The 72,089-nt window shown below is 36.5% G+C and overlaps 5 protein-coding genes across 7 annotated transcripts; all 5 read left to right on the forward strand.

Moving 5' to 3' along the window:
- The first annotated feature begins 19,153 nt into the window (after positions 1–19,153).
- Positions 19,154–22,027, forward strand: LOC147486828 (laccase-17-like). Its single transcript, XM_086572883.1, has 6 exons — positions 19,154–19,406; positions 19,555–19,706; positions 19,811–20,055; positions 20,182–20,310; positions 20,393–21,355; positions 21,666–22,027. The coding sequence occupies exons 1-6, from the start codon at positions 19,272–19,274 to the stop codon at positions 21,794–21,796; spliced, it is 1,755 nt and encodes a 584-aa protein (XP_086429009.1). The 5' UTR covers positions 19,154–19,271; the 3' UTR covers positions 21,797–22,027.
- Positions 22,028–27,534: 5,507 nt separating this feature from the next.
- Positions 27,535–30,501, forward strand: LOC147486829 (laccase-17-like). The gene is made up of 6 exons (XM_086572791.1): positions 27,535–27,717; positions 27,844–27,995; positions 28,402–28,646; positions 28,737–28,865; positions 29,017–29,988; positions 30,133–30,501. Exons 1-6 carry the CDS (start codon positions 27,610–27,612, stop codon positions 30,261–30,263), a joined length of 1,737 nt encoding a protein of 578 aa, XP_086428917.1. The 5' UTR covers positions 27,535–27,609; the 3' UTR covers positions 30,264–30,501.
- A 5,342-nt stretch (positions 30,502–35,843) lies between these two features.
- On the forward strand, positions 35,844–36,536 carry LOC147486830 (uncharacterized). The gene has a single exon (XM_086573863.1). The coding sequence runs from the start codon at positions 35,844–35,846 to the stop codon at positions 36,534–36,536; it is 693 nt and encodes a 230-aa protein (XP_086429989.1).
- Positions 36,537–42,749: 6,213 nt separating this feature from the next.
- LOC147486831 (putative protein S-acyltransferase 16) lies at positions 42,750–48,361 on the forward strand. The gene is made up of 7 exons (XM_086571522.1): positions 42,750–43,267; positions 46,541–46,633; positions 46,769–46,870; positions 47,037–47,114; positions 47,198–47,296; positions 47,401–47,496; positions 47,825–48,361. The coding sequence occupies exons 1-7, from the start codon at positions 42,995–42,997 to the stop codon at positions 47,936–47,938; spliced, it is 855 nt and encodes a 284-aa protein (XP_086427648.1). The 5' UTR covers positions 42,750–42,994; the 3' UTR covers positions 47,939–48,361.
- Positions 48,362–48,464: 103 nt separating this feature from the next.
- Positions 48,465–52,632, forward strand: LOC147486832 (uncharacterized). 3 transcript variants are annotated; one of them, XM_086571519.1, is made up of 7 exons: positions 48,465–48,987; positions 49,155–49,865; positions 49,946–50,038; positions 50,235–50,812; positions 50,961–51,123; positions 51,201–51,290; positions 51,375–52,632. In XM_086571519.1, exons 4-7 carry the CDS (start codon positions 50,686–50,688, stop codon positions 52,213–52,215), a joined length of 1,221 nt encoding a protein of 406 aa, XP_086427645.1. In that variant the 5' UTR covers positions 48,465–48,987; positions 49,155–49,865; positions 49,946–50,038; positions 50,235–50,685; the 3' UTR covers positions 52,216–52,632. The 3 variants fall into 3 exon arrangements, with proteins under 3 accessions (XP_086427645.1, XP_086427647.1, XP_086427646.1); XM_086571521.1 differs by having other exon boundaries at positions 48,465–49,865; positions 51,210–51,290; XM_086571520.1 differs by having other exon boundaries at positions 48,465–49,865; positions 49,946–50,812.
- Positions 52,633–72,089: the final 19,457 nt, after the last annotated feature.

Below are 72,089 nucleotides of genomic sequence, written 5' to 3' on the forward strand. Positions count from 1 at the left end.
GTGATGATCATGAGGAGATTTTCTAGTTTACAACAGTATCTGGCTTCTAAGTTTGAAATGAAATAGCTCGGAGACCTTAAATATTTCCTTGGGATTGAGGTAGCCCGATCAAAAAATGGTATTTTCTTATCCCAGCGGAAATATATTCTTGATTTATTATCTGAGACTGGAATGCTCGGATGTAAGCCAGTTGAGAACCACAAGTTGTTTCTGTGTTTGAATGCAACTCCTACCGATATGGGTAGATATCAGAAACTTGTAGGGAAACTGATCTATTTATCGCATACCAAGCCAGATATTGCGTATGCGGTTAGTGTCGTGAGTCAATTCATGCATGACCCACGTAAACCTCATATGGATGTTGTAGAGCGCATATTAAGATATTTGAAATCTACTCCAGGTAAAGGCTTATTGTTCTCGAAACATGATCACCTAAAAGTAAAAGGCTACACTGATGTAGATTGGGCAGGCTAAGCCGACAACAGAAGGTCTACCTCAGGATACTTCACTTTTGTAGGTGAAAACCTTGTGACTTGGAGGAGTAAAAAATAGCCAATTGTATCGAGATCAAGTGATGAAGCTGAATATAGAGGTATGACATATGGGGTATGTGAGTTGCTGTGTTTGAAAAATTTGTTAACGGACTTGGGTGTTAAACTAAAAGTGGAAATGAACCTGTATTGTAACAATACGTCAGCTATAGAGATAGCTCATAATCCTGTTTAACATGATCAGGCGAAGCATGTGGAAATTGATAGACATTTTATCAAAGAGAAACTTGAAGCTGGAATTATTACTTTTCCATTTGTCAAGTCTGAAGACTAACTAGCAGATGTCCTTACTAAAGCAGTGGCTAGCAAGGTGTTTAATGATTCTCTTGTCAAGTTGGGTATGTGCGATATCTACACACCAACTTGACAAGATGCTGAAATAAGGTAGAGCGCGGGGCGCGCTTACTCTACTAGGAGGTTCATCAAGACAAGAGCACGGGGTGCGCCCTTGTCCAGGCATATCCAAGCGCGTGGCGTGCTTACTCTTTTCAAGTTGGGCATGTGTATATCCACACACCAACTTGAGGGGGGGTGGGTGTTAGAATATTTGTTACTATATTTAGTATTAGGAAGTATCTTGTGTATTTAGTAAGAGTATTATCTTCTCCTAGATATGTGGATCTAGGAGATCTCTGTATTCATGTATATATACTACTAGAAACATCAATAAACATTATCAGAAATATCCATTAAAACATATTTGACAAATGGTGGTTACAAATCGCTCTCTCTCTCTCCTTGTTTTTCTCTGGTTTACAAGTATTTTGCTAATGAATTTTGAATCCCTTTCTTTCTCCTGATCATCACTTTATATAGTCCACCAGTTGTAATGGTGTCCAATCTTGTCTTGACGCGTGTCCATTCCCTTTCTTCTTCTTCATTTTCCCGCTTGTTCATGTAACATATGAACTTACGCGCGAGATATCGACATTTATGTCGATATTTCGAGTTATTTACGATATATGGGCTGGAATATCGGGTTGACGATATTTGCCCAAGACATCGCCCCCTCTCGAAACTTTCAAATTTCAATCTCGAAAATTTGAATGCTTCGAGAAACAACCGGGCAAAAACAAAAAATTTCAAACTGAAAACTCAAATTATCAAGCAGTTACGTTTAAAAACGAAAAATCGTCTCAAAATACCGAATATAAAACTCGCTTTCACTTTCTCTCTCTTCACTTATTCACCCCAAAAGCTTGAAACAATAAAACCCCACCACCATTAACAACATCTAAAAAGTTTCATCTTGAAATTATTTGCTGTCTTCTTCACCAGATTTTCCTGCAAACTTGTCAGGTTAGTTAAAATAAACTTCAATATGCTTTTTGCTATCATAAACACTTCTCTTTTCATCTATTCATCTTTAATATCGCATCTGTTTCTCTTCTTAAATTAAGAGAGTTAGGGTTAGGTTTTGAACTTAAATATTTTATCTGTACAACTCCTATACTAACTAGATTTTTGAATCATAATCTTTGATTTTTTTCTGTATGGCTAGGAGAAAAACTTGTATTAATTTTAGGCGAACAATCTCGAAACGATCCTGGCTTCGACGTCAACATCTTAAATATTCGTTTCCAGTATTTGAGAAACTTCTTAACAAAGATTCATCATCACAGTATTTCCATATTGAGCTGCAAATCGGCTTTTCCTCTTCATTCACCAACACAGTACCCTCTCAACCAAGATTCATTACTACTATTTCTAACTCCATCAATTCATCATCTTTAAGTAATCTTCTTCAATAAGCCATCAAATAACAACAGATTCAAGAAGCTTTAATGGTGGAAAGCAAGAAAAAAACAACTCAACTGACCAATCGATCTCTTCTTCATCAGAACGTAGATTCAAAATCGAAGAAGAAGAAAAGAAAAGTTTTCTTGTCTTCGATGCAAAGACGGCGCCAATGTAAGATGCAAGAAGAGAATGATAATCAACAAAGTTTCTTCTTTATTCATTCATGGTGAAAATTATGTTACAAGCCTTTGACTCTTTCTCTCTCTCTTTGTTACAAATAATCAAAAGCAGAGCTTCTCTCTCCTAAATGTTGTGTTAGATGATTCTTGTGGAATTAATTGGCTGATTATGATGTGTCATTTTCTCACTTGTCTCTTTCCTCCTTTTATAGTTGCTCCCACATGTGCTCCTTCCAATAGTTTGGTGACCTGTGTAGTTTGGTGACCTGTGTCATTTCCTTCCTCACTCTTTTGTACCTATAATAATCATTGAAATAAGAGCAAATATCGTTAGTGTACGATATTTGGCCACCACAATTATAGCACGGGAATCTTTCTTTCTTCTTTCCTTATGTTCTTGAAGTGCTTGTGTAAGAGACATATTGGCATATTGCTAACAACATCACCACTTAAAAGAACAAAATCTCCCTTAATTACATCACACGCTCGTAAATCACTCGAAGTGCATCACCAACACTCTTACAAAGACGTGATTCAATTGTCTTGACAGAAAACTCAATCGGGTATGGAAACCCACTTAGAATTCTCCAAATATGTAAAAACTTGTTCCGAATGAGCGCAACAGAATATGTGAACTTCTTTTACACCAGCAGAATGTAGCCATGATAAGGAACGATCAATGAATGTTAACTAGTGGAAGAAGTACCTTAGGCCTTTCAAGAGTGATGGGTTAAAACTTTTGCGCAAAACTATCGGCCAAGAGAATGGTTTGTAATGCAACATGGCCTACTTCTTCTTCTTCTTGATCTGAAACACTCGTAGTCATGTTTAACGGTATTAATTGTTCTTTCTTGAAGAAATGGCAAGTTTAAGACACAAGAAGTTCGTATATTAATCTTGCAATGCCGGAAGATAAAGGAAGAAACAAACTTGTGAGTCTTGAATTTTGGGACTTACACATGTACAAATTTAGAACTGCCTCGAAACAAAATTATATGTAGGCCCATATTTGATTTTTTGGAGTACTATAACGGGTCAGCCCCGCACAATTAATTAGTAGTGTTTTTTTTTGTTTTTTTTTTATGAGAACTAAGCTTACAATTAGTTAGTAGTTGAATTGGATTTGATAGGGGTCGACCCATTTTCATTTCCCACTCCCCTACTGAAGGACGCGCCAGGCCTCACGCGACCAGTCACCACTATAATTCTGAAGATGCAATACCGTTGAAGAACTAGTTATTATTTCATAATTAAAATACACCTTCTAGATTAAAGGAAAAAAAAAAAAAAAAAAAAAACTCAGCCGTATGGTGCACTTGATGATGTCTTCGCGCATTTTATATTCCCTCAAGATGCATGAGTTATGCTAGTAATTGTAATGTGACACCAGTCGTCCCTACTCACATTTGTGCAAAGGTACGAGACTGAACTAACAAAGGAGGATAACTCTTGGCCATCTTATTCAATATCAAAACGTTACCTGGTTAAAAATGAAATAAGAGCAAGTTTATGAATAACCAAAATCGTGGCGAGAAGGAGGATCCTATACGTGAATAACATCTCCTTCTGTGATAGATGTACAGATTGATCGTGTTTACAATAACAATCCAATTTGTTATCTATTTGAAAAAAATTAATGACGATCTTCTTTATTAGCGGTTCTCACGCATGTGATGAGAGTGTTGCTTGGTGGTGTCTCAGTGGGTATGTGTAGCTCTGTAATGGCAGTTCGATCAACAGATTACCTTGAGGCCATTCCAAAAATGTGCGCTATCGATTGGTTTTACGACTATGTTGCTTTTTGGCAGGAAGTTTAAAGATGTTTAATTAGGACTTTAGGGTGGTCAATTAATTATACTTCCAATCGCACTGAGCCAATCTCAAAAGAATCCAAATTCTTTCATGCACAAGCCAATCTCAAAAGAAATAAATCAGTAATCATTGAAATGAAGAATAATGAAGGGATTATTATGGATTCTCAAGAAGATATTGGAGAATTCTTGATCAAGCACTATTCGGAGAAATTCAAAAGAGTTGAGCATGACATCAACTGGGACCTTATTCACTCTATGCCTCATATTATCTCTGAAGTAGACAATGTAGCTCTGTCAGCACTACGAACAGCTCAAGAAATCAAAGCAGCAGTTTTTCTTTTGAATGCGAATAGTTCTCCAGGGCTAGATGGTTTCACTGGGTTTTTCTTCCATCATTGCTAGGACATAGTGGAACATGATGTAGTAAGGGCGATAAGCTATTTTTTCAGGAGGTCTAGTTTGCCCTTTGGTTTTAATTCTAACTTCATAGTTTTAATTCCAAAGAAAAGAAATGCAAATCAGGTGAGCAAATATAGACCGATATGCCTTTCAAATTTTGTCTACAAGGTGATCACAAAGATTCTTGCTTCTAGATTAAGTTCACTAGCTGAACGGATTATCAGCAAGGAGCAGTATGGATTCATCCTGAATAGAAACTCACAACAAGCCATTGGTTTAGCCTCGGAATTAATCAATGAGCTGCAAGCTCCCAGACATGGAGGAAGCATAGCCATAAAGATTGATATTTCTCAAGCTTTCGACACTATGGATTGGAAATTCTTATGGGCTGTACTCTAGCAATTAGGATTCTGTGGGACATGGATACAATGGATTAAAGGTGCATTCGCAACCAATTCTCTATCTATCATGCTCAATGGAGGCCCCCAAGGTCACTTTACAGCACAACGAGGTCTTAAGCAAGGTGACCCGGCCCCCTCTCTCCTTTGTTATTTGCTCTGGCTGAGGACTGTTTGAGTATAAATATCAGCCATCTGGTCCAGGGAAAAAAGATTCTTCTGATGGTGGTGAATGCGAAATACTATAGTCCTTCTCATCTTATGTTTGCGGATGATGTGTTCATTTTCAGCAATGCTAACTTAAGATGCATCAAGAATCTGGTTAAGATCTTGAATCGTGCGATCGATTCCTCCGGGCAGCGTACTTCGTAAACAAGGACAAATGCAAGATCTTTCTCAGTCCTATGAACAATAGACGAAAGAACCTAATCAAGGGGATTCTGAACATAAATGAAGGTACCCTTCCAAAAAAATATCTAGGGGTACCTCTCATCAGCGGGAAAGTAACAAAGGTGGCTCTAACTCCTTTGATCGATTAAATCAGAAAAAGAGCCTCAGGGTGGGCTGGGAAGATGCTTTCATTCCAAGGAAGGGTGGTGCTAGGAAGACAAGTACTCAACAGTATCCCTGTCCACAACATGACCATTTACAAATGGCCAAAAGCGGTGATAAAGGAATGTTAAACAATTATCAGGAACTTTATCTGGAGTGGCAACCCAGCGGAGAGGAAGGCTATCACCGTTTCTTGGGAGAAATCATGCAAACCAAAAGAGGAGGGAGGACTAGGAATAAGGAGGCTCAAAGATATCAATCTATCCATGCTTATGAAACAAGCTTGGACTTTATTGACTAAAGAAGGAGACTGGTCAGAATTCATGAGAGGTAAATACATTAACCGAGCTGGAGGTTGGTCCAACTACAAAACTTCAACAGTTTGGACTTGTATTAAATGGGCGCTCACTGAAATGGCACCTTTGCATGGCTGGTTTGTTGGTAATGGTGAGGCTATTAATATTTGGAGGGAGAATTGGCTGCTGCAGAAACCCATATGCGATTTTTTTCAGGAGGAAAGAAAAGAGATTCTAAAATATCAAGCTAGACTCAACGAATGCATTCAGGGGGATAGATGGGTTTTCTCCACTGAAATGATGCAAGTACTTCATCACCTGAGAATTGATATTTCTAAGTTACCACAGCCGGATAGTTCTAAAGAGGACTCAAGAGTTTGGATGGCTTCTACAACAGGGAAATTTACAGTGGCAGCGGCACATGAAGCTATAAGAACAAAGGCACCGAAGCCAGCATGGAGTAAATTCATTTGGAGTTCCAAAGTCCTTCCGAGAACACAGTGCATTGTGTGGAAACTAGCACATGGTGCCGCATCTTTAACCGATGACCAGCTCTTTTCTTTGATGAAAAACTTACCTCGCGATCTCGATGTCTTTGTCCTATGCATTGAAATCGGGGAGGAAACTCTAGAGCACATCCTTTTTCACTGCTCATTCGCCAAGAGGGTTTGGAAGTATGCACAGCAGATTTTCCACATTCAGCGAGAGATGGAGTCATTTTTAGACGTGCGACAGCAGAGCAAACACTACAGCTCACTCATCTTGGACATGTGGAAAGCTTGTTCACTGACGATCATGGTAAGTTTGTTGGAAAATAGAAACAAAGTCATGTACGATAACAAAGTTTCAGGCTACCCACAAGTGTGTTTCCTAGTCAGGAGAGCGATCATAAGAGCTCATCATAAGTCCTCAGAGCATATGGAGAATTCGGTACATGATCTTCAGATTCTCAGACACTTCAAGCTCCAGCACAAACTTCGAAGAGCCCCAAAAAATTTCGAATTCTTTTGGCTCTTACCTCCTCCGGGTATACTCAAGGTAAATACTGACGGGTGCTCGAGGGGAAACCCAGGATGGTCAGGATGGGGGTTTGTATTCCAAAACTACAAAGGAGAATTTTTTAGGGAGCAATTTAATGGCCGCGCGAATGGGGTAACTATAACGTCCACAAAAATTACATGGCAGAAACAATGGCAATTGTGCAGGCCATTAAGAAAGCGCTCGATCTGGGATGGCGTTATATTTGGGTGGAATGGGATTCCTCATCAGTTGTTCATGCTTTCCATAACAACACAATACATTAGAGAGTGAAGAAAATATGGAAATCTCTGAAGGGAAAAGCAGCATGGATAAATGTCACTCCAACACGGAGAGAGACTAATTTGGGAGCGGATACCGCCAAACAGGGGCATAGATTGCTCTAACTCTCGGCATTTTAGTCCTCAAAATGGAGATAGTATATGGTGGGAATCTCGACCCTCTTTCATAAAATTTTTTGGAGAACCACTATACTACCTATTTTCGTTTTGTTAACTAGATAACCATATTCTATTAATGCCTGTATTCCTATTTCTATTTTTGTTTTGTTACTTTGGATTCCATGTAACTCTTATTCTTTTATTAATCAATTACCGTTAGCAAAAAAAAAAAATCGCACTGAGTCGTGCTAGGCCGGGAACATGCATTGGAACAGCAACGCAAGTTGGAAGAGCTTTGAAGAAGCTAATTTTCACGGACCCATGAGAAGCTAATTATGCTGCTGAGGAATTGGCAATTAATTGTGGTGGCAATGCAGCAACACTACAAACTTACAAAGCATCACATATCATATAGGAAACCCCAAACGAGTTTTAGATACCCAAGGGATCTCCTGGGCACGTACTATCTCTATATACTAAAGCAGAGACCTCTAAGAGAGATTTTTTTTCTTTCCTAAGTGGCATTCTAATATGAGAGATAACTTTTTCTCTCTCCTATGTGGCTTTCTACAATGCTTTTTACCATGCCACGTGGACTCTTTAGAGAGTTTAATTTTCCAAAAAAGTGCTCGACCACATGATTTCCTATTTTAGTACAACTCTTCCAACTTGAGTGCAATTCAAATTAGTCAACTAGCAATTATTTCCTCAAAAATAAGAAAGAAATTACCACACAAATTCCGCAGTATAAAGAATATATCAATTATTTTCTAAAACATAGGAAACATAATCTTATTACCCCCACAAATTATGTAGTATAGATTTTTCTTCAATGTTAGAATTAAATATCAACATAAGCCATTTAACAAGACGTACTCTTTTAGTACAACTCTCCCAACTTAAGTGCAATTCAAATTAGTATGTATAATTATTTCCTAAAACATAATTATTTTTAACTAGCTATTATTTTCTCAAAAATAGGAAAGAAATTACCCTACAAATTCTGCAAAAATAATTATGTTTAACTAGCAATTATTTTTACCCCACAAATTCTGCAAAATTAATTATGTTTAACTAGCAATTATTTCCTCAAAAATACGTAAAATCTGAAGCTCTCTCCTAAAAATCTTAAAAATAATTGGAAGTTTTGGAGAGAATAGAAAATAGGCAATGAAGCCATGAAAGCACAGTAGAAAAGAATACAAATTGACTGGAAACTAGCATAACACGGTGATCATGAAAAGAACAATGTTAAATATGTCTTGATTTCCATTCTCAACAACATAAATGGACTTCATATTATTATTCTAAGACTATCTATTTGCAGCATAAACTGCGTGTATACAAACATGTCACATACGTATTATCTTATCCCAATGGTATTAGCAATTTAGCTATAGGTAAAAGCATAAAATCTGAGTTAGAGGATGTCGTCATAAAATTGTAGGCATTGACACCACCAAAATAAATGTGATAATGGGACTTGAAATGAAACATACTCATTAAATTCAAAGTTGTAAAAGAATAACAATTGCATTGAATTAAGCAAGACTTGGCACCAAGACATCTCCATCCCCAATGAATAGATTTTGATATTTCATGTTGGAATTAAAGAAAAAAAGATCATTATTGTTGTGGCAAAGTAACCTCATTGCCAGTTAAGTAACCTTTTTATCAGAACCAAAAATTAAGCAAACAAAGTTGTGTTGCTTAGCGTATGAGTCAATTAGAGAAATCATATAATAGGAAAACATAAAACAGGACTCAATTAGAGAAATTGTGTGTTTGTCAAAAAATCATGAAAAAAGTCTAGAAACTATGTTTTGTACAGTTCAAGGACAATGGTCAAAACCATCAGAAGACACTGTACTGTGAATATCAACTCAGATGGAGCGGTAAATGCAGAAGGAGCAGGCTATGGTGGGGGTACTAAGAGATTACGAGGGAGCCCCATTGATCATTTATATGGGAAATTCTAACCTCAGATATGTCATTATTCAAGAACTCAAATGCATTGAAGCTGGTTTACTTGCAGCTCTATACATGAATTGTAAGAAAATCATGGTAGAATCTGACTCCAAAAGGACAATACAAGTGATTAACAGGGTAGGGGAATGCCCTTGGTATTGTTTGGATTTGGTAGCATCTATCAGGATGTGCATGAGGAAATTCGAATCTATGATAGTCTCTCACGTGTATAGAGACAGGAATAGAATCGCTAACTTGTTGGCAAAGTCGAGTACTATATATATATATATATATATATATATATATATATATATATATATATATATCATTGTGAGGGTTTAGGCCCGTTTTATAGCATTCCTCCTCTTCTGTATGAGCTAAATGTAATAGTGGAGGAAGATGATGGGGGAATGATGTATCAAAGAGCTTGAGTTGAATATTAATACAAGTTGGGGTCTGCCTAACCCCTCACTGTTTCAAAAAAAAAAATGTTATGTACGTGTCTAGGTTCCATCTTAACATAGAATCCATTTGATATAACATCACAAAAACTTTGACTAGAAATGGGGCTTTTGCTTGGACTTCAAAAGGGCTTGGGGAATGAGACATATGGGATAGATTGATGATAGGCGCATTGGAGCATAGAACACACTTGGTCCAAATAAATACCTATTTTGAAATATTGACAGGTGGTCATCAGAATACCGCTAGGGATGAGATTGACCAACTATAACTTGGAAAAAAACCATAATTTATTCAAAATCTATAAGAAGAAAATAAAGAAGAAGGTAAATTGGGTAGGGCAAATACACAAGGAGACTCTTAATTGTTGAGATGGCCAAAAGTTTTCGAATTAAGCTATCAAGTTTAATATTAAGGGGACTAGGGGAGATAAAAGAACTTGAATATTTTGTACTTATAACTTATAAGTTCTTGCTACTATAAGTGCATGCTATAGTTTGTACCTATATAGATTAATTGTGATGTATTAGTTGGGGTGTTCACGTGTGGTGTCAGGAGTTGCTATCAAATGCGTAGTTAAAACTTTTTGTATATTGAAGGGTTTAACTAAAGCATCACATTTTGTGTTCCTATTAGGAAACTCTCGATCTATAGGGGAAGTTTAAATCTTATTAGCCTAAAGGATAATAATAATAATAATAATAATAATAAAAAAAAAAAAAATCAACCGTTCAAGTAATAAAAATTATAGAGAAAAATGAGAGTAAGAGAGGCATATATATGTGGTATATATCCATCCATATTGAATTGCAGATACATCAATGATAGAATCATTTTTTATTGAACTAAATACAAATATAGGACCTCTAATATATGAAATACAATAAAATAGAAAAGAAATCAAACAAGGGAGACAGATGACTAAGGATTCGAGCCCATAACACACGGTTTCATAAAATTCGTACGATTTTTCCGATCTAAATCGAGCAAGTTTTACATGAAAAAGATTTTGCTCAGCATGTTCTATTCGATACGGGTAGGAGAAGAACCCAACTCGGTAGTCATACAAATTGGTTGATGATTTTGAAGAACTGGAAACTGAAGAAGAGTCAACCGAGGATCGTGGTAGTCGTTCACGAAAAGCCAAACTTTTAATCTTTTTTAATGATAACTAAGTTATAAAGTCGGTTGTTGAATTGGATTCCTTATGGACATTACCTTGCATATCAATTCCCAAACCAATCTTTTGCAACAACTTATCAATTCCCAAACCAATCTTTTGTAACACCTTCTCACTCAATGCGCAAAAATATTGTCATGCAACAATTTGGTAAGTTTACAGTTACTTCGAAACAAAAAACAAAGTTAATATATAGTGTCTGACCACCACATCAAGACATAAATAGTACTACCTACTACGACATACGTAATTTTGATATCTAGAAATTATAGATTAATTTTATGAACAACACCACCAAAAGTGTAATTGAACAAGTAGAGGACGAGTCAATAAGCACAAGTGAATAACTAACATGTTGGTTAACAACATACTATTCTCAAGAATACCAAACATTCAAAAAATATGACTAGCTAGCATCGGAATGGTACATATCAAATCCAGTTCGACCCCCGATCCTATTTTTTTTAATAATAAGAAATAATAAATGACTTCAGATGCATAAGTGGACAACATGCAATGATTGATTAAGTGTAGTCAGAGCACGCAAAGAACAAAATCTACCTACAATTCCATAAAAGTATTACAAGAGATCACTTATTACCTGTTCAATTTCAGAGAACTTCACAAAAGAGTCCTCAGGAATTGACCAATCAAAGCAGTAAAGATTCTCCATCATCCATACCTCTTAGGCAACACACTATTACCCATTTGGAGTCCCCAACTAAGAGCAATTTGTGCAGGAGTCTTCAACAATTTCTCTGGCACCATACTTAATCTTAGATGCTTACGCACAATACTCTTACCCATGCTAAATCAGGGGAACCTAATGGTTAATATCCCTGCAAAGTGAAGGCTATATGTGGAAAAAAAAACTCTGCAAAGAAGGGTATAATATTAAAGTTAGAAGCTTAAGTTCCTTAAAACTTATAACATACGGATAGGTGTACTCCGTTCAATTGGCAAAAGGCACGCAACTGAGACTATTGCCAAGCTGGGTGGCATTCCACCTAATTGACAGCAGCAAAGACACTTGAAACTTCCAAAAGCTCTCCCAACTTTTTTGACAAAAAAATTCTAATACCAATAGCACGAGACTTGCCAAAATCATAAAGACCCTCCACTGCTTTTCAAGGTACTAGGAAATTCAAGTTGGAAATTCATGTGAATCTATTATAATTTTCACACATGGGCAATTGTACATAGATGGCGGTTTTAAGAGCAACATCTAGACAAGGATTGAGATATATATATATCTAAATTATCTGGACAATGTAGTTGAATCATTAAAATGTGAAAGTAAAAGCTCATTAATAATTTGACCTTATTTTTTATGTAGAAACTGGAGCATGTATACTAATTACTCAAAGCAACATACATACAAATATACAATGATATACACTAATGCAATGATACATTGATATACAATTACACATGACCAAGTACAATAAAGATTTAAAAACAAAATTTTCTTTCCCTAATATAATAGGCCCACAAAGGAACATAAATAATTTATCTGGCCTATTAGTTTAAAAATCTCAACAAAAAAAGAATGGGATTTTCATAACATCCCATATCATCAGTGTTACTTAAACAATTCAACAACTGAACCGTTACCTATTTCATATTACTGTGAACTAAAATATTGGATATGTTAAAAAGGTGCTGAGGTGGGATGGTCGATCAACGAAGTAGTATATTTCCAAGGAAACAATAAATAATGCAACAATATACTATACATTACTAAGATTTAATTAATTACCAATTCTCTATAACAGATTTACTCATTGCACTCAAAAATATTTAAAAACAAACAAATAGGGTTTTTAGACATACCCCACTTTTAACGTTTGATGTCGGTCAACTAGATTTGACTCTCATTGACCGTTTGTACAGGTTTTCTATTTTCTTCCAATAAAAAAAAATAATAATAATCTAAAACTCATGTGATTAAATTCCGAATATGCCATCAATAATTTCTATTCCATATGTAATAATAAATATTATTATTATTTTATTAGAAGAAAATAGAAACCTGCACTAACGGTTAATGAGAGCCAAACCTAATTGACCGACATAAAACTGTCAAAGTAGGGGGCATGTCACTACACCATAAAAGGTGTTTAGTAACGACCATAACCGTTACTTATATTTTTACTAACGGTTATATCCGTTAGCTCTGGGGTGTTACAGTCACTTACGCAAATTTTAGTAACAGATATATCCGTTACTTAAATTAATTTTAGTAACGGTTATATCCGTTAGTATATATATTGTAACAAATAATCAATGGGTGATTGCCTCTTGGAATAGTTCATTTTTAACGAATATTAGCGTTAGTAAAATTTGGCGCACTTATTAGTAACAATTTTTGTAACGGTTATATCCGTTACTAAACCACAGTCCAATGATAAAAAATTGGGCCAAAATGTTCCCGGGCACAGTTTTCACCCTGTACATACAAAGATATCACATTCCACGAGTCAAGTGACAAATGAATAACTAGAAACACTTATCGAAGAAAAAAAAATGAATAACAAGAAACACCAACCGATTAAACATTAATAAAATAAAGCCAACAATCCAAATCCCAATTTACAAATCAAACATACATATAGATGTTCATACACAACAATGGAGAAATTAGTAGGAGCGAATCCACTAAAAAGCTTCCTCGTCCAGCCATAGAGTGAGACACAAATACAGTCATATCCAAAATTAAGGAGACAAGCAGTTGTGGCACATCATTCATTCTCTCTTGGGCACATTAACCCTCGCTGCACATTATTATCTAAAGTTTAGAAGAAAATGAAAATAGAATGTATATAAACAAGAAGAAAAAAATATGACATGCAAATTAAGAACTTACATGATAATCAAGAAGAACTTACGGCTTTGCCTCCCCCCCAAAATGGATTTCTTGTTATACCGCTATAATGTTTGCAAGAACCAAATATCTAGCACAAAGAGGAGACAAGAACATGGACACAAATGGAGGGAAGAAGATCAACCAATGACAATAACATTGTCTCCTAGAACGAAAGTAACAAATATACTAGAATGCCAAGACATAAGCAAAAGTGCAACAAATACTTGTAAGCATTCGGAAATGCAATAAAGCTTCACCCTTTAGTTGGCTCACACATACTTAGGAATGAAGTAAAACATTTAGATCCATATGACACATGTAATTCAATGCAAGTATAATCGTAAGCCACCTAAAACAGAAGGTTACCCAACATACCAGGAAGATAACAGGAGCAATCCAAATCCCATTTTATGAACCTACGACATTCTTAGAAACATAAAGGGTATACATATCCCTCGACTGACCACTAATTGCTCCAAATATCTCTTCATCTCCACTTTAGTTGTCATATGCAACCTAATCATAAATACAAAAAAGGCCTTTATTAATTACAAGGTAAATCAGGATATATATAACGAACAAAAATGGTTGGAAACTAAAGAGCTATTTTATAATTACTACACAAGTCATGTACTCTAAAGATTCCCAGCCATGACAGCAGAACCACATAAAAATTCAAAGTCAGGATATAAACCCAACCCCAAAATAATTCCATGTCATGACAACGCAGTAACATAAAATAAATCTCAAGCCATATCTATGGGGGGAGGATTCTAGAAAGTCCCAATAGGATGTAAGGATGGGATTGTTTCAAGAGCCTCTGGGGCCTTAAACAATCTCCTAACCAACAAGCAACTTCACCAATCTCAAAATACTATTTGGGAGAAAAGGACTGAACATAAGAGATCTCATACTATTATCAGGTATTTGACATGCAGAACTAGTTTACTGTGTCCATTGTTTTGAACAATTTTTTTTTTTGGAGTAACATTCCAAATGGTATTTGTAGGCGCGCAGTCGTGCACGCTATTAGAATTGCTCTTTGCAGCTCATTTACCAAGCCACTCTACAATTTCACTGGAATACCCTAATATGAGAACAATATCCAACTCTAGCTAGTAAATATGCTGCTAATCTCAAGGCAAGAAATTGTACAACTGCCACAGATAACACAACAATAGTTGAAATGGATACACGGAGTAAAAACGTAGTCTAATATTATAAATTTACACTTCTAATTTTAAAGACTATTTTCGGCCTCAGCTACTATACACTTCTAGTTAAAAGACGTAATGATATTGTAAATTGTAAATATTTATATTTCCAATGAAAAACATACTAACTAGGATATCCTTCCATAAAAGATCTATTGTTCCATAAGGAAAAATGGCCCATTCAAGGTGTGATGTACCTAAAAGTGTGAGCCATAACTTTGGCCAAAATCTAGTATGAACCATTAAACTTTCATGTACTTTTTTCTGCTCTTTTTCATTTTTGTATCATAGTGAGTTTGAGTTCTCAAGCAAACTCTTGATCAACCGATCATCACAGTTGCATTTCAACACATAAAAAACTAGTCCTATTAAAAAAAATTCTTCTAATGAAAAAAAAAAAAATCTACAACAGACAAGTACAAACTTAAACAAAAACAAACAAGTACAAACTGCATGCTACAAGATCAAACGAGTACTAATTAACTGAAATACTATGAAACTGATATTTCATTCTAAGCTCAGAGTTGGACAGATGATAAAAATAAGATCGATGAACATACATAAAGACAATAGATGTTAACAACATCAAAGTCACAAAAACAAGAATAAAACATTTTTTAATCTTTCATCTCTTATCAATCCAATCGACTGAACCAGCTACAACTCCTCACTTAATAATTCACCCCCAACAGAAACAAACCCTTAGCAAAACAAATAGATTTCATAAGAAAGATGCATCACCCAATATACTAATTAAATAAATAAAAAATAATAATGAAGAAACAAACCTGTTAAATTGAAGCTAGTTCTGGCCAATGATAACCTTAACTCAACGAAGTACAAAACATTAAAGAAAAATAGAAACAACAGAATGCTTAGTTAATTATTTTTAGAGAGAGAGAATTACAACGTCGAAACCCTAGAACTGCTAACAGAGAATTTGAGGGAAATAATTTGAATGAAATAGAGAGTACCTGATTACAGAACAGAGATCAGCATTCGTTATGTATAATTCCTTTAAAGATCGTTCTTTTTCTCCAGATCTTCCTAAATTTTTCTCTTTTCCTCTCAACTAAGGTGGTGGATTTCTGAGATTTAAACTAATATAATCGAAAATCTCCAGTTAATTGGGAGAGAGACAGAGAATGAAATGGGGTTAGTGGGAAAGAGAGAGAATGAGAAACCATTGTTTACCTTTGTCTGGGGGGAGCGAAAGAATAAAAATGGTGGAGCAGAAAAAGAGACGGAGAGAAGAACAGAGATGCGTGCGTGACCAAAAGCGGCTGCTTCAATTTTTCTTTTTTCATTTTTTGTTTTTTGGATATATTTCTATTGTTTTGAAATATTACTCACGGTTATAAACCTAACGCCAAACTAACCGTGACCAGGTTATTTAATTTTAATTCTCGATATTTTCTAACGATTTCTTCCATAAGTAACAGATATAGCCGTGACACACTATATAACGGATATATCCGTTACTAACTGAAAGGACAGACAGATCCAAGATCGAGTTAAGAGCTATGAGAGCTTGTCCCAAATGGTGGAAAGGTGTATACTTGTGGTCTGTTAGAAAATGATTGTTCTGGTGTAGTGTGTCTAAAGAAAAAACTATAATTGGAACAATATATACGTGCAATATTTTTTGGGGTTTGGAGGGATAACATATCTGACTGCAGACTATCTTTCCAAACAATGCAAGTCACAAAAATAAGCATAATGGTTTTGAAAGTTTTTTTTTGTAAACTCTACTTCAACTTGGAAACTTCAAGTGATGATAGTAAAATTAGTAGTGGGTCACTACCTCATTGGTTGGGTTAGTTGCTTACTCTTAGGAGTCTTACGCGGAAGAGCCACACATTTTGTACTTGGATTAGACCATAAACTTTTTAAATATAAAAACTATCATAATAAAATATTTCTTTTACATCACGGAAGATACATAAAAGATCCCAAGCGTATGCCCGGGTTCAAAATCTAGTGGAATTCTATTGTGAACATGTTGGGAAATAGAGATTTCATGGAGACAACAACTTGATACCGAATACGGCTGGCAAGGCCAGCAGCTAGGTACCGAGAAAGCTAGGCATGTTCGGCATTGAAACATCGAATATGAAAACGTTGAAAACGCATCCTAACAAATTATTTTTTCCAACAGCGAGTTACCGAAGTACGCATGATATTTCAGTATCCAAAATTGTAACCCATTATATAAGGGATCAAAAGAGAGTGAAAAAACTTTTTCTTTGTGAGAGAGTTAGAGAGAACTTTTTCTAGGATTTCTAAAGAGTGGGAAAGAGAAAAAACTTGTTGAGAGCATTCTTTGTGAGTGATTCATTCTTTGTGAGTGATTGAGAGTTGATTGTTGTGTACAAACAAAACAACTCTTCTTGCAACTTTCTTCTTCATCTAGTGGAATCATTGATCTCGCCGTGTTACCGAACCACGTATATCTAGTCTTGTGTGTGAGTGTATTCTTTACTTTATTCTCTACTATTGATTATGTTTATCTTGTTGTTGATATTGTGTTGATTTTGGGTTGTTGCTTGGAGAGTTGTTGAATACTTTGTTGGTAGAAAGTTCATACCTTTAAGGGTTAAACTAGTTTGTTGTTGATAGCTTCCACATTAGACCAACAAAACAATATTAAGTCAGTAAGTTAGATAATTCTAGGTTTTTTTTTTTTAAGAAGTTAGGGGGTTAGACTGACCAACCTGTATTCATTAAGTTCTTTTGTAAATACATCCACTTGAATCCTCACGAACAATTACATATAGTTTCTCCTTTAAAGGCCCTATACTACATAATACACCTATATCACTTCCATTTGCACTTGAATCCTCATGAATAATTTTAGGCTTCTACCTCGGCTCTTCTTAGAGTTTAGACACACGCCTAGGTCCTAGATCCTGTAATGGGCGGACTCACAACGACAAATGGACTAAATACTAGGTCTCGTCTCATTTCGTTCTGGACTGTACTTTTGAATTAGCTTATCCACTCTAGCTAGAGACTGAATTAACACAAAAATAATATAAAGTGTAAAACAATAATAATCAGAAGTGTGATGAGCTGAGTTAAATTTATTTTGAAAGAAAAGGAGGGGATGGATAAGTGCCTAAGAAAAGAGTATAGTTGCCCATTTGATGCTACATTTGGTAGGTGGTGTTGATCGTGTTAATGAAGCTTTCTGAACTGTTGCAAATTGGAAAATGACCAAAATCTTGCTTAGAAGAAAGTTGGGTGGTCGTATGTCTTTTTTTGTCTTGGTTAGCAACTCAAACTCATATAGCATGCCCAACACCGCCAACCACTCCCGACAACAAAACAACAAATAATGTTTCATGAGAATGTTACCATCTGAAATGGACTTAAAAACGACCTAAATGAAGTTAGATGATTGTAATCCTTTGTTTTATCAACCTTTATCACCAAGAATAACCGGTTGTTAAAAAATGATTTGCACAAAACTTGAATAGACTCGAACCTATTTTTATTTATTATTTTCCTGTGATGAATTTAGATTTTTGGCAAATCTTATTTTGTGTTTGGATAAACAAAAGGACGGGGAAAAATTTTTCTCAGAAAACATTTAATTTGTTTCACACTTTTACCACCATATTTTTCAGAGTACCCTCAGCTCCTTTTTTCCGTCCATTAAAAGTTTTCTCATGGGAAAATCAGAGTTATTTCCCCTTATAATAATGTGAATTTCCAGAATTTAGACCCAATAACCCATGAGAAAACCTGTTATTATTAAACATTAAAAATTTTTCTTGCCTATCATTAATCACAGCAATGGAAAATTAAATGTGAGAAAGATGTTATTTTGTAGAGAATTTTCCAAGCAGTAAAACAGGCCTAAATAAAATTATGGCTTCTTTGGTAAAAAGGAAGAAATTTTCACAAAAAATATTTGATGAAAAATGATAGGTGGTCAAGATACAAATTTGACTTTGGAGACACTCTTACTTTCAGGTTTCAGCTCTATCAACAGCTGTGTCTTTTTGAATGAGACACATATAACCAGTGCATAATCTTGCTCACTCTATAATTGTATCACCTAATCAACAGGGTCATTGTATTCCTATATAAACCATCTCAGTACAGATTCTTCCATAACTCAATCATTCTCCAGGAGTTTTGGTGACTTGTGTGAGTTCACCGTCCCATAATCTAATCTCTTACGACCTTCTTCACTAAAGAAGGATATAGAGAAAGTCCAAGTGATAAAATGACTGCTTCTTTCCATACCTCCTCAATTCTATGCAAAGCATTATTTTTTGCATTTTTCGCCTTCTGGATTCTGCCAAATGAAGAAGTTGTAGCAGCGAGCAATTCAGGCATAACCAGACATTACTACTTTGATGTACGTACATGTTAGGTGCCGTGGTATCATGCATATATACATCTATACATAAAAACTAATTAATTATAGACATAGTGTTTGAGCAAGCAAGTTGATTATGAATTATCTCATTAAATCATTAATTAATACCATCGAAATGTTTTTGCAGATTCAAATGCAGAATGTGACACGACTTTGCCACACAAAGAGCCTTGTCACGGTAAATGGACAGTTTCCTGGGCCTCGAATTGTTGCAAGGGAAGGTGACCGACTCGTAATTAAGGTGGTTAACCATGTCAGCAATAATATCACCATTCACTGGTACATAAACAACTACATTCGTACATTTAAATTCAATACTACAAATTCAATTTGTTGGATAGTTTATATGCTGCGTTGTGGACATACATGGCTTGAAAAAACAGGCATGGAATTCGACAGCTTCAAAGCGGTTGGGCTGATGGACCTGCATATGTAACTCAATGTCCCATACAGACAGGCCAGACTTATGTGTACAATTTCACTATTACTGGTCAAAGAGGAACACTTTTATGGCATGCTCACATTTCATGGCTAAGAGCTACAGTTTATGGACCCATTATCATACTTCCCAAGCTCAATGTACCTTATCCATTCACCAAACCATACAAGGAAGTCCCCATCATCTTTGGTTAGTATAATAATAATAACGTGGTGAATTTTAGGCACCATACAATATACATTACAGTGTTAAACTATCGTCTTATATTACTCAGAATTCTTACTGTGGTTATGAACTTCAAATGTGAATATCCAGGAGAGTGGTTTAATGCAGACACTGAGGCAATTATCTCCCAGGCTCTCCAAACTGGAGGAGGGCCCAATGTCTCAGATGCATATACGATCAATGGACTTCCAGGGCCATTGTACAATTGTTCAGTTAAAGGTACCAATCGCGTTACTTAGATAATTGGCTCTAAATGTGTAAATTAACTTCAGTCCTTGACATCTATTCGGTGCATTGACAGATACGTTCAGGTTGATCGTGAAGCCTGGAAAGACATACCTCCTCCGTTTAATCAACGCTGCACTCAATGATGAGCTCTTTTTCAGCATTGCCAACCACACTCTCACTATCGTCGATGCTGATGCTGTCTACATAAAACCATTCAACACAAAAACTCTCCTCATCACCCCAGGCCAAACCACCAATGTCCTTCTTAAAACCAAATCTCACGCTCCCAATGCCACCTTCCTCATGGCTGCTAGACCCTACTTTACAGGCCAAGGAACATTCGACAATTCTACCACCACTGGTATCCTCCAATACGAATCCCTATCATCGTCTCTTTCCTCAGCAAACAACCATCCTCTTTTTCGACCAAACCTTCCTTCCCTCAACAACACTTCCTTTGCTGCCAAGTTCTCCAAGAAGTTCCGTAGCCTAGCTACTACTCAATTCCCTGCTAATGTACCAAAGAATGTGGACAAACACTTCTTTTTTACCGTTGGATTGGGCACTAGTCCATGCCCAAAGAATCATACCTGCCAAGGCCCAAATGGCTCCATGTTTGCAGCTTCTATCAATAACATCTCCTTTGCTCTTCCAACAACAGCCCTGCTCCAATCACACTTCTTTGGACAATCTAATGGTGTTTATGCTACAAACTTCCCTTCAAGCCCAATCATTCCTTTCAATTACACTGGAACACCACCTAACAACACCTTGGTAATTAATGGGACTAAAGTTGTGGTGCTTCCCTTCAATACCAGTGTTGAGTTGGTAATGCAGGATACAAGTATCTTAGGTGCTGAGAGTCATCCTCTTCATCTCCATGGATTCAACTTCTTCGTAATTGGACAAGGCTCTGGTAACTATAACCCTACTAAAGATCCTGCCAAATTCAATCTCATTGACCCTGTTGAGAGGAATACCATTGGTGTGCCTTCAGGTGGTTGGGTCGCAATTCGTTTTCTTGCAGACAATCCAGGTACACTTCACATCAATGCTATTAGGACGATAACAAATTAAACGCAATACTTGAGCCTAACACATGGACTAATCTAATGAGGTGAAGTGGAGTAAACCTTTGAACTAAGCTGAAAGTTTGCTCTGCTACCATTTTTCACTTCGAAGCATCCAACTCAAAGCCATTTCATAGTGAGTGGACTGGCCCAAGAAAAATAAATATATAATATAACATAATGCACAGCTTCAAACTCCCGAACTGGGGTATAGAATGTATCAACATCTCCCTTAATGTATGTTGACTAATTTTTGGTGTACACATGAAACTACAGGTGTATGGTTCATGCATTGTCACTTGGAGGTGCATACTAGCTGGGGGTTGAAGATGGCATGGGTTGTCTTGGATGGGAAGCTCCCCAATCAGAAGTTACCTCCTCCACCAGCTGATCTTCCCAAATGTTAACGTCTGGCTTGATCGTTATTTGTTTGTTTGAAATTTTTGGCTCTCTCGCTTCCTTGTAAGAAGTATAGAGGCATTATCATTTTACCATTTCATTGATGATTGTTTTGAGTGTTTGTTTCCTCCTTCTATACACTATGAGGAAGAATAGAGTGGATAAGGTTTTGTAATACTTTGGTTTCAGTATTTATGCAGCAGACTTCAATAATGCTATTAAGTTGATGAATTCTCGTACTAATATTGGTTGGAATAATCTTTTTATTTATTATTTTATGATTTAAACATATTTGGTCAGTTAAACATTCTAATAAATTTCGTAAGAAGAGGCAAAACTATGCGTAGCGTTTGACTAGTGCCCATACTGTTACAGTATTACCACAATCACAGTTCAATTTAGTGTGTGCTTGTGGAGTTTGATCTGAAAAAAGGTCTCGGAACTTGTATAGGATTGAGAGTTGAGACTGGGGCTAGTGATACACGCATTTTCAGAAGCTTTGCTCCTAGAAATACAAAAGCACTATGCAGGATTGTGGAAAGCATTTCGTGTAGATATAAGATATTAGAACATGTGTATGCAGGGATAGAGACAGGAATCTGGGTTTGGGGGCAAGGTATATGAGGGAGCAGTAGTGGATTAGTCCAGATAATTTTGGAGGGCGAAGCCTTGTAGTTTCAGGAATGTTTCTACTGAAGTAGTATTTCGTAAGGGTTTTTTCAAAAATTTGGTTGGGCGAATGTCCCTCTGACTCCCTGTATACATAATACATCTTTGTGTGTATGTGCTCCTTGCAACTTGGAAAATTACTACAAAGAACGTTCAAACTTGAACAAATTAACTATTAATTTTCCAAGTTACCTGTAAGCATTTTTTGAATAATCCGTTCTTTTTCATTTTGTCTTTTTATAACGTTAAAAACAGAGTGGGTGTGAGAATAGATAGGAATTATTGTGAGGATGTGGATCAAATTTACTCCAACGTCTTTGAGCAGAGTTCTAGGCTTCTAGCAACATCGATATCGCAAATCATGAGAACCCTCTAACTATTCCCCAAGGCCTGTTAGAGAGGCCAACACCATGTTTGGCCCAACACAACAACTTTCAGAAGTGGCAATCTCCCTCGCAGCTACAAACAAGATGGCAGAACTGTTTGAATAAGATTCATGATTGGAAGATCACCTCTATCTGGAGAGAGTGCAATATCACTGCAGATGTGCTGTCCAAAAAAGGATGCTGCTGTACCAATCAATGAAGAAATCATTACTGATGGAAAACCTAGTTGGCTGCACAGATATGAAGTAACTTTTCAGAGTTTTTTTTAGGTTCGTGTGATTGTCGCATGTTTATGAATGGTAGTAGTTAGGATTATCTAGCTTGAATATTAGTGGGTGCAGCAGCGGCAGATCCATGAGTTTGCTCACCCCGCTATAGCCCCTAACTTCCCACAAAAAAACAAATATAGTGGTAACTATTCCCTCCAAAAAATTCAAAAAAATATATTAATTACAATTATTTGCTAATAGCCCGGGTAGAATCCTGCGTCGCCCCTGGGTGCAGGATGCTCCTAGTAATCTTTTTGTATTGTACCTTTTTTTCTTTTTTTAATCAAATTTTAAACTTACCGTGCCAAAAAAAAACACTAACGTAGGTGGCACATTTAGTTGTGGGATCCCATGTCAATGGAAAAGGAGTCCAGATCAAAATTGTGCACTAATGGAAATTTCCATCTATGTAGCATCGGAGTTGGATTGAAACCGACCAGTTACACTCCTACTCACAAAAAAAATGGACCCATGCTAAGCACTTTACGTTCAAGAAGTGGAATAGAAGGAAACCATTACTTGACTAGCGAGTTGAGATTTTATATTCTTTCCATCTTTCCTGTGGATGTGTGCGCGCGTCTCTTTACCTTCAGCAAAATCAAGTTAATTATCCACTAAACCTAATTATGTGACTTGTATTCCACTAAACAGCTAAAAAAACTAAGATGATCTGGACTCATTAGGACCGCATGGCATCTATCATTTAGCATCATTTGTTTTCTAGACTAAGTTTATTTGGCATTTACAACCCATTGCCGATCTTGAAAGCTAAATGCATGATGAACTTAATTAATTTAGCACTTCAAACTTTTCAAAACTGATCATCGGTTAATAATGCAGAATCATGAAGATAAGAAAGATCGAGTTCACCCTTTTATTAGATTTTTAATCTGTTAATTCAACTAGTATGACACTACGACACAATGAACTAATTTTATGGTGGTGTGTTTGGCTGTACTTTTGGCATTTTATGTTGGATTTTATTGAATCCCTAAATATGTCCCACACACTGTTCTAAAAAACGCTAGACGGTAGTCGGGCGGTGGGAGAGCGCCTAGCGCCTAGGCCTTCTAGGCAGTGCCTAGACGGGCTAGGCGCTAGGCGGTTTTTTTTACTAATGTATATAGTAATACACACATATACTACAAGAAATGAAGAAAATCATTAACCATAACTCAAAAAATAAACACAAACAAAGATATTTATTACAAAAATGCGTAATAGTTAAGGAATATTGACTTCATATAAAAATATATTTTTTGTTATAGTGGCATATAATTTACATTAGACTTAAGTCTTTTAAACTCATGCAAATCTTAAGCTTACACGGGCCTTTATTTTTCAACATTTAATTATTCAAAAAAAAAAACTTGACTGGACCGCCTAGAGGCCGCCTAGCCTGCCTAATCGATCCGCCTAGACCCGCCTAGTCAGTCCACCGATTTTTTAAACGACTAGGGCCTAGGCGAGTCGGTTGGGCACTGCCTAGTGCCTAGAGACCGCCTAGACCGATTTTTAAAACAGTGGTCCCACACATGTCATGTATAATTATTGGTTTCAAAACATGGGCTTATATGATGAAGTATCCAAATCCATATGAATATTTTGGCAATTAGAAGTTGTTTTCAATTATAATCTAATTTTTAGGGGAAATTAGAATCATTGTCCAATTAAGGAAACTGTCCTCTCCCCCCTTTTCTCTATATATGCACATGCCTCATAGTTGTATATGTCAAGTCAAAAAAACATATTAGGGTGAGAAAAGGCTTAGGGTAATAAACAAATTCTCCTTCGCTGTTCTATACGTTTCATTCATCTAAAACTATAAATTAAGGTATGTATATTTACGTTTAATTATTGATTTATAATTGTTATGACGTTGGTGAGTTTATGCGATTCAAGATCTTTGGTTTAAGTTTAAGAATGTATTTATATTTTATACTCCGTTATGGCAACATTAAAACACATGCCGCAACATTGTAGTGTCTTTCAATCCAGTGGTTCAACAACTCTAAATACAAAACTGATGTTGTACTTGATGCAAGCTCACCACTGCACTGAACTTTCAGTATGGTGATTCTCAATGCAACATGATTGTTGTACCCAAAAATTTGTAGCTGCCGGGAACAAATAACATGCACACATATTATGTCTATTTTTCGTATAGAGAGCGACTCTAGAGGACAAATCGGCCGAAAAAGGAACTCTAGAGGACACCTTTTTCTTTTAATCACTCACAAGGACCGGGTGGTTGAAAGTTCAATTTTACCCTTGACGCGAAATAGCAACGGCTCGGGTAGATGAAAGGTCAAGTATATCCCTAAAGGAAAAAAACTAAATGGCCCGACCCAACCGAAACAACCCGGTTATGAACATTGATTGTTCATACCTACCCATGTTGAACATCAACTATGAACATTGATTGTGGCTATGAAAACATGAACCCAAAACAGATATGAACAATAACTGTTTATATCCAAAACAGATATGAACAATCATTGTTTATACCCTCAATTATAAGCATTAGCTATGAACAATGAGTGTTCATACCTATTGGACTATGAACAAAATAGTTATGAACATTTATTGTTCATACCTTATTTAGGTATGAACAATCAGTGTTCATACCAAAAAAAAAATTAACCAAAACAGATATGAACATTGATTGTTCATACCCAAAACATATATGAACAATAAATGTTCATACCCAAAACAGATCTAAACATTGATTGTTCATACCTATTTAGGTATGAACAATACGTGTATGAACAATTCATACCAACAAAAAAACATGAACCCAAAGTAGATATGAACAATACGTATTCATACTTAAATATAATGTATGATCAATAAGAACACTTATTGGAGTATGAACAATAATTGTTTATGTATGAACAATGATTGTTCATACCTATTTCATACATCAACATGAGTTATGAACAGTCATTGTTCATACATATATTAGGGTATGAACAATTATTGTTTATACCTATTTGGGGTATGAACAATGTTTATACCTAAATATAATGTATGATCAATAAGAACACTTATTGAAGTATTTGGGGTATGAACAATCAATGTTCATATTTCAACATAATGTATGATCAGTAAGAGTACCTACTGGAGTATGAACAATCATTGTTTATACATCAACATTATCTATGAATAATCATTGTTCATGCATCAATATATTGTATAAGGTACATTCACATATTTGGGTATGAATAATTATTGTTCATACATCAGCAGAAGGTATGAACACTTATTGTTCATAGTAAAATGACAGAAAGGGTAAAATCGAAAAATATTTATTTCAAATCCAGGTCATTTGTCCTTGAGAGTTATTTTCACGCGAAAATTGGTTTTCAGGATTATTTTCACCCGAAATTTATCCTTGTGAGTGATTATAAAAAAACTATGTCCTCTAGAGTTGTTTTGAATTGAAATTGGGCTTTGGGGACCAATTTCTTGATTTTGCGTACCCATCAACACAAAGATGTTCTTAATTTCCGGTAATCGTGGAAGGGGCCGGGATATTTGCCAGCATACATTGTTGTTGTTGTTACTACACCATTTGTCATACCCGTTCCAGTTAGGCCCATCTCAAAATTAGACTGGGCTAACTGGAACTGCGAGTCCGTTCCAATTAGTAAAAAAATGGTGTAGTGTGTTGTAGTGTTTGTTGTAGTTGTTGAATTGTTGTTGTAGTTGCCAAAATGCCGCTTAAACTATGAAGTGGACCCCTTGTAATCTTGCTCGAGCTAGCTTAGATCACAATATCTATCATTCTGTCAGTACGGAATAGAACTCTAATGTATCTTTGCATAAATCTAAAATGATCAGACTACAAACATCCCAGCGCCAACAGGCAACAGCCAACCAAAGTTCGCAATCAGATACAGTATGAAGTCGTTTTTAAAAAAAAGAAAAGAAATTGACAGATAAAAGGAACGAAAGGACACTGTGTCATTGGATTGGCTTTGTACCAAAGACTAAACGGTTGGGGGACTGAATGCTACGAGCCAACAAGCTAGGAACTGGCATGGCCATACCCTAAACCATGGAAAATAACCTTCAGTTTGAAGATATTGTTCTTAAGCAAACTATCCCGCAAGCAAACAGTTTTATTGACAATTCTATCCTCATCGAACCTAAAAACTCAAGAATCAACCTTCTATATACACAATTATTTGATGGGCAACTTTGTGTCAAATAAAACAGTGGAAATTTGAAAAACACAAAAATGCAAACATTTCAAGCTAAGATGGGCCTATGTTGGTCTGTTTTCGGAAAATGTCAAATATAATTAAAGTGTACCACTAGTTTAATGATAATGATCTCATAACCTAATCAATCACCAAATGTGTCTAATAGTTATGTTTTTTTTCCCATATAAATGAACATATAAGCTTTCACAAAAATGTACTGGAGGGCAAGTAGTCGATAATCATCTGTGCTCTTATTACCTTATCAAAGAGTGCAGTGAGAGGTCGAGAAATGGGTGCTTCAGTTTTAGCTTTAGCCTTCACATTGTACACTTTGGTGCTCTTGCCGGAACTTGCTGTTGCAAATCAGGCTGGCATAACTAGGCACTATAAGTTTGATGTATGTGTCACATACCCTTCTATTTGGACCATTTCTTGAGCTAATGTTATAGAAATATTTCCGCGTCTTATCGTGTTTTAATATCACAGCTAAGTCGCATAATTTCAATTTGATTTGTTTTTGCAGATCAAGTTGTATAATGTGACTAGATTGTGCCATACGAGGAGCATCGTGGCTGTTAATGGACAATTTCCTGGACCTCGTATTATTGCAAGAGAAGGTGACAGGGTGGTTGTTAAGGTGGTTAACCATGTCCAAAACAATGTTACCCTGCATTGGTATGTATGACACCTTCTGCATGCGGCCTCTATTTTGGAATTTTAAGTAAAGTACTTTTAGTAATGCATGTGCCTGAACAAATCGAACAACTGCTTAATACCATTAATTAGTCAGATTAAAGGCTATGACCGAATGTAGGTTTTATAATTTCCTATTCCATTTATAACAGAACTGTAGGTAGGTAACTAACTATATGTAGAACTTTTTTTCATCCCGACTTAGTTCCACCCTTTGAATATTTTATCATCATCTTAAACGCCACTATCTTAATAATCTTATAAGTCATCAACTTTATGATTATATATATATATATATATATAAGATTTAGAAGTATGGCATGCAATGGTTGATCAAACTCATGATTCATGCTCCAAGCTTACATTTTAATCTATGTATTACTAAAAGGCATGGGATACGACAACTTCAAAGTGGATGGGCAGATGGGCCTGCATATGTGACACAGTGCCCCATCCAGACCGGGCAAACCTACGTCTACAACTTCACGATTACCGGCCAAAGAGGAACTCTGTTTTGGCATGCCCACATCTCATGGCTAAGAGTAACAGTCTATGGTCCTATTGTCATTCTTCCGAAGCGTCACACTACCTACCCATTTCCCGAACCCCACAAGGAAGTTCCCATCATTTTCGGTAATTAACAATACCCAGATCATTTGTATCCCAGAGAGTTATGTTACTTGAATCTGATTCAACTAGAAGTAAACGATACATATGTTTCAGGTGAATGGTTTAATGCTGATCCCGAAGCAATTATCACCCAAGCATTACAGACTGGTGCCGGCCCCAATGTGTCCGATGCCTACACCATCAACGGTCTCCCTGGGCCTTTGTATAACTGCTCGGCTAATGGTAATATGATGGTCAATTTGTTCTTTTATTTATTTATTTTCTTTTCCTTTTTTTTGTTGTATACAAATTGGTAACTACTAAGTACTAACTAGTAAGAACATATGGAAAAACTTGTTCCACATACATTGTAATTGGGGCATTTTATTTGTAGATACATTCAAGCTAAAGGTGAAGCCTGGAAAGACTTATCTCCTACGGTTGATCAATGCTGCACTTAATGATGAGCTATTCTTTAGCATTGCCAACCACTCTCTAACTATAGTTGATGTTGATGCTGTCTACGTAAAGCCATTCAAAACCAATGTCCTATTGATCACTCCTGGACAAACCACAAATGTCCTCCTCGAAACCAAACCGCAATTCCCCGGTGCCACCTTCCTCATGGCTGCAAGACCATATGCAACCGGTCAGGGCACATTCGATAATTCCACCACTGCAGGAATCCTCGAATATGAGAGTCCTTCCAATTCATCTGTTTCCAATCAAAACAAGAAGCTCAAGCTATTCAAACCTACTCTTCCAAAGCTTAATGACACTGCCTTTGCTAGCAACTTCAGCAAGAAACTCCGAAGCCTAGCAAATGCTCAGTTTCCAGCCAACGTTCCAAAGACAATAAACCGGCAGTTCTTTTTCACTGTAGGATTGGGAACACAACCATGTCCTAAGAATCAAACTTGCCAAGGTCCCAGTAATACAACTAAATTTGCTGCTTCAGTCAACAATGTCTCGTTTGTTATGCCAACTACTGCTCTCCTCCAAGCTCATTTTTTCCAACAGTCCAATGGTGTTTATAATACTACGTTCCCTACCAAACCACTCATTCCCTTCAACTACACTGGCACTCCACCAAACAACACCAATGTAAGCAATGGAACTAATGTGGTAGTGCTTCCATTTAACACTAGTGTTGAGTTGGTAATGCAGGACACCAGCATCCTTGGTGCTGAGAGCCATCCTCTGCATCTTCACGGATTTAATTTCTTCGCCGTGGGCCAAGGCTTCGGCAATTATAACCCAAACAAGGACCCAGCAAACTTCAATCTTGTTGATCCTGTGGAAAGAAACACTATTGGGGTACCATCTGGTGGCTGGGTGGCCATTCGCTTCTTCGCAGACAATCCTGGTGCGTGAATACAACACATTGCACGACAAATAAAATTTTGAGTTCAAGAAACGCATTTATGCTATTTGAATGATATTGAATGTTTTCAAACCTCGCTTCCATACTATAGCTTGTCCTGACTTGTGAATGGCTTTGCTTGTGCAGGTGTATGGTTCATGCATTGTCATTTGGAAGTTCACACCAGCTGGGGTTTGAAGATGGCCTGGGTTGTCCTGGATGGGAAGCTTCCCAATCAAAAGCTACCGCCCCCACCATCCGATCTTCCCAAGTGTTGACGTTGATATGTCACCATTTCTAACCGATGACATTCTTTTGGTTGTTGATGTTTTTCTTCAGGATGTTTGTTTTTGCTTGTTGGGTTAGTTAGAGTTACCCCCTATTAATAGTTGCAATTAGTGTTACCCCCATTTTCAAAAATATTAGTGATACCCGCCCCCCAATTGTAAGATCCAACGGCTACGAGATGATTTTTTTTTTTTTTTTTGAAGAAATATAACCGTTGGATCTTACAAATAGGGGGTATCACTCATATTTTTTAAAATGGGAGTAACACTAATTGCAACTATTAATAGGGGGTAAGTCTAACTAACCCTTGTTTGTTTGTTATTGTTGTTGAGCTTGTTGTGGGCTGTTTTTTGGTTGAGTCTCCCGAAAGGGGACACAAGTAGGAAGTGGTTTGATGGTTTTGTAGTAGCAATTTCAACTTCTCACCACAATGAAATGGAATGGAATTTTATCTTGAAAAAAATGTTTTAGATGTTGTGCTATACATTATGGGGTTGGTTAAACAAACTCCATCTATTGTGACTCCAATCTAACACCAAATCCTGACCGTCCAATTGTGAACTATCCAACGCATGGATTTGTTCAAACTACTAAGCTAGTTATACAAATTAGAAAAAAAAAAATCCTTTTAGGCAATTAGAAAAAATAAACTCACGCGACCACTTCGTTTTTCCAACTCCACAACGTGCCTCTTCTCTGGAGCAAAAGAAGGAGGAGCACTAACTCCATCATCTTCTTAATACGACGCCAACGTCTGCTCCACCATCTTTTACTCATTTTCTTCACCGCCACCAAGTCTTCATTCCCCCAAAAGTTCATGCTTTACTTATAACTAAGAAATACCAAATCATAGGTGAGTTTTTTTAAAAGCTTTTTGTACAACTAGACTAGATTAGTGGCGTTTGAAATTAGAATCCCTAAGAAACTTGTAGACTTGCAATCAAATTGGTTCTATGTTTCATACATAAAAAACTATTTTGTTGGTTCACAATGCAACCACGTTTTCCCGCCTAAAAATTTGTTTTCACATTGATTTTTTTTTTTATTACGCTTTCAATTTAATTTTTCTAAATGCATCTCAAGCATGCTTAATTGAATTATATATTGCATTTATATTTCGTCGTCCGATATTTTTATTGCAGCTGAATTTTATTAATTTGTATTTTTTTTTTATACTTTTCATTATTGATTTGTTCAGAATGGACGAGGAAGTGGAGGTCACAGATCGACTTCTCTCCCGGTGAAGAAGTGGAGGAAATGATCTTGTATAATGATGGAGTAGTTTCCAACAATAAATTTCCTTCTTTATCCGTTGAAACTCCAAATGAAGTGTTAGAGAAATTGGCTATACCAAAAGTGGGGATGAATTATTATCAAAGTGTAGAGGAAGCAAAATCATATTATTTGGAGTATGGTAAACAAAATGGTTTCTCAACTCGTGTTCGTAGTACCCAAAAAAGATCCAGAGACCATAATGATGATGAGGTGACAGTTTGTGATATGGTTTGTGCCCAAAAAGGAAAGGGTGACAAGGTAGAAGACAACTCGGAGAGTAAAGTAAAAATAAGAAACACTTCAACAATTAGATATATGTGAATACAAAGCACGAATAAGAGTAATCAAGCAAGATGATAAGTCATGGATAGTGAAATATTTTGATGATACCCACAGCCACAAGATGGTCACTCGTAACAAGAGGGTGAAATTGAGAACAATGAAAATTATTCCTAATAAAGTGGCTAAGATTTTGGTAGAGAGGTTTGATGATCTAAACTTACCCATAGGAAGAATTCCTGCACTTCTTGGTGGAGAGGCGATGGGGTATGGTGGCAGAGATTGTTACAATCACTTGAACTCCAAATTGAAGAAGTACAAAATACCGAAGGAAAATGATGCAAGCGCAGCTTATGCGTATTTTCAAAAAAAGAAAGTAAAAGACCCCCAAATTTTTTATGCCATAGATCAGTGTGATATACCACGGGTAGGGGGTGAATTTTTTTTGGGTGGATGGGCGATCACGTGCTCATTACCAACATTTTGGAGATGTTGTTTGTTTCGATACCACCTACAGAAAAAATCAATATGAGATGCCTTTTGGGCCATTCACTGGAATTAATCACCATCTTCAATCTATTCAATTTGGTTGTGCTTTGCTTCTTGATGAGACGGAAGAAAGCTTTTTGTGGTTGTTCAAGACGTGGCTTGGGGATATGGGTCAGCGTCACCCGATGGATCAAGATAGAGTTATGACAGCAGCTGTTGCCAAAGTATTTCCTAATACACGACATCGGTTTTGTCTTAGGCACATCACAAGCAAATTTCCCGAGTATTTGGGACATGCATATGCGAAGAGCACCACATTTGAAGATGAAATGCAGGGGTGTCTTCGAAGGACTTATAGTGTAAGTGAATTTGAAATGTTGTGGCAAGAGATGTTGCAGAAGAATGACTTGGTGGAAAATAAGTGGCTACAAACACACTACTAAAAAAAAGACTTATAATGACAGCTTTTAGCAGTCATGAAACAAGTTTAATGATATTTTTTCATTAAAGAACACAACCGTCATTATTTTGATGACGGTTCTGGAGAAGCTGGCATTAAAACTTGAACTTATATGACATAAATTCAGTTCAAAATGTCATAATTGGGGTTGTTTGCATGACATGTTTTTACATAACCGTCATATTTTACTAGGAAAAGCGTCAAGAAATAACCCATTTTTATGACGATTTCTCTACAGCCAACAATTGTTAATATGAAAAGCGTCAAAAGATGAACATTAAAACCGTCAAGAGATTGTATAGGTAACGATAAGTCCTTTGAAACCGTCACAAACTTTTTATTTATTTATTTTTGGGCACCCTGATGAAATGTTTTGTCACACAAATTTTCCTGCATATCTCGGTATAACATGTAAATCCATACATACTAACAAGTGTAGACTCATACATCAACTCCATTGCATAAACCTAAATCATACTTTTATTACCAACATAATTCATTCAAAAGAACTTTTCATATTACATGATTTATTTGATCACCAAGAAAAATAATAATTAATTAACAAATAACACTTGATTCAACAAATTCAAGTCAATCTCATAACCAAATTTATCCTAACATATCCAACAAAAAAAAGCTAATCAACCGATAAAACAATCCATCTCAAACAATATAATCAACGCAACCGAGCTTTCCGAACGTTATCCATCTCCCCATAATCATTCCTTTCCGAACATTTTGAAAATAATCTCCCCATAATCTTCAAAATGAAAAAGAAAATTTGGTAATAAGTAAGTGGAAAATCAAATTGATCGACCACTTAAATAAATTAAAATGAGAACACAAACCAATTAATGAGAAGTACAAGCTAACTACCAACTTATTTATATATATATGTAGAAGAATACATCCATCTCAAGTAGCAATAGCCAAGACACTTGTATTGTTTTTCTAAAAAGAAAATATCAAATAGCATATACAATAGATGTCATTTTACATCTGATAGCCACGCTCACCAAGGAATTAGTGCAGATACATACTGTATTTGGTAAAGTACGTTCCTAAATTTGCTTTCTGAAAAAAGTACGTACACCATCCAGCTTCTATTATATTATTTGATGCATTGACTAAGTACAAAATACATGCACACAATAAGAAGTTAGGAGCATAAAAAGGTTCTCAGGTGAAAAACCTAAGTACAAGCATGCAATGGTGCAGTATTGGCCAACAAGAAGATGAACACAAACACAGTAGTTGAAACTAATCTGAAATTGAATTGGTTGTGTAACTAGGCAAAAAGAAACCAGACACTGCACATACAACAAACTCATACAGCAGAAGTAGATGACTTAGACATTATAAAAGAATGTGCTACCACTTGGGTACTTCCAGTCAATCTTCACAGAAAGTTTAAGTAGTTTAGAGACCCCTTGGGAGTTCAACATATATACCATAGAAAGCCAAGAATAAATTTTGTAATAAGTCTTACGAAAATAAAGTATTTCAGCAAAAGGAAATAGAGAACTATTTCAAATATTTGAACAAAAAGAACTAGTTTTGCACCCTTATGTCTCCATGTAATTGAATAAATAGTTTTGCAACAATTGGTTTTCAGTGCAATCGTCAAAGTTTTGCCCAAAACGTTTGAAGGCTGAAGCCATTGAGCTAGCAAAAAGGAAAAAAAGAGGTCTATTCATTCAATACATAAGTTAAGAATGTCTTCATTTACCTGTGAGTTCGTTGTTTAGCTGCCTATCAATGTATATATCCTTTGGTAACGTAATGTGTAAGTTTTGGTGCAGGATGTGTAGTATCTGCATATATAAGAGATCATGTTAGTACGACTCAAGTTCAGTTTAGGACTTAGGTACATAATGAGTAAGAAACACAATAATAATAACATAATTCATCTCTATTAACCCCTCCCCTAAAAAAAATCTTTGATTCAGAAATGAGTGTCGTAAGAGCAAGGGTTTGAGTAACTAAACCATGGTGTAACACCTTTTAGGACTAACATCTTATATTCCTGAACCCACTCTGAAAACATGATACAAAAAATAGCACATGTTCGAGTATATATATAGGTATCTATCACCCCTTCCACTGAAATATATAACTGTAATGAGAACATATTAGTCATATCTATCACCCTTCCACGCATCCATTTTTATGTTCTAAACCAGACTCCCTTCCACTTGTATTGTTCACACTACAACATACCATTCCAACAACAAGTATTATAGATATGACTAAAGACCCAGGTCAATGAGATAAAGTCACCAAGCCTCTCGACTATCATGTTGCACTGTTCATGAGTAAGGGACTCAACATAAGTACCTATGATCAAGGCCTAACTGGCCACCTTGTCAGTAATACCACCTAGATATTTTGCATACCAATTTTAAAACCAAAGCAGAACAATGAATCATCTAAGTTTTACAACTCAGACATACTTTTAGCAAGTGGACTAGATTGTGTGAATGTATCATATATGAGATCTATAAGTGTTAGCTTAACTGTTTCAAAGAATGAACAACCTAGGTACGATACTGACCCATGAAAAAATCTATCATAATTTGTCCTACACTTCAGAAACAAAAAATGGTGATGGCGGCTAATTAGTTTAGAATTGTTTTTCTTAAAGAAAATCACTTAAGGATTAAATAATGCCAACTCTATAATTTCAAAGGATGAAATTAGGCAATATAACTTGGTCGAAGTAGCACTAATTGGAAGAAAACAGCAAAAAATCACCAAAGTTCATTAGATAAACAAAGGGCAAATTTTATGCTAATATTTTATGAAGACATTCATATGATGAAGGAAATCAAAGAATGGGATCGAAATAAACCAAATCCAACACATCATATGACCTGTAAAGGTTGTCAAAAGTCTAGAAATGATCCCAATCAACAATAGAGAAGAACCACAACATCACTACCTGTTAAGCACTTCATTAATATGATAGACAACACGTACAATATATACATCACTACCTGGTAAAAACCCCATGCGAGCAATTAATCAAACACCTAATGCACACAAAACAACACTCCCATATATACAAATGGATTCAACCAACAAGACTGAACTTTTAGGGAGCAATTGGGAAGGCATGAAGTTCACTTGGTGTAATAATCAGCTGGGATGCAGGAGAGTTACTAGCAGATTGGACAGAGTATTTTACAGTGAAGCATGGAACCTTAAGTTTGCTGGTTGGAAATACAAGGCTGAAGCCAGATATGCATCTGATCACTCCCCAATCATCAGCTTTCATCCTTATGTGCCAAAGCCAAAAAATATACCCTTCAGATTCAATAAAATGTGGTGTACACACACTACTTTTATGGATATGGTAAAATACAGTTGGAGTCAATCCTTTGAGGGGTATCTTCCACCTATCATCAAAGTCATGAGAAAACTACATAGATTGAAAGTGGATATCATGAAGTGGAATACTGAGACCTTTGGGTTGGTAGACACAAACATAAAAAAAACACAGGCAGAGTTAGTGAGACTACAGATGCTTGCAGATGAAAGTAATGAAGATGGTTTAGTGGCTGAGATGGTTCAAAAGGAAGTCGAGTTGGATGTAGCCAAAGGAAATAGAGCTTCACTTTTGAGACAGAAAAGCATAACCAAATTCGATGAAGAGGGGGACAGAAATTCAGCTTACTTTCATAACATGTGTAAGATCAAATTAGGTGCTTCTATGATGACAAAAATTATGACAGAAGATGGAACTCTCTTGACTGAATAAGACTAGATTAAGCAACATGTAATCAACTTCTATGAAGCAAAGTACCAAGATACACTAGTCACCCATGATCCAGAACTGCTGAGTATTATTCCAAAACTTATTGATGATGAAGATAATTATTTCCTCACAAGAATTCCCAACTATGAAGAAATACAAAAAACTATTTTTTCTATGAAAGCGGATAGCTCTCCAGGTCCGAATGGATTTCAGGGTCATTTCTACTTCAAGTGTTGGGAAATTATCAAAGAGGATGTGTGTACTGCTGTTCAATCCTTTTTCATTCAAGGGTGCTTACCTAATGGATTAAATGCTAACTTCATTACATTGATTCCTAGGGGCAAAGAAGCCAAGAAATTAAGTCAGTTTAGACCCATATGCATGGGAAACTTCCTGTTCAAGATAATCACAAAGCTTTTACAAAGAAGGATGAACCCTATGGCTGATAGGATCATTACCAAGGAACAAACAGGGTTTGTACCAGGTAGAAGCTCTCAAACTAGTATTTGCTTGGCTTCAGAACTCATGAATGAGATGAAGAATAAGAAATATGGTGGCTCAGTGGCTCTGAAGCTGGATATAACACAGGCCTATGATACTATGAATTGGGATTTTCTCTTTCAGGTAATGAAAAGGCTTGGGTTTTCAGATACTTGGATTAAGTGGATCACAAAGATTGTGAACTCAGCTTATATTTCTATCTTACTGAATGGAGGTCCAGTGAGATATTTTGCAATGAAGAAGGGCTTAAAGCAGGGTGATCCCTTATCTCCACTTCTCTTGCTCTTCTTTGAGACACTTTTAAGCAGAAAGAATCGCTCTATCTGAGAACTAAGAAGCACTTGATGCCTTTAACCACTATTAAGAGTGTTGAAGCTCATTCTCATCTGCTTTTTGCAGATGATATTATCATTTTTGCAAATGGAGGGATTAAGGGTATCAGAAAGCTTAACCATGTTTTGGGAAGATAACAAGAAGCATCGGGTCAGCTTATTAACAAAGTAAAGAGTAAAGTGTTTTTTGGAGGCTTTAATGAAGATAGAAAACATACAGCTCTACAGGAATTGAACATGGTGGAAGGGAGGTTACCTAAAAAGTACCTTGGGATTCCTTTGAATAAAGGCAAAATCACTAGAGCACGTGTTGCTCCTGTTCTTGATAAGATTAAGAAAAGGCTTACTAGTTGGATTGGTAGGAGATTATCATTTCAAGGTAGAGTTATCTAGTTGATCAAGCACATACTGCGTTCCCTATATATGTCCGAAATCCATGTGGCATTGCTTTGTGCCACTTCATATTCATATCCAAGTTCATGTGAGTATAGTACAAATGCTTTCCCCAAATAAGACTCCAACGCCCACCTTGATAAGGAACTCCAGGGTATAACACAACTAGTAGAAACGAAACAACCATTACAAATGAGAGCACTAAAACAAAATAAGTCACCTGAACTCATTGTGAAACTCAAGCAACCACACAATTAAAACACAAATTGAACAAAATTGGCTCGTAAATCTTGAACTCCAAATTAAATGAAAAATAAAATGGTATTTTCCTGTTTATATTTAACCCGAAAAGAGGGAGACTACGATGACGACTTTAGTGGTGCTTCAAAAGAAGTCGGAGTTGGGAAGTTTTATTTGTCGGCCTCTTGAGATGGAGATGAGAAAAGAGTTGGGAAAGATGAGTGTGTAGTGGTTCTTTGAGTTTTTTCTTCAGTACCGAAACTATCCCGCTAGAATTTTTTGGGTCCAGAAAATAGATCTCATGCGTTGGATAGTTCACAATTGGACGGTCAGGATTTGACGTTAGATTGGAGTCACAATAGATGGAGTTTGTTTAACCAACCCCATACATTATTCTTGTTATTGTTAGTGGATTAAAATCAACAATTCAATCATCACATCAAGGAAGTAGGCATTTCCACCTATGTAATACTAATATCAAATAAAACAACCAGAGCACACATCTTGCTTGTGAATGAGTTTCCAGTAATCCAGTGAGTATTTATCACTGAACCTGTTACCGTTGACCAAGTGCCATTCTAGTATTTGGTTTTTTTCCGAAACGTCAAAATATCTCGTCAAAACATCTCTACAGTGTACACTACTATATGATAGCCAGACTTTTCGGAACCCATCCCCTTGCTATCGTACAATGTTTTTTTAATTTCTCTTTTATCACAATTCATAAGCACCTCCCTAGTATTTATCTTGCAACTTAAAAAAGGCTCACAAAAATTAGAAACACTTCCTTCACCAAGTTTTTCTCGCAGCCTTAAAATTCTATTGGGCTAACAAATGTAAACACCTAATTTCTTAGACAATGGCAAAACAATTTGTTAAATTTCAACTTCACTCACAAGGACAAATCAAATGAAAAAGTCACTCTTAACACCACCTTTTTTTTTAATCACTCACAAGGACCTGGTAGATGAACGGTTAAACATACCATTGACGTGAAATAAAAAATGGCTCGGTGATAAAAGGGAAAATGATAGTGTTACTTACGAATAAATGATGAAACTTAAATGCAAGTAAAACTAAAACTATTTTCTTGTCTAAGGTTGTTTATCAAAGTTTTTCTACTCTCGATTCTATCGAAATAAAGTTGGAGTAAAAGATTCGTTCCACCCCTAGGTCTTTAGAATTCACGTTTCCTAAGATTATAAATCCATCCAAAGTTAATGAGAGTTTTATGAAATTTATACTACGATGGAAATTATACTAACAAGATATGATTTTATACGACTACGGAATACTAAATTGATACTCGACAAAGAATTAGGGGGGATTGATTCCACCTTAACTCGACTTAATTTACTAACGAAGAATCGTCGTAATTCGAATTGAACTGCTTTCGCATAACAATTGGTTTTTCCTAATCCCTAGTTGTTCAAGGTAATCTCTACCAACTAACATCTAGCATGTGAAACAATCAAACTCATTCTCATTGTGAACTAATTGTTTTCTAGAATGGAATGAAAATTACGACTATTCTACGCTAATCGAAATCAAGTTTTCATCAAGGTTTCTTCAACCCCCTCTAATGGAGGTTTAGCCTTGAGTCATTAAACTATCATTTCTCATCAAATTTAAGCAAGACATGGTATAAAGATTCTAACTTTGCTTATTTGAACTAAATAGAAATCTACGCATACAAGATTTAATTGAAACTAATAATGATAAATAACTAAATCTATGAATTGAAACTAAAATGATTAATGGAAAATGAAACTAAATTATGAATAACTAACTAACTTTATTAATCTAATGAAGAAATAACAATTGATTCAAATACTAAATTAAAAACAAGGTACTAGAAACTAATTAATTGAATGTAAAAACTAGATTTAGAATTATTCTCTAATGGCTACTTGCTACCTAAACTAAGAATTCTTAAGAGTTAAGTCGTATGTCTTGAAATAGAGGAGACCAGATCCACATTTTTGTACATAGGCTGAGGACCCATGTTTTGGGCCGGAAAATCGAGCCCAAAACCCAATTTCTTCAGTCCACATAGGCCTTTACAGTTAGATTTGACTTCCACAAACTTTTTGTCCACTTTTGCTCCTCTGATTGGGTCAAGGCTTGGACCATTGGAAAGCTGATTCCAAGCCGGTCGTTTTGACATAAGGTAGGCCCAATTCCGAGGTCTGAACCCAAAGATACGGTCTTCGGAAGTTCTGCTGACTTTTGTGTGCTGTTTCTACTCGCGTTGAATTTGACTTTTCAGCTTTGACCGGGCTTTACAAAGGCTTTTTCTCCTTGAATCTTGGCCTTTAATCACAGAACTTCTTAGCAACCAACCTTTGCTCCTTTATCTCACCAAAGTGACACATTTTTGCACATAATTGATTTCAATGCCTGAAATACATAAAAGCACGTAATCAGCATTAACTCTTATTTATTACTCGCATAATTGGTCTAAAAGTATTATTGTTAAGGGGTTAAAACTATAGTTTTGGGCTATTATCACTCGGGTAGATGAAAGGTCACGTATACTCTTGACACGAAATAATAAACGGCTCGACTTAATCGAAACGACTCAATGTATATAGTATGAACAATGATTAGTAAGAACACCTGTTGGAGTATGAACAATCACTGTTCATACCTCAAACAATGGATTGTTCATACCTAATTGGGGTATGAACCTCAACATGAGATATGAACAATCACTATTCGTATGAACAATCACTGTTCATATACTTCAACATGAGTTATGCATAATCATTATTCATACCTCAACATAATGTATGATTAGTAAGAACACCTATTGGATCGAGTTCATACATATTTGGGGTATGAACAATCATTGGTTATACATCAACATAGTGTATGAGGTATGTTCACTTATTTGGGTACGAACAATCACCAAATTTCTCTATTTTATAAACATAACACAGAGGGATGAAACTGGTATTTAAAAAATAAATAAAAATTTATATGCTTTACATCTATAATAACACGGAGGGATAAAATTGGTATTTTAAAAAAAAGTAAAAAAGGCCAAGACAACTTATTTTGTCTTTGAGGGTTAGTAAAATTGAAATCGTGGGTTTGTAAGTTACTTAATGTTGGAATTTGTCAGTGTGAGTTACTAAACGGTGTCCTCTAGAGTTGTTTTTCTCCGAAATTAGTCCTCTAAAAAATAGCAGAGGGCCTCTAGTTGTTTCTAAAAAACGCTAGGCAGTAGTCGGGCGGTGAGAGAGTGCCTAGCTAGCGCCTAGGTGGTTTTTTTTTCAAATATATCTTATAATATATATAGTAATACACACTTATACTACTAAAAATAAAGAAAATCATTTACCATAACTCAAAAAATAAACACAAACAAATATACTTATTACAAAAATGCGTAATAGTTTAAGAAAATCAACTTCATATAAAAAACATACTTTTTCTTATAGTGGCATATAATTTACATTGAATTTTAGTCTTTTAAACTCATTCAAATTTTAAGCCTACACATGTCTTTAATTTTCAACATTTAATCATTCAAAAAAAAAAAAAAAACTTGACGGGACCGCGTAGCCCGCCTAATCGGTCTGCCTAGACCTACCTAATTAGTCCACCAATTTTTTAAACGACTTGGGCCTAGGCCAGTTGGTTGGGCACCGCCTAACGCCTAAAGACTAGGGGTGGGCAATGGGCCGGGTCGGGCTAGCCCGGCCCTACATATTTAAAGCCTTTCAGTTATTAGGGGGGCACCGCCTGCTAAAAGTCCCCATCAAGTAGGGTCATAAGTCTAAATTTCAAGCCCTGACCCTACCCTAAGCCCTCTTTAACAGTTTAGGGCCGGGTTGGGTCGGGCCTATATATTTTATTCTTTTAACTGCATCAGTTTTAAAACTCATTTATATTACAAAAAATTTCAAAGATTTGCAAACTCAAAGTCCCACCACTTTGAAATTTGAATAACAACCAATCTAGTAATAATTCTTGATAAGTCTAACAATTTAAAATGCATATCCACAATCTAATAAACTGAAGTACATAGAGACTCATATTTATATTTCAAAATTACAGTTAAAATGCACAAGACACATTTTGGAATGAGCTTTCACTAACATAAATCCGTTATTTCTTGTACTCAAATCTCACCAAAATTACATTTAGCATTCAAGAACACAAAGACAAATAAGAGTATGGAATGAGTTTTTACTGACGTCAACCTATTTTTCATTAGGCTAGTGCCCAGTGCTCATTATTGTTCTTGGTGACTAGGTTAGACGGAGAGTTGTGAGGTGTACGTGAGTTGTGAGATAGAAACAAGTAGGTTTACAAGTTTTTATGATATAAGACAAATTATTAGAATTACCCATACGGTAAGTGATAAATTACAAAGGACAATGTTATTTTAATTGAAAATATGTAACAAGGAGTTGGATAGTTTTAGTTGTGTATTTTATAGTGAAATTATAATTAGGGCTTAGTTAAGGTCGGGCCTATATTTCAGAACCTTAGCCCTGACCCTGCCTTAGAAGGCATTAGAGCCGGGTCGGCCCTGCCCTAAACTCTGTGAGGGCTTAGGATCGGGTCGGTCAGGGCTGAGTTAGGGTCGTTAGGGCCAAATTCCCACCCCTACTAAAGACCACCTAGACTGATTTTTAGAACAGTGATTGTGAATTGTTACAAATATTTTACAGGCCCAAAAAACTACCGGATATATGCAATGGCCCAAATCTATAAGGTAATAACAAAAGAAAACAAGGGGCAAATGTGGCAATACAAGTACCTCTCACCACCAAACTTCCACTTCCAATTTTTTTCCTCCCTCTCAAAACTCACCCACCACCTTCACGACGTCCGCGTCCACGTCACCTAAATTAAACTCACCCCAAAAACCCGGACGCGTGACTCATTCTATCGTTCGTCTCATTTTTTCATTCCAAAAACTCTCTCTCCCCAAACTACCCCTCCACTTTCCCACAAATCCCCTTTCCTTAAAAAAAAAAAATGCACCAAAGAGGAACAATCTCATTTCCCATAATTGTAGTACTATCTGCAATTGTGTTTATATACTATACAACAGTTTTCATATTCATAGATAATTGGTTTGGTCTAAAAACTTCACAAGGACTTTTAAATGCTGTTGGTTTTACAGTAATGGCTTTAATGTGTTTGTTCACTTATGCTATTGCTATTTCCAAAGATCCAGGTCGTGTTCCTGAAAGTTTTTTACCTGATATTGAAGATTCTGACACACCCATTCATGAAATCAAGAGAAAGGTCTGTTCTTTTACTTCACTTTTTGTTGATTCTTGTTTTTTAACTAGTACTTAGTTTGTTGTAAGGTTGGTTTGAGTAATTTAGTTGAAATGTTTAAGTGGGCAAGCTTGATTTGGTATGAATAGCGTTTTTTTTTTGTATGGAATCGAGAAATTGAGCTGATCGTCTGTCTTGTTTTTATGATTGGTATCCACTTGCAATGTTGCTAACTGAAATGCAAGTTTTCGTATTGCTATCCACTTGTGTGTAGAAAATGTTGTATTGGAATCCACTGTAGTGTAGCAATTGTGTTTTGCAAGTTTTTTTGTACTGCGGAAGGAGTGCGTGCATGGGAGCAGAATTCCCAGACGAGCCATTAACCCCTTAATGGAGTAGTTACCACTACAGTTTGGTTTTAAGAGTGTCAATGGGAACTATGTTTCAGAATGAACACTCTTCTTTTTTAAGAGCGTATATGGAAACTATCTTCAGAATGAACACTCTCATGTTTGGCAAACCATGCAAAGTATCTGTCTGCTGATTTACTCATATTTTTGGCAAACCACGATTTATGATATATGCATATTACTCATAAAAGGTGTTGTTTGTTGTTCGATTTTAATGTTTTGGTAGGGACTGGTTTGATGCATGGGTTTATCTAGGTCCTTTAAATGAGGCCAATTCTTAGCTACATATCTATATACAGTTGATTTCTGTACCCCTAGTCATTGAGAATTGTAGTCCTTAAGAATTGGTGAATGCCTTCCCCTGCCAATATGCATTTAGAATTTACCTTTACATCAAGAGTGAACAAAACTGCAACACACCAACACTGTATAGGTTCTAGACACCTATTACAAGAATCTAACTAGACATGCTTCTAATTTTGGAATAGGATATATTAAATAAAGTAGATTGTGGTTATAAATAAGACCCAAGTAAAGAGGGATATGTTGAGAGTTGGAGGTGGAATCAAGATGAAAGCATCGTAACAGGAACTATTCTGAACTTCGAAACTAAGAGAAATTGATTTCTTTAGAACTTGATTTTTCACCTGTTTCTATAAGCCCAATACTGATTTTTCACCCCGTTCAGAACTTGATTTCTTTAGACATGAGTTTCAGAAATCAACTCTAAAATCTGCCCAGACTTTGTATTGAGAGAAATACATAAGAGAGTTCATTTTTTCTTCTCCCCAAACCATTTCACCTATTTCTAAGTCTGTCCTGTAACCTTTTTGGTGGTTGTGTTTAACCTGTGTGGTTGTTTGGTTATTGAACCTGTGTGGTTTGTTTTCAACCTGTGTGGTCGATTGACTACTGGACCTGTGTGGTCGTGGTTGTTGTGCAAAGCACGGCGAGGTTGGAAGTTGGTTGAAGCGGGAGTGACCGAGGAATGATTGGCAATCATTGGAGCGTTTTTTGTTTCGTCGGAAAATTGTTGTACTTTGTAATCTCTATTTTCCATCATAGTGCATTTTGACCTTCTGTAGGTCGTCTGAGGATTTTTAACCCGTAAGGGTTTTTCTTCGTAAATCCTCGTGTTGCATTTTAGTTATCATTGCTATTACTTGCTTAGTTTAATTTTGCTAATAACTGGAAAACTGCGACAAGCGTTGGTTACTTGGCTTGAATTATAAATATAATACACCTGGGAAAATTCAGGCAGGTGTGTGGATGAGAAGGACTTTGATATCGTTTTGCAATTACTGTGTTTTTAGTAGTTGTCCTTATGGCATGGATATAGTTATGTACTGCCCAACTGGAACAACCATGGGAGCTTTTCTTGGGAAGGTTAAAAGTAGAATTTGGATTGGGAATCTGCAAAATCCTGTATAGGTGTTAACTCAGTGCTCCTCTTTATTGGTTCAATTCCTCAAAAAAATTGCATTGGATTTGGTGGTATCTGTAGAAGGTTAGAAACTCACTCATCTTCAGCAACAAGGAATCAACCTTTAATCACTTCATTGGGAACGTCAATAAAACCTTACACAGGTCGGAATAAGAAAAGGAGTAGAGTTTTATGGTAAACACCTGTTAGTTCTTTGCAAAGTGGCTCTTCTTATTGCATTATGAACCTTAATGCAATAAATCTTATACTCATTTCATGAAAGAAAAAAAAAATGAGTTGAAGTATTGAAATGTCTTATGCTGGTTTATATGGCATAAGCACTTGCGAAATAATTTGAAACCAGTGACTAGTATTATATCAATAACTCGTTTTACAAATTATTGAATATAACTCCTAGTTCATTAATACCTTATATGCATCTTACACTGACATCTAGTTCCATGCCTCTCTGTGAAGCATAGATCTTTGGTATGTTGCATTGCATTTTCTCTAACACTGGTCAAATTCTAATTGCTAAGTCTCCAAAGGTTCCAGTATGCATCTGCTTTTTCCAGCTTGTGGTTCAAAATACGTGGAAGTCATCTAAATGCTTTCTTGCAACATTGCACTGATAGAATCGTACTTTGTCTTGATTCTGACTTTGCCTTCGTCATCGCCTGGGGATGTTGATTCTTGGTTGTTAACGTCCAGATTGAAAATAAGCTGAGCTTAACATTCGTTATGTATGCTAACCTGATAAAAATGCGATATGGTTTGGCAATATCAAACCATGGGTGGTTATGCCTCCTCCTTAGGGTGTTTATATATGGGGCAAGAAAGTTTAACATTCCGCCTGTCTGTTCAGTCTGTTGGGGATCCATATATAGGCATAGTGAGGGTTGTCCATTATATTGTGCTCCCCTATTTGTACTCATCCTTTCTTCTGGGAAGACAGAGGTGATACTAGATTCACACTCCACCCAAAAGTATTGGAATGAAAGATGTAACAAGATTCGACTAGCGGTGAATGAGCTGTGGAGTTAATGCTTTTCATGCATGGTTGTCGTAAATTGGAATTAGAACCATGATTTGTTAGTTTGTAGTCAGAAGGGTTTATTTCTTGAGGAAAATTAATACAGTTTTGGGTTTGTTAGGGATGACCCCCCATTTTCGAAAATATTATCCTAATATTTTTGAAAATGGGGGTCATCCCTAACTAACCTATAGTTTTCTTACCAAAGAAAATAGGAGGTATAGCGTTAAAGAATGCTTCACGCGTTCAACAAATTGAAGAAAAAGTTACAGAAGGTTTTTACAAATTTGTCACAGCTGGCTGTTTAATGGAAACTTATAGAGTATCAATTTGACTTTGTAAATTGTTTTTTCTTTTTTTCCTGTCATTGTGCCTATTACAACGAAGCGGAAATCATCCCCTTAAATTTGTATCCGATGGATTTCTTGCAGGGTGGAGATTTGAGATTTTGCCAGAAGTGTTCCCACTATAAGCCTCCTCGTGCTCATCATTGTCGAGTGTGCAAAAGATGTGTTCTGCGAATGGTATCTATAAGTCCTTTTGTTAGTCGTATGGTCTAGCAGTTTCTTTTGTTGAGGATGAGTAACTGTTGTTTGAGTCAACTTTTGTATATCAATTAACAAGTCCTTATATTGAGATTTACAATTTTTCCTGATCAGGACCACCATTGCATATGGATCAATAATTGTGTCGGCCATGCAAATTACAAGATTTTCTTTGTATTTGTGGTGTATGCCGTCACTGCATGCGTTCACTCTCTGGTATGTTTTATTCCCTTTTCTAGGATCCTTTCACTAAGTTAACACTACTCTCGTGGCTTATTATAGCTCAATTCCGGCTTACTGGCCCTGGGTGATCTAACATTTTAGGTTTCGACAATGTGATGCATATAGATAATTGCTTCCTTGATGTATGAAATTTTTTCAGGTCTTGCTTGTTGGTAGTGTTCTTAACGATAATGCGGAGGATCAACAGCCAAGTGAAGGCTCATTGAGAATCTCTTATGTAAGTTGTATATCAATCTTATTAGTAATTTCTCATTTAACACCTTGGTTTATTCTATTTAAATCATTCATTTTCATTCGCAGATTATCTCTGGGTTACTGCTAGTCCCTATAACTTTGGCATTGCTCATCCTCTTGGGCTGGCATATTTATCTCATTTTGTGTAACAAGACCACAATAGAGGTTTGGAGCAAATAATAAGATAAAAGGAAGCTCATTGCTTGTGTGTTTGCTGGGTTGTTTTCCTCAAATCCTGATTTTTTGCAATTTTGTCTACTATATTTCAGTATCATGAAGGAGTTAGAGCAATGTGGCTGGCCAAAAAGGTTGGCAATGTCTACTGGCATCCTTATGATCTAGGTCCATATGAAAATTTAACATCGGTAAGAATTGTTTGAAGGCTTCTACTTTTTGTTTGTTTTTGTCCTTTTTGTAAGAAAAGATAAATAGAAAGGAGTTACACTCTTCAAAGAGAGGCATGGCTACCTACTAGATGAGAATGATTATTATATTTCGAAGGCAAAAAATGAAACAGAAATGCTAGCGAAACCAATCGAAATTGCTCAGCCATAAAAAATTTGACAGGGTGTTTTTCTTCTCCTATTTTCTTATTCCAGTCCCTATTCCTCTTTTTCATACCTCTCTTTGCTGGTTCCTGTGGGTATTCAATAATGCTTTTGTACACCAGTTTTATGTTTGATTTTTCCCCAGGTACTTGGCTCAAGCATTTTCACGTGGGTATGTCCTACATCAAGGCATATAGGTTCTGGTTTACGTTTTCAGACAGCATATGACAACACTGGGTTGATGGCATCCTCAAGATGATATTTGGATGACTACACGTCAGTTACTTCAGACACGGATAAAATAAGCTGACAATAACATAGCATAGAATTGGATGACTAAATGCTTAACATCAGAAACATAGAAAGCTCGGAGTCGACGCTAAACCACAATCGTCCTGTCATTTTCATCAAGCAGTAATAGAATCTTGAACCCTACTCGTGTTGAAGTCAGTAACGAGGAAAAGGAAAGCGAAACATATATGGAGCAGTGCAAAAGGGACTGAGCTGATTATTTTTGTACAAAAAGCACCATGTAGGTGGTGTAAAACGTGTAATGTATTTTTAATGAAAAAATATGAAATGTATTATGTAATGGAATGTATTTTTGACTAATGTTTTGGATTGCGAATTTGTTGTAATTTTCAGAGTATAGGCGATGAAGTTGAAGTTCTAAGTTACAAAACTTGAGACCCGGAAAATGTATTCAACCCTCTTGCAACTAATTATTGTGCTAAATTTGTTGGTTAGATGATTCTTCGTTTACTCCGTGTCTAAATTTCCTCCTTGTAACGGTCTTCTCTTCTAGTTCTTTTTGACTAGATGATTTCTGCTTAGAGAAACTTCAAATTGTCACGAAAAAGGGAATTAGGTTGCTATTATCCAAAAAAAAAAGTAATAAGATACATACAAACACAATTGAAGGCGCGGAAAGAAACGTCGATATTCCTGTGACTAATAATAAGTTGGGTGATTTTGTACTTACCCCCCAAAGTATGACAGCCGTTTGTAATAAACCCCCAAGTAAGAATCGGCACAAAAGACTCCCCACTCCATCTGGAAACTCCTAACAGACTTTAATTTTTCAAAATACCAAATTTGCCCCCTCTCTCTTTATTGGAAAGTGGGAAACCAAATAGTAGAGTAAAGATTAATAATTGTGTTAAACCCAACCCCCCACCTGCCTATTATTTTGCCCTAACTTTCTTCTCTCTCTCATTGCTCTTGATTGTGGATCGTCGGTGATTTTCTCTCTCATTGCTCTATATCGTGTTGCTATTCTTTTTTTTATACATTCCAAGCTTCGTACTGGTAAGTTACACTTTGAGATTTCAAGATTTCCATTTTTTTCGATGGTTTTGTTGAATTTGTACTTTAAGTTCAAATATTTATGCGTGTATGGTGATTTTATTGTTTTACTACAATATTACATTGTTGTATTGTTAATTTGTGAGGTTGTTGTTGTGTTGTTGGATTAGTTCAGAGAGATGGTTGAGCTAGGGTTCAGGGTTCTTAGGTTTCATTATGGTGGGAGATGGGAAGATTCTGTTAGGAATGGGGTTGATGTATGTAAATATGTGAGTGGGAAAACACTTGACACTGAGTTGCTTGATGGTGATCTAGAAAGCATGCTTGATATGATTAGTTAGTTATCAGAAATGATTTCAACACCACCTGATCCAGTGTTTGAGATTTCTTGGGTGGATGCAGGAGAAAAAAGATTAATGACTTCTGATCATGATTTGTTGTATATGTGCCTTGCAACTAGGGATGCATTAGGGTACACTCATTTGCATGTTAGGATGGTTGTCATTGAGGTTTTAAGTAGTGATGAGGAGGAGATAGATGATAGTGTGGATGTTGAGAGTGGTGACGAGTCTGAAAGATATATTTACAGTGTCTGAAGATTTCTCAGTAAACGTGTGAAGAAAGGCCAAGTGTTTGATCTTGATGACTGGCCACCTATTGAAAAAGTGGATAAATTGTCCAAGTTGGCAAGCTATAAAAAACAAAGGCTTTTAGAATATAATATAGAGAAGCCTAGGAATAAGACAATGACTTTCAATGGTGGGTCTCATAATTTAAATGGTGGGGAACAAGTTGCACATGGAGGGGACCGGGAGAAAGCCTAGAAAAGTCTAAACAAAGTAAAGGGAGCACACAAGGCAAGGGCAATGCCACTGTTGAAGGTATATTATTTGCTCTTTGCCCCTGTTATTTTCATTTCATTTGTAGTAATATACTTTTTATAATATGTTATATATTGCAGATGTATCAGACTTGAGAGATGATTTTGAATCTTTCTTAGACTTTGGACCTTTTTCTTATACTGCTGAGGAGGTGTTTGGTACTAATGATAATGGTAAGATATAAATTAAATTTAAACTAGATTTGAATTCCAATTATATTTAATGGTTGTTGTCTTTCTTTAACCTTGCTTTCTAGATATTGTAGATGTACCAATCTTGGGAGTTAGTGATGACCTTATATTTATATTAATATATTCACATTTTGCCTGCAAAAAAAAAATGGGAGTTAGTGATGTAAATGTGGATCAGGTTGATGCTGAAGAGTATTACCACAGTGCAAGCTCTTCAGATGAGGAATACATCCTAGAGGCCGGAAGGTGAAGAGCTATTTGAATATGAAGACATAGATTTGGTTGATGAAGACAACCTGAATGAAGAAAGGTCTAATCATGGTGATAACTTAGTGGATGATGTTATACAAAGAACCTTTGAAATACCAACTGATGAAGGTGTTTGCGTTAGTAATGTGGGCTCAGAATTATCTCAAATAGGCAGAAAGGGTTGAACAATGCACTGGTAAGTGTGTTCCCTCACTGCAACCAGAGATTTTGTTTTAGGCACATGGTAAAAAAATATGAAAACTAGGTTTAGAGGACTGGATTTAGAAGCATGGAATGCAGCCAAGGCATTTGCACCATTTGAGTTTGAGAAATTAATGGATGTGATTTAAAAAAGAGAAGCTGGGGCCAAAGATTATCTGATGAATGAAGATCCAAGATTGTGGGTAAGGTCCCATTTTGATCATATTGTCAAGTCTGATCATTTGTCTAATAACTTTACAGAAGTTGGGAATAGTCGCATTCTGGAAGCTAGAGATAAGCCTATTGGTAAGATGATTTCAGTGATTATGATTTTACAAATGAAATTGTTGTTTGATAGGAAAGAGAGGTCTATTACTTGGATTGATCCATTTGTGCCAAGGGTGATGGACATCATCAGGAAAAGAAAAAAATGAACTTGGTGATCTTCATGTAGGTGGTTCTGATGATGGGAAGTTCTTAGTAACTCATACATTTGGAAAATGGTGGTATGTAGATTTGCAGAGAAGAACATGTGATTGTAATGAATGGCAAGTCACAGGGATTGTATGTGCTCACGCTGTGGCAGTCATCAAGCCAAGGAGATTGCCATATGTTGAGTGAGTAAAACTTGCCTACATTGATATTTACTTGTTACTTTTATATGAATCCTTATTGTTACATGAGTTTTTTTTAGATATTGTAGCCCTACTTCACTGTATAAGCTTAAAGAAGAGCATGCAGTGGTCGCATCACCCCTTATTTGCATGAAGATGAATGGCAAGTGGTGAGTACACTATTTTTCTTTTATGTAATAGATTTCATGTTTGCTATACCCCTTTTAATTTTACTTTGTTGTGATTGATTATAGGCTACTGAAGAAGAGTATATCTACCCCACCTATCAGACAAAGGCAGCCTGGGAGGCTAAAAGTCAATAGAAAAAGAGGTGAAGATGAAACTACAACAACAAGGTGCTTATGTTGTCATGGATTTAGGCATAATGCTAGAACTTGTCAAGGTGGTGAGGTGGGTGGCAATGTGAATTTACCCACTGCAAAAGGAAGAGGAAGAGGAAGGGGTGGCATACTAAGAACAAGGGCAATGCCTAATCTTTTTATACATAGACCAATTAATGCTGCAGATGGAAGCCAAGTACCTGAAGCTATTAGAGGAATGGGTAGGGGTAGGAGAAGAGGAACTGGTGAGGCTGAAGATAATGTTGGTGATGGTGGGGCTTATGTTGGTGACAATGGAGCAAATGTTGGTGAGGGTCAGGGAAAAGGAAGGGGTAGAGGAAATGTTGATGATGCTGGGATCTATGTTGGTGAGGTTGGAGCCAATGTTGGTGAGGGTGAGGTTTATGCTGGTGAGGGTAGGGGAAGAGGAAGCGGTAAAGGTAGGGGAAATGCTGCTAATGATGGGACCTATGTTGGTGAGGCTAGAGGCAATGCTGGAGAGGGTAGGGGAGGTGGCAAAACTGGAAGAGGAAGGGGGAGAGGAAATGTTGCTGAGGCTGGAGCCTATAATGGTGAGGGAAGGGGAAGAGGAAGAGACAAAGCCAATAGTGGTGAAGGTAGGGGAGCTGGAAGAGAAATGGGTAGAGCTAATGATGGTGATGGTAGAGGAAGTAGCACAACTGGAAGAGGAATCGGTAGAGGAAATGCTGAGATATGTCAATCAAGGCAAACACCTTATGCCATAACATTTTAGAGTACTAAACAACCCAGTCAATCAAGTCAGTTCCAACCAGTTGAATCTCATGTAAGACAAGTGTTACAGATACCAGCAATGCCTCATATGCCACCTATAGCACCAAGAGGAAGGCCACTGCATCCAGTTAGGCATCTTGTTCTGTTGGTGGACCTTCAGAGGCAGGGGCTATACAAAATAGCTAGTTGAATTAGGTTCTGTTTGTGATATGTTTCAGTGCTATGTTTTTGCTTTTAAACAATTTGATAGTACTATATTTTGAAATACTACTATGTCAGTGCTATGTTTTGGATTTCTATGTGTTTTGTATTGTTATGTTTTGGAATGTATGACACTAGTGTCAGTGCTATGTTTGGATATTCAAGTTTCGTTTGTTGTAAATTCTGAGACAGTAAAGTAGGTAACTTCTATTAAATTCCATTAAAGTGATAGTTTCTTTACAATTTCAGTCACATCAGATATACTACCTTCAATTTGCATCTTAATACCACCAGGACCATCAATGTTTAGCTTTACTTTCCCACCTTCCATGGGGCTCTCCACCTCCTTCACAACACCTTTCATGGTTTCATCCTTTACAACACCTTTCATAGCAACATCATCAACCCATATGAAACCCCTACACCTTGGTGCTCTATTGCATCTAAGGAATCTCTTTCCTTTACTATGTTCCCGCTCACTCCAACGAAGCTTCATAGTTTCTAGACATCCTGGTTTAGGGCAAGCAACGTCAAGCCAAGGACAATCAAGCTTCCAATGATCAGACTCCCCACAATTAAAACAACCAATTTTGCTTCTCAATGACATTCCTTTCTCGTAATTCATTGGTACCTGAAAAATCAGACATCAAAAACTTTATTTGTTAAAACCCCCAATTTTAGTAAAAGCAGTTTCATTATGCTCAGCTTACCAGTTCGATAATGGAGGAAGTGAGAGGTAAGATGATGAAGAAGGGATGAGAATGAGTGAGAAAGGAATTAAGTTGATTTCACCTTATCAGAACCACCGCCCATGAGAAAGGAGAGGATTTCAGAGCACAATCATGAGTTTGGTGAGAGGAATAAAGTCGTTTGTTTATAAATGATCTATAAGGGGAATGGGGATAAAATCTTAACGACTAGCTGTAAGGGTAAATTTGGTATTTTGAAAAAAGCAAACGAATTCCTGGAAGTTTTGAGATTGACTCGAGACGGAGTGCGGGGTCTTTTGTGATGATTGTTACTTTGGGGGGTTTATTGCAAACACTGTCATAATTTGGGGGTTAGTACAAATCACCCTAATAAGTTACAAATGCCACAAAAACAATTTTGTGATCATGACTAGAAATCTTATCTTACAAGGGACAAACTACAGTTATACTTTCGTTGTTGTATATGTATATCACACATACACACACGATTATGGAAATTTTGATGTTTGAACTTCTATATTTTTGAAAGTCGATGTAACATGCAATATTCTCCTTGACCATATAGATGTTAGAGCATCTCTAAAAGCAAACAACTGTGTTTGCTACCACCAATTTAGAATTTTCCATGGAGGCAAACCCAACCTCAAACGCCTCTATGCGCATCCATATTTGTAAATTTGGTATTTCGTTTGTGGATGGCAACGAGATACTAGGAGTGTCACGTGACAATGTGAGTGTCAGTGGGGTTTTGTTCGACTTTTTCAACAGTATGCACAACACTCCTACTATCACATGCTTCAACGGGAAATAAACGGGGAAAAAATGATTGAAATTCTTCCTTCATATATTTCTACTCATTTCCTACACTCAAACAACCCAACTTTAAAACACACAACTACATTGATCAATCACTAAAGCATGGATTGAGATTGGAGAAGACCCTATAATTGGGAACGACTAATTGGGGCAAGTTTTTGGGAACGCATTATAGCAATGATGGATCAAATTTTAGGTTTTATCAAATAATGTAAGTGGAAGGGAGTTTCACAACATTGGGGGTATTTTTTACTATGCTTGAACAAATACCCTGCTATATTAAGAAAGATTGAAGACCAACCTCCAAGCGGGTGGGGACACAAGGACATGGTAAGATTTGACAAATTTGTTTGATAATTACACTTCAATTTCTTTCATGCTTTCACTGTAGAGTAATATTTGATATATTTGTTTTCTCTATCAACGTAGTTTAATAATGCGTAATGCGGTAAAGACTTTTGTGTTGACCACAAATAGTTAATGGAAATTGAAAGCTTGTTATGACCTAGCCAAAGACATGCCAAAGTGGCAAAGGACTCGACTACCCAACAAAAGTTGTGTCAAGGACAAAAAAGAAAGCAAGATCAACCAAGTTGGAAGGCTTCGATTCTTCACCATCTCAATGCCCGTTTTTCCACCAATCGAGTCAAGTCATTCACTATATTCGGAGTACAACCCAAGAAGTATCGAAGGCTTCATGGAGAGGCCAGTTGGTAGGAAGCAAAGTAAAGAAATTGAGAAGGATAAGAAGGTGGTTTCTACTGTCGAGGGTAATATTGCAACAACTGCTAAGGATTTTGATGTTTTTATTTGTATCTTATTTTACTGAAAGTCGCAAACAAAAAGCTGAGGTACATACACTAGAAGAGCAATTTCAATTGAAGAAAGAGTAGGAAGCGAAGATAAAAGGTTGAATTTGAAAAAAAGAAAACCTTAACTTTGTGTTAAAGAAGAGGAAAATGAGACTAGACTGTTGGCAATGACACTTGACACATTCAATCCTCGTGCGGGGAAAGTATTCGAGCTAAAACAAACAACATTTCTAGCTAAATATGAAAAAGCCACTGGATCAAGTACTGCCCATCAAGAGAACAATGACTAGCTTCACTAAGTAACTCTAGTGCTATGTAATAGGTTTCTTTTATGTTTTGCAATCGTGTACTTCTTTAACCAATCATGTATGTTGTCAATTAATAAAAGCTGCAATTCATTTGCTAATTATTATTAGTCTTATTATAATCACAACAAACAAAACCTATAATAACCGTAATTATCAAAGGAAAGGAAACAAACTAAAACATGTCATAATGATCAAAGGGAGCCTTATATTTAGCAATTCTAAATCATACAACATGGTAATAGTTGCAACATAGTTATACAACATAGTCTAGAATAGAAATCATGAAGTCCCCACTCCCTACATACGCAACCTAAGTCATTAATTCCTCGACTGTCCCTGTGATGAACTCTCCACATGTCCTTGTGATGATAAAGTCCCCAAATGTACTAATGTGTGCTGAAGTTGAGTTTGTAAGTCTTCAATTTGCCTTTGTAACATCTCAAGCTTATGTTGAGCCTGGAAAATAAGTGTCTCTCTCTCTCTCCATTGTAGTGAAATACTGAGTAACGTATGCCATCATGTACACGAAACTTATCATCTCATACCTCCTAGGCTCCTACGCAACTCATCGTATAAAACTTATTAATTAATGTTATATATGAAAATTTTATAATAAAACAAAAATGTTCTAAAGCCAAGAGAAATGATTATCATAGGTAGCTATCCAATGTTGGGGTCTAGCTGTATCATGCGAGTGTCATCAATAGAAGGAATGGGTTGGTAAACTGTCTGACTAGTTGGATAAACCAAATTGTAAGTCCAAGACCACTGAGGAGGGTCCGGAGATGGAACAAATGTATCTATAGGTCCTGTGTCTTCAGTGGCAACCAACATTCTTGGCGAAAAAAGGTGCCCCATCAGTAACATTGATACATCATTGGCTACCTCTATTAATTCTCTCTTGATAGGCTTAAAAATCTTCTCTTGGGGATCATAATAACCAAGACCTCCCTTTTTCTTGATCAACAAGAGCTTACTGCTGTTTCTTACTTCTATCACTTCATTACCCCCCTATGAAAGATCACACAAGACTTCCCCTTCCAGTGAATATTTCTTAGCCCAAGAGCAATGTACTCCATAATCGTTCATCATCCATATCTTGCTCCTTTTCACCATAAACACAATAATCCAAATAACAAAGCCGTTCTCCCAACACCATCAAATTCTTTACAATGCTCTTCCTTTCTCCTTCGTTAACATGAGGCTGCAATTGAAGTATGTCAAATTCTTCCCTAGCCATATTAAAAGAAACAATGACCGTGGAACGACCACTTTTGACACAACCACCCAATGTAGGCATCTATTAAAAACCACACTAGAAAGATTCTTGTTGAAAATAAATGGAACATCTACTATTTTAATTCTCCAGTTATTTGAACCCACAATACATATATATCTCAACCTGATCTATCCCTTAATACTCTAATCACCTTGTACTCATTATGAACATAATCAAAACATGCATGCCACCGATCGTTTTGTTTTCTATCTTGGTTTAATTATGGGCTATTTAAGTTATGTCATATATTGCCTTTGGTACGCAAAAGATCAATTATTAGGCTTTGGTCCTCTGAGTTGACCGTTACTAGGTTGTTGTTATTTTCTTAGGTATTTGTTAGTGCTGGACCCCAATTTGTGTTGGGCGGACTCTAAAAAAAACAATTATTACAAGTATGCCATTGGTTTCAAAAAATCCAAAAAAAAAAACAATTATTACAAGTATGCTATTAATTCCCAAAAAATTGAATTCGAAACCCCAAACTTAAACGACCCGGCTAGGTCGTTTGGACTAAATCCCAAACAACTTGGCCACACCGTTTGGGACTTAGTCCAAACGACCCGGCTACACCGGTTAAAAGCCCAAAAAACAGAACTTTGAATTTTTTTTCAAAGTTCAAATCCCAAACGACATGGTCACACCGTCTGGATTGAGTCCAAAACGATGTGGCCATGTCGTTTGGGATTTGGACTTATAAAAAAATGGCCACACCGTTTGGACTTAGAAAAATCCCCAACGATATGGCCACACCGTTTGGACTAAGTCTCCAACGATATGGTCACACCGTTTGGACTTAGTTCAAAACGATGTGGCCATGTCGTTTGGGATTTGAACTTTGAAAAAAAATTCAAAGTTCTGTTTTTTGGGCTCTTGACCGGTGTGGCCGGGTCGTTTGGACTAAGTCCCAAACGGTGTGGCCAAGTCGTTTGGGACTTAGTCCAAACGACCTAGCCGGGTCGTTTAAGTTTGGGGTTTCGAATTCAATTTTTGGGAATTAATAGCATACTTGTAATAATTGTTTTTTTTTGGATTTTTTGAAACCAATGGCATACTTGTAATAATTGTTTTTTTTGTGGGAGTCCGCCCAATACAAATTGGGGTCCGGCAGTAATAGGACCCTTTTCTTAATACCAAGCATACCTTTATGTTTGCAAGTCACTTGATACATGAGTCGATTGTTGACCAACTTGACCATCTCCAAACACAATAATTGACCCCAATTTGACGGTTGGCTGATGGGCCATGTGATATACTCTTTAACAACTAAGACCGACTTAATCTAAACTCTTCACAACACAATTGACATATTTATAAACAAGAAACATAATTTATCCTGTGGTCCTTCTACAATACCTTTGTTTAGCTTTTGGTCCTTCTACATAGTCTTTCAATTACCTTTTGGTCCTCCCTCCATTGATGGGCATCATGAAACTTAAAACTTCTTTACCTTAGTTGCATTAATAAGTACAACCTTACTCTTAATCAACAATAAGTACAAACTTCTTTCCTCTTAATTTTTTTTATTTAATTTATCCATATTGTTTTAATCAACATCCTTAATTACTAGTTTATAGGAAGTATGAGATGACCATTTGAGTTTCCAAACTTGCAATGACTAGGTTACATCTCTTGATTCAAGTTAGTTGTTCAGATCTTTGACACGTGTATTTTGACACGTGTATGTATGTTTATTTATTTGAGTTAGAAAACCAACTTCTCAGCATTATGGGTAATACAAAAATTGGGAAAGGTTGACTAACACCAAGTGACAATGAACTCGATCAGTTGACCCACAGTCATGAGAACCAAAACCTAATAAACGATATTTTACGTACCCTGATAAGAGCCCAAAACTGTAGTTTTAACCCCTTAATAATATTACATTTAGACCAATTATGGGTGTGTTTGTTAAATTTTAACTCATGGAAAGAAAATGAAATAAAATGGGTGGTCCACTATGGAATGGAAAGGAAATAATTTTAAATGGTATGTGTTTAGTAAAGTGGGGAGAGGAAAGTAAAAACTGGGGAAATGAATAATTATGTTTGTTTGCAAAAGCTATGGAGAGGAATAATTGTATTGTTGGGTGTGCTAGTAGTAAGTCCCTAACTATCTATTTCCTTTCCTTTCCACAAATATTTCAGAGGTTAGTTAAGAACACAAAACCTTTTCCATTTCCATGATTTTGTTTCCATATGGAAAAGCTCATTTCCTTTTCATGGGTAAACAAACACCTAAAAACTATGGAAAAGGTGGACCACTCTTATTTTCCTTTCCTTTCCATAGTGTTTTCATCATAACAAATAAACTCTATGTTTATAATAAATAAGAGTTAGTACTGTTTACGTACTTTTGTGTATTTCAGGTTTTGGAGTCAACTATATGAAGAAATATGTCACTTTTGTAAGAGAAAGGAGAAAAAATTGATTGCTAAGAAGTTCTATGGCTAAAGCCCAAGTTTCAAGGAGAAAAAACCTTTTTAAATCCCAGCCAAAGCTGAAAAGTCAAAGTCAACGTGGGCAGAAATAGAGCATAAAAGTCAATAGAATTTCCACAGGCCGTATCTTTGGACTCAGACCTCCGAATTGGGACTATTATATGTCAAAACGACCGACTCGGAAAAACCTTTCTAATGGTCTAAGCCTTGATCTAATCAGAGGAGTTAAAATGGATGAAAATATTGTTGCAGTAATTTACAGTAGAGAAACCCTTTTTAGACTTAAGTAATTAGGTTTTGGGCTTGATTTAGTGGCCCAAAATATAGCTCCAAAGCCCACACATGAAATTATAAACCTAGCCCTCTCCTATATAAAGAGGACTAAGGCAAAACTCTAGGGATCACCTACCTCTTCTCTTTAGTTTAACTTAGTTTATGTTTTATTAGCCTAGCCACCATTAATACAATTAAAATTATTTATATTCCCTTAATTATGTTTTATTATTATTATTATTATTTATTTCATGATAGTCTAATGAACCATAGCTAAACCTCCATTAGAGGGGTTTGATTGAAGCTTTGATATGTTACTATATAATAGTTATATTCAAGAACTTCAAGTCTAGGGTTGTCTATTGAGCAATAAGTAAAATACACCTAGACTAAATGGCAGTTCATTCACCATGAGAATGAGTTTTAACTTCCTCTCATACTAATTACTAGTTGGTTAGAGATACTATGAATAATTAAGGATAAAAAGACCTAACCTTTATGTTGAACCTTGTGTGAAAACATTAAGATTAGAGTTGTAACAAACTCTATACTAGCATGTTAGGGATTAATCAAGGTGGATTTCAAATCTCCCTAATTCCTTCTTCATATTCACATCTTGTTATTTAATTATCATAATTTAATTTAGAATATATTCCATATTAGTTTTCACCATATTAGAATCGTTACTCTCGTACTGTTTAATTGTTAATCACTAGTGGAAATAGTATTTTATAAGGAACTAGGAGTGGAATGAATTCTTACTATAGTTTTATTGCATGATAATTGAGAGTAAAACTTTGATATCAAAAGATGCAAATTATAATTTACTTCTTCCTAGTATAATTTAGCTAAATAGGAGTAAATGTGTAAATTTAATTTTATCAAATGGTGCCGCTGCCATCTTAGTTATCTTTAGAATAGTTTCCCTTAGTTTTTATTTTTCAATTATACAAATAACCTAATTCATACACCCACCCTATTGTTCGAAAGTGTTTGTGTTTCTGACTGTGTTTTCTGTTTCTCGAAAATAGGATTTTGCTCCTGGAAGTCTACTGAAATTTTTTCGAATTTGTACTCGGAGCACGCATGTACCATATTTACACTATATCTGAGCGCGCACGCGCCCTTCCTTCCATTAAGCTTATTTTGTGTTTTCTTTCCAATTTCAAGGCCCAGCCCATTAAGAAATCGTGCGAAAGTCTGTTTCTAAAAAAATTAACAGAGTGCGCACGCACCCTTGTTACGTTATAATTGAGCCCCGCGCCCCTCTGAAGAAAGCCTGATTTACACAGGTTAGTTACAGCCATATTTTCGTTGGAAATAATTGTTTATTCAGTGTTCCAAGCTTCTACAGGACACTGAGGTTCGTATTAAAGATGCTATTCATAAGCGTAGTGATAAGAGCCCAAAACTGTAGTTTTAACCCCTTAATAACATTACATATAGACTAATTATGTTTATAATAAATAAGAGTTAGTACTGTTTACGTACTTTTGTGTATTTCAGGTCTTGGAATCAATTATGTGAAGAAATATGACACTTTTGCAAGAGAAATGAGCAAAGGTTGGCTATTAAGAAGTTCTATGGTTAAAGCCCAAGTTTCAAAGAGAAAAAGTCTTTTTAAAGTCCAGTCAAAGCTGAAAAGTCAAAGTCAACATGGGCAGAAATAGAGCATAAAAGTCAATAGAACTTCCGCAGGCCGTATCTTTGAACTCAGAGCACAGAATTGGGACTACTGTATGTTAAAACGACCGGCTTAGAAAGAGCTTTCTAATGGTCTAGGCCTTGTTCTAGTCAGAGGAGTAAAAGTAGACATAAAGATTGTTGCAGTAATTTCCAGAAGAGAAACCATTTTTGGACTTAAGTAATTAGGTTTTGGACATAGCCACCATTAATACAATTCAAGTTATTTTTAATCAAGTGGTTCTTTAATTATGTTTTCTTCTTCTTATGATTTATTCCATGATAGTTTAATGAACCATAGCTAAATTTCTATTAGAGGGGTTTGATTGAAACTTTGATGAAGACTTGATATGTTAGTATAGAATAGTTGTATTAAAGAGCTTCAAGTCTAGGGTTTTATATTTAGCAATAAGTAAAATAAACCTAGACTAGAGGGTAGTTCATTCACCATGAGAATGGGTTTCAACTTCCTTTCATCCTAATTATTAGTTGGTTAGAGATGCCATGAATAATTAGGGATAAAAAGACCTAACCTTTATGTTGAACTTTGTGTGAAAATATAAAGATTAAGGTTGCAACAAACTCTATACTAGCATGTTAGGGATTAATCAAGGTAGATTTAAAATCTCCCTAATTCCTTCTTCATATTCACATCTTATTATTTAGTTGTCATAGTTCAATTTAGAATATATTAAATCATAGTTTTCACAATATTAGTTATATTTAGAATCATTACTCTCGTATTGTGTAATTGTTAATCATGAATTGAATTAGTATGTTCTAAGCAACTAGGATTGGAATGAATTCTTACTCTAGTTTTATTGCATGATAATTGAGAGTAGAAACTTTGATATAAAAAAAACATGCACATTATAGTTTACTTCTTCCTAGCATAATTAGTTAAGTAAGAGTAAAAGCTTGTTTTTAAGATGATCAAATGGCGTCGCTGCCATCTTAGTTGTCTTTAGAATTAAATTCTCTTAGTTTTTTCAATTTTACGAATAGCTTAATTCACCACCCACCCTATTGGTTGTGTTTCTAACTGTGTTTTCTGTTTTTCGGAAAACAGGATTTTGCTCCTGGAAGTTTATTGGAAATTTTTTGAAGTTGTACTCGGAGCGCGCCCGCGCCTTTCTTTCCAGTAAGCTAATTTCGTGTTTTTTTTTTCCAATTTTAAGGCCCAGCCCATTAAGAAACCGCGCGCAAGCCTGTTTCTAAAAAAATTGACTGAGCGCGCACGCACCCTTGTTACCTTAAAATTGAGCGCACCCGCGCCCTTCTGAAGAAAGCTCGATATATATTGGTTAGTTACAGGTTATCTTTTCATTGGAAATAATTGTTGATTCAGTGTTCCAAGCTTCCACAGGACACTGAGGTTCGTATTAAAGACGTTATTCATAAGCGTAGCAAGGAGGCATTCAGGTTCTCCTCCTTTCACTCATCGTTTCTTCTGTAAGAGGAGTTTTAATTCTAGTATATCAGGTTTTGTTTGACTGCTGTTAGTGTTCTTTCATATTGGACTTAGCCTTGTATGAGATTAAGGTATGGTAAGAGAAAACCATCTAACATTATCTATCGTAAACGTCAACGCACACGCCTATCTAGAATAACACATACTATACCTGCATCAATGGCTGATGAAGTAGAGACTCCTCTCTCTGATTTTTACAAAACTCTAAATGATGGCCCTAAGTCATGCATCGTTCTTGTAGACCCAGTGGGGGATTTTTGAATTCCCCCGAATATTTTTAATTTGTTACCCATTTTTTATGGTTTAGACCACGAAAAGCCTTATCAGCATATGCGTAGGATAGAACAAGTTCTCACTACATTCCATCATCCTAGCGTAGGTTTTGAACAAATTAAACTGAGGGTGTTTCCTTTCACCCTAGTCGATAAGGCGGTGTCTTGGTTAACTGTCCAAACGCCTAATTCTGTGGACTCATGGGCCAAACTTGTTCAATTATTCATAGAACAGTTTTACCCACCACTGAAGACAGATGAAATGATTCAAAAGATTCATTTCTTTCGCCAGAACCCTCATGAATCCTTTTCAAAGGCCTGGAACCAGTACACTAATCTTCTTATAGAGTGTCCACATCATAACCTTGCGAAAGACATGCTTGTTCGTGCCTTTTTCAAGCGGCTTTCACATCATCATAAGGAGGTTCTTAAAATAAGGAATGGGGGTAGTTTTCTTAGTAAAGGAGCCTTAAAGGCTTATAGGTTTTTAGAAGATCAATCGAAGCATAATAATAACTGGGGGGGGGGGGGAAACGACATTCCCCGCTTCGCTAATTCTTCTTCCACTGTTAAGGCTGCTAGTATGTTTGAGGTTAAATCTGATCCCGAGCTTAGAACTATAATCGAATCCCTCACAAAAAAGGTAGAAGCCATTTCTATTCAATATAAGCATACTCTTGTCATGAACATCAACTCTCTTCCATGTAATTTCTGTTTTAGTCTTGAGCATACTGACTCCTATTGTCCTCTCGTTTATGAACAACCACCCACTCATCCAGAAAATGCCTGCTCATTAAATAGCCTTCCAATTCCTAACGCACCTTGGAGACAAAATCCCAACTTCAGTTGGCAAAATAATCAACTAGTTACACCTCCAGGGTTTAATAATCAAAATGTTAGGCCAGCAAACAGCTATAACCCAGCTTCACCAAGACAAGTACAAGGACCAAGTAATTATAATAATTATAATAATAATAATAGAGGGATCATCTCGGTTAATAACAACTATCATAACCCACCCATTAATAATCAATGTGAGATAGTTCCCGTCACACCACCTGTGGCCACTACACCTTCACAACCGAATCGTTTTGATGCCTACATGCAAGCTCAACAACAGATTCTACAATCCATTCAACAATCCATACAATAGTTAACCCAGGATAAAGCCTAACCAAAATGTATGTTTTTAGGTCAAGCTATACCTAATCCTAAAACGCCAAACACAGCCTTTGAAATAACTTGTAATACTAGTAACGGAAATTTAAATGTAGGTGAGTTAAATGCCATCACCACCCTCTGTTATGGAAAAGTGGATGATAACGCCGTAATTATGCTCGTTGATATACCACCAGTGGTCATTGAAAATAAAAATTTACTAGATACCGAAATAGAAACTGAAGATCCTACCCCTGTAGAGGTACCAGTTAAACCATAACCCAAGAAAAAAATGACCAAGGTTAAAAATCCTATTGACCCATATGCTAAATTTAGAGAGAAACTACCGTTTCCCCAGAGACTAGCTATGTGAAACAAGGATACAAATTTTGATGAGATTAGAAAAGTTTTTAAAAATCTAACGATAAACCTACCTTTTCTTGAAGCTATTAAAAAATTATCACAACATGCTAAGTTTCTAAAAGAATTGTGCACTACTAGACGGAAAACAAACATTCCAAAAGACGTTTTTTTAACTGAACAGTTTCCCACTATATCTGAACATAATAGAATCATTAAGTACAAGGACCTTGGTCGTCTTACTGTACAATGCACCTTAGGGGATACCCACACGACAACTGCTCTATTAGACCTGGGGGCGAGTGTTATCTTACTCCCTTATTATCTATATAAACATATAGGTCTACAAGAGATGCGACCAACTAAAATGACATTGCAATTAGCTGACCGTTCTATTAAGTATCCTAAGGGTGTTGTTGAAAACGTGCTGGCTAAAGTTCAAGATTTTTACTACCCAGCCGACTTCGTTATCCTCGACACAGAAGTCGCTAACGACTCTGTTCCTATCATCTTAGGGCGTCCCTTCTTGGCAACTACCAACGCGCTCATAAACTGTCGTGATGGTTCGATGTCCATGTCCTTTGGACACCTTTCTGTTGAGGTGAATGTTTTCAAAATGATGCAACAGTTACCTGGTACGACTATCGGTGGAGAAGTTAGCATGATCGAGAGCTTAGCTAAAGATTATTTTAACAACACATTTCTAGAAAATTAGATGCATCAATTCCTTTCCTTCGGAAGCTCCGACTTTGATGATGACTCCTACGTAGAGGAAGTCAATGCCTTTTTCGAGTTTACTCCTATCTTAGATTCTTCTGTAACTCCATCTTCCGAGTTTGAAGACCTCTTACCTAAACAAGTTTTTACTACTTAAGATGAAGACCCTTCAGAAGCCTTTCTACCCATTCCTCCCAGCCCTGTGCTTAAACCTCTTCCTACTGAGTTGAAATATATCCAGCTTGATCCGAATGGTAGTCATCCAGTGATCATATCTTCTCAGTTGTTTACTGATGAAGAGGCAAGTTTGATTAGGTGATTAGGGAACATCGTTCTGCGATCGGTTGGTCCTTAGACGACATTAAGGGGATTGATCCTAGTGTATGCATACATCGCATACATTTGGAGGATAATGCAAAGATTTCATGTGAACCTCAGCGTCGCTTGAACCCTGCCATAAAAGAGGTGGTCAGGGAAGAAGTCTTACTGTTACTCAATGTGGGTATAATATATCCTATCTCCGATAGCGAATGGGTAAGCCCCATTTACATAGTTCCTAAGAAATCGGGTGTTACCATTGTGCGTAATGCTGCTGGTGACTATGCTTCCACACGGGTTCCTATGAAATGGAGGATCTGTATTAACTACAGATGCTCAAACGCCATGACACAAAAGGATCACTTTCCTTTACCTTCTATAGATTAGATGCTCGAACGTCTAGCTGGTCATGCTTATTACTGCTTTTTAGATGGCTACTCTGGCTATTTTCAGATCATTATCGATCCTAACGTCCAAGACAAGACTACCTTCACATGTACTTTTGGAACATATGCCTATAAACGGATGCCTTTTGGCCTTTGTAATGCTCCTGGTACCTTCCAGCAGTGTATGCTTCATATCTTTAGTGACATGGTGGAGCGCTTTATGGAAGTTTTCATGGATGATTTCTCTATTTATGGAAATCTTTTAGTGACTGCCTGTCTAACCTTTTTAAGGTGTTGACAAGGTGTGAGGAAAAGAATCTGGTTTTAAATTGGGAAAAATGTCATTTAATGGTTAAAAGAGGAATAGTTCTAGGTCATATTGTATCTAGTGATGACATAGAAGTAGATAAGGCCAAATTAGATAAAATAGTGTCTCTACCTATACCACAGACTATCCATGACATTAGAGCCTTTTTAGGCCATGCAGGTTTCTATTGGCATTTTATCAAGGATTTTTCAAAATTAGCTAGGCTTTTAACTAATCTGCTTTTAAAAGATGGTATATTTGATTTCAATTATAACTGCAAATAGGCTTTTGAAACATTAAAAACCACTTTAACATCTGTACCGATTATATAGCCTCCCGATTGGTTTAAACCTTTCGAACTTATGTGTGACGCTAGTGATTATGCTGTTGGTGCTGTGTTAGGCCAGAAACTAGATGATAAGTCCACCATTATTTATTACGCTAGTAAGACTTTAAATGATGCTCAAAGATATTATACTACTACAGAAAAGGAATTTTTAGCTGTGGTTTATGCTTTAGATAAGTTACGTCCTTATTTGGTTGGTTCAAAGACCTTAATGTATATTGACCATGCAGCTCTTAAGTACCTTCTCGCCAAGAAGGATGCTAAACAGAGATTGATCCGATGGATCCTTCTCCTACAAGAGTTTACTTTAGAAATTAAAGATAAATGAGGGGTCAAAAATGTAGTTGCCAATCACTTATCTAGAGTAACCAATGACAGTGATAGTGATTTTGAGTCCATACCTGATTCTTTTCCTGATGATCACCTTTATTTTATTTTATTTTTTCAGCACCTTGGTATGTCGATATTGTGAATTTTTTAGCTTATGATATTATTCTTGATGTTTGGTCAAAAAATGAACATAAGAAACTTTTGGCCAGAGTTAAACTATACTACTGGGATGAGCCCCACCCTTTTAAGTATTGTGCGGATCAAATTATTCGTCATTGTATTCCCCAGTGGGAATATAATGAGGTTTTATCCTTCTGCCATGATAAAGCATGTGGTGGCCATTTTAGTGGTATGAAAACGGCAGCTAAAGTTCTTCAATATGGTTTTTATTGGCCTACCCTTTTTAAAGATGCCCAAGTACAGTGCAGAACGTGTGTTCGTTGCCAACAACTTGGGCGTATCACTAAACGTAATATGATGCCATTAAATCCCATTATGGTAGTGGAAATTTTTTATGTATGGGGCATTGATTTCATGGGTCCTTTTCCTATTTCCCATGGTTTTATTTATATTCTTGTTGCCGTGGACTACATTTCCAAATAGATAGAGGCCATGGCTTGCCGTAGTAATGACCATACAACAGTTGTGTTTTTTAGTTAAAGAATACATTTTATCTCGTTTTGGCATCCCTAAAGCCATCATCAATGATGGCGGAACACATTTTTGCAATAAAGTTGTTGCTTCTTTAGTTAAGAAATATGGAGTTACCCATAAGGTGACAACTCCTTATCATCCGCAAACTAGTGGCCAAGTAGAAGTCTCTAATAGAGAAATTAAAAAAATATTAGAAACGACAGTCAATCCTGATCGGAAAGATTGGTCTAAGCGTCTAATAGATGCCTTATGGGCGTATCAGATAGCTTTTTAAAACTCCTATAGGAATGGTTCCCTTTAGACTTGTATTTGGAAAACCTTGTCACTTGCCCGTTGAATTGGAGCACCATGCTATGTGGGCCATAAAAAGCCTAAACATCAATATTGATGAGGTGGGTGTCAAGCACAAATTGCAATTAAATGAGATTGAAGAAATTCTTAGCGATTCTTATGATCTCGCAAAGGATTATAAAGTTAATAACATGAAACGTGTTCATGATATGATAAGTAGATTTTGCATAAAGAGTTTGTAGTTGGTCAAAAAGTTATGCTTTATAAGTAAACGTTTGCATATTTTCTCAGGGAAATTAAAAACCCGTTGGTCTGGTCCTTTTCTGGTTACTGAAGTCACCCCTCACGGGGCAATCACCTTGGTAAATCCTAAGGACAACAATACCTTTCAAGTCAATGGTCAACGTTTAAAATATTTTCACAAGTTAAGGTCCCCAGATGTGGAGAATGTCCTTTTATAGGACCCTATTTATGAGGATTGACCTTTGATGATTGGTGTACTTCCTTTTATTTCCATATATATTGGTAAGTGCACCATTAAAGTAACCGGGCCCTCCCTTTCTACTTTTGCATGTTTTCTCGTTTTTGAGTCGTGTTTTTCTATGGAGTGATTTATGTCCTTATTGCTTTATTATTTTCTTTATAATAAACCTTATTCATAAAAAGTAAAAAAATATTAAAATCTGATAAACAGTAGTCTCGGGAATCTTACTTTAAAAGACAAACGTTTTAAAACAAATTTTCTAAACCTTGTTTTAAAAAATTTGCTTGGGGGTGGGGTGTTTGGTCTTTTCATTCTTTATCGCCCAACTTCCTATTCTTGTTGTTTATGCCGTTTAGTCGTACTTTGATTCAGGTTGATATTATCTATGAATTTAGATTTCTTTCGATCACATAACTTATGCCATTCACGCATTTTGAGGCGTTTTCCATTTCCTTATGTGTCAACCACGGTTAGATTTGACTTTTTTTTTATAGATCATTGGATTGCATTTTCTCTGTTGATAATTTTCATAGTTCATTCGCCAAAATTGGATCGTTAACGAATCATAAATTTTAGTTTTAAGTTATACAAGGTATAGGACAGGATGGGTATTACGGATTTGTTTTGGGCTTGGGCCCGAAAATTAAAACCCTCTACCAGGTCACGTGCCACGCATGTGACTCCCTATTTTAAAAACCCATGCATTTTTTTCCCTTCTCTTCCTCGCCTCCACAATTAAGAACACCGCTTGACCAAAGAAAAACATAGAGCGTGCACGCCCGCGCCCTTACCTCCACACAGTAGCCCCCCAAATTTCAACCGAGTTATTTTTTTCTTCTCCCACACCTTACCCATCACCACAATTTCTGATTCTAGATCTCTATGGCTCCTAAAACCACAAAAATTCTTCCCGAACAAGTTTTTTCTAGTGCACAGTTTGCACCCTTATTCGATACTGAGATGCATATTAGGAAGTGGGAAGGGTTGTGGTATTCTACTGAGAATTTTTATTACATTGATTTGGTGCTTGCATTTTACAAAAAGGGGGAGATTAGCCGTCATAGGATTTTTTTGGATGTGAATGGTAGTCGTAAGGAGTTGACTACAACAGTGTTGGCTGAGGTTACTAGCATTAAGGAACGAGACATCGTAATCACCATGTAGGAATCTCAACTCGGGGGTATAGGTATGCTGATGATGGAGACAGTGTTGGAAGGACGTTACAATTCTAGGTTGCATTGTGTTCATCAAACGTCTCTGAGAAGAAACCAACTGGCAATGGTTTAGTAGATTGGCAGGAATGTTATTGCCTCCATGAAAGCCAGCGACATCAATTTGAGTTGTCTGCACATTCTCTGGACCCTTCAGAATAGAAGGTATGGGTTTTGCCTCCTCGAATTTTTATTGAATGATCTTATAGCAGTTGGTCAACTTACCGCAGCTTTCCCTGCATTGATCATGAAGATTATGTCATTTTAAGGATGTGTTCCAGAGTCTAGTAAGATTAAGTTGAAGTTGCATGAGAATGCATGTATTTATCGAGAGTGTATTTAGAAGGAGTGTAATATGCCTGAAGTTTTGGTTGCTGAGATGGAATCAAATGAGGAAGAGGAGGAATATGCAGCCTGCTTTGATGCATGAGCTTTGGAAAGGGCTACTACAGAGATAGCCCGGGATAGCCCGTTTCTCATTACTTTATCGTGGCCTGCGAACTCTCCATAACCAGTATGAGATGATTCGTACTGGCCAACGTTCTCTTCTATCCAGACTAGGCAAGGTACCATTCTCCGTAACCAAGATAAGCTTCAACAAAATATTCAGTTGCTCGGTGATAGTCACCAAGATCTCCAGGCTAACATGGAGACTCTCGCTCATACTAATAATGAGCATTGGGAAGCCATGGATGTTTTAATGGAACAACAGTGCACGTTTCAAGACGAAGTTCTACAACACCTGCCACCTAATGATGGTTCTTCCTCTGCGGACTCCGGAAGGCGTGAGCATCGTCAACGTAGGACGGATGGCTCTGGCCCTTTCTCATCTTGTGGCTAGTTCCTTTGTATTATTTTTAAGAATATTTCCCTATTTTAGTAGATTTATTATTCCTAGTTGTTAGTTTAAGTAGTTAATATTGGATTATGTAAGTGGTTGTTATTTGAATTTCAAGTTGGTTTAATTTTTGTCCACGCATGCTATCTATTTTTCATGAATTCCACTCTTCTGACTTGTTTGGGGGTGGCATTATTTGCTTAGCAATGTATTTTACCATATCCATCTGCTTTTGGAATTAATATTGCAATGCTTAAGGAATATAGTTTAGATGAGCATCTTGCTAATATAGTGTAGCTAGAATTAGTTACTATTGTTTGGTGCAACCTCAAGGGTTAGAAGCATGGAGATTGCTATTTTGATTTCAGGTCCTTATAAACATTAGTCTAGTAAGCCTCAGAAATCTGACTTTAAATGACCCACATTTTAAAACAAATTTTCTAAACCTTTTTTTCAAAATTTTGTTTGGGGGTGGGGTGTTTGGTCTTTCCATTCTTGATCACTCAACTTCATATTCTTGTTATTTACACCGTTTAGTCGTACTTTGATTCGGGTTGACACACTATCTATGAATTTAGATTTCTTTCGATCACATAACTTATGTTATTCACACGTTTCGAGGCGTTTTCCATGTCCTTATTTGTCAACCACGGTTAGATTTGAGTTTCTTTTTTATAGATCATTGGATTGTATTCTCTGCTGATCATTTTCATATATAGCTCATTCGCCAAAATCGGACCGTTAACGAATCATAAATTTTAGTTTTAAGTTATACGAGGCATAGGACAGGATAGGTATTACGAATTTGTTTTGGGCTTAGGCCCGAAAATTAAAGCCCTACCAGGTCATGTGCCATACACGTGACTCCCTATTTTTAAAACCCCACGTGTTTTTCCTTTTCTCTTCCTCGCCTCCACTCAAGAACACTGCTTGAACCAAAGAAAAACATAGAGCGCGCACGCCCTCGTATTCAGGCCATATTGAGCGCGCCCACGCCCTTACCTCCACACACCTACCCTTCCAATTTCAACCAAGTTATTTTTTCACTCTCCCACACCTTAACTATCACCACAATTTCCGATTCCAGATCTCTATGGCTCTTAAAACCCCAAAAATTCTTCCCGAACAAGTTTATCCAATGCACAGTTTGCACCCTTCTTCGATACTGAAATGTGTATTAGGAAGTGGGAAGGGTTGTGGTATACTATTGATGATTTTTATCACATTTATTTGGTGCTTGCATTTTACAAGAAGAGGAAGGTTGTGAATCGTAAGATTTTTCTGGATGTGAATGGTAGTTGTAAGGAGTTGATTACAGCAGTGTTGGCTGAGATTACTGGCATTGAGGAAAGAGACATCGTAGTCACCATGCAGGAATCTCAGCTTGGGGGTACCAGTACAATGATGCCAGAGACAATGTTGGAATGATGTTACAATGCTGGGTCACATTGTGTTCGTCAGTCGTCTCTGAGAAGAAACCAACTGGCGGTGGCTCAGTGGGTTGGCAGGAATGTTATTGCCACCACGAAAGCTAGTGACCTAAATTTAAGTTGTCTGCACATTCTCTAGACCCTTCAGTACAGAAGGTATGGGTTTTGCATCCTCAAAATTTTATTAAATGAGATTATAGCATTTGGTCAATTGACCGCAGCTTTCCCTGCATTGATCACGAAGATTATGTTGTATTGGGGAAGTGTTCCGGAATCTAGTAAGATTAAGTTGAAGTTGCATGAGAATGCACGTATTTATCGAGAGTGTATTCAGCTGGAGTGGAATTTGCCTGAAGTTTTGGTTGCTGAGATGGAATCGGACGAGGAAGAGGAGGAAGATGCAGCCTGTTTTGATGCAGGAGCTTTGGAAAGGGCTACTATGGATATAACCCATTTCTCATTACTTCATCATGGCCTACGAACTCTCCATAACCAGTATGAGATGAATCGTACATGCTAACATTCTCTTAGTGACCTCTGTGAGGCTATCCAAACTAGGCAAGACACCATTCTCCATAACCAAGACAAGCTTAAGTCTAATATTGAGTTGCTCAGTGATAGTCACGAGGATCTCTAGGCTAACATGGAGACTCTTGCTCGTACTCATACTGAGCGTTGGGAAGCCATGGATGTTTTATTGGAACAGCAGTGCACATTTCAAGATGAAGTTCTACAACACCTGCCATCTCATGATGGTTCTTCCTCTGCTGATTTTGGAAGGCG

The sequence above is a fragment of the Coptis chinensis genome, chromosome 7 (genome assembly GCF_015680905.1).
Source record: "Coptis chinensis isolate HL-2020 chromosome 7, ASM1568090v1, whole genome shotgun sequence".
Lineage (NCBI taxonomy): Eukaryota > Viridiplantae > Streptophyta > Magnoliopsida > Ranunculales > Ranunculaceae > Coptis > Coptis chinensis.

What these genes read in the sequence shown, in the direction of transcription:
- LOC147486828 (XM_086572883.1), top strand. Translation starts at nt 19,272, where the DNA reads ATGACTGCTTCTTTCCATACCTCCTCAATTCTATGCAAAGCATTATTT. An exon ending in AATAATATCACCATTCACTG is followed by an intron (nt 19,707 to 19,810) that starts GTACATAAACAA and finishes TTGAAAAAACAG; the next exon opens with GCATGGAATTCGACAGCTTC. An exon ending in TTTTCTTGCAGACAATCCAG is followed by an intron (nt 21,356 to 21,665) that starts GTACACTTCACA and finishes ATGAAACTACAG; the next exon opens with GTGTATGGTTCATGCATTGT.
- LOC147486829 (XM_086572791.1), top strand. Translation starts at nt 27,610, where the DNA reads ATGGGTGCTTCAGTTTTAGCTTTAGCCTTCACATTGTACACTTTGGTG. An exon ending in CTAGGCACTATAAGTTTGAT is followed by an intron (nt 27,718 to 27,843) that starts GTATGTGTCACA and finishes TTGTTTTTGCAG; the next exon opens with ATCAAGTTGTATAATGTGAC. An exon ending in GGAAGTTCCCATCATTTTCG is followed by an intron (nt 28,647 to 28,736) that starts GTAATTAACAAT and finishes CATATGTTTCAG; the next exon opens with GTGAATGGTTTAATGCTGAT.
- LOC147486830 (XM_086573863.1), top strand. Translation starts at nt 35,844, where the DNA reads ATGGATTCAACCAACAAGACTGAACTTTTAGGGAGCAATTGGGAAGGC.
- LOC147486831 (XM_086571522.1), top strand. Translation starts at nt 42,995, where the DNA reads ATGCACCAAAGAGGAACAATCTCATTTCCCATAATTGTAGTACTATCT. An exon ending in TTCATGAAATCAAGAGAAAG is followed by an intron (nt 43,268 to 46,540) that starts GTCTGTTCTTTT and finishes GATTTCTTGCAG; the next exon opens with GGTGGAGATTTGAGATTTTG. An exon ending in GTAACAAGACCACAATAGAG is followed by an intron (nt 47,297 to 47,400) that starts GTTTGGAGCAAA and finishes ACTATATTTCAG; the next exon opens with TATCATGAAGGAGTTAGAGC.
- LOC147486832 (XM_086571520.1), top strand. Translation starts at nt 50,686, where the DNA reads ATGAATGAAGATCCAAGATTGTGGGTAAGGTCCCATTTTGATCATATT. An exon ending in AGCTAGAGATAAGCCTATTG is followed by an intron (nt 50,813 to 50,960) that starts GTAAGATGATTT and finishes ATCTTCATGTAG; the next exon opens with GTGGTTCTGATGATGGGAAG. An exon ending in AGGAGATTGCCATATGTTGA is followed by an intron (nt 51,124 to 51,200) that starts GTGAGTAAAACT and finishes AGTTTTTTTTAG; the next exon opens with ATATTGTAGCCCTACTTCAC.